Source organism: Argopecten irradians, chromosome 14 (genome assembly GCF_041381155.1).
Source record: "Argopecten irradians isolate NY chromosome 14, Ai_NY, whole genome shotgun sequence".
Classification (NCBI taxonomy): Eukaryota; Metazoa; Mollusca; class Bivalvia; order Pectinida; family Pectinidae; genus Argopecten; species Argopecten irradians.
This window is the reverse complement of record NC_091147.1, coordinates 27,971,051-28,031,998: the sequence shown is the minus strand read 5'-3', so window position 1 is coordinate 28,031,998 and position 60,948 is coordinate 27,971,051. Positions and strand designations below refer to the sequence as shown.

The 60,948-nt window shown below is 34.3% G+C and overlaps 3 protein-coding genes across 4 annotated transcripts; 1 reads left to right on the top strand and 2 right to left on the bottom strand.

Moving 5' to 3' along the window:
• The first annotated feature begins 4,079 nt into the window (after positions 1–4,079).
• Positions 4,080–6,107, top strand: LOC138307134 (zinc finger MYM-type protein 1-like). Its single transcript, XM_069247763.1, has one exon. It carries the CDS (start codon positions 4,080–4,082, stop codon positions 6,105–6,107), a length of 2,028 nt encoding a protein of 675 aa, XP_069103864.1.
• Positions 6,108–10,068: 3,961 nt separating this feature from the next.
• LOC138308098 (peroxidasin homolog pxn-2-like) lies at positions 10,069–30,600 on the bottom strand. Of its 2 annotated transcripts, none has more exons than XM_069249044.1 (15): positions 30,299–30,600; positions 26,826–27,269; positions 25,788–25,926; positions 24,773–25,014; positions 21,166–21,351; positions 20,070–20,130; positions 19,050–19,159; positions 18,585–18,686; positions 17,930–18,025; positions 16,255–16,555; positions 14,906–15,073; positions 13,771–13,983; positions 12,836–13,005; positions 11,644–11,740; positions 10,069–11,151 (listed from the first exon to the last, which is right to left on the bottom strand). In XM_069249044.1, the coding sequence occupies exons 1-15, from the start codon at positions 30,315–30,317 to the stop codon at positions 11,073–11,075; spliced, it is 2,427 nt and encodes an 808-aa protein (XP_069105145.1). In that variant the 5' UTR covers positions 30,318–30,600; the 3' UTR covers positions 10,069–11,072. The 2 variants fall into 2 exon arrangements, with proteins under 2 accessions (XP_069105145.1, XP_069105146.1); XM_069249045.1 differs by lacking the exon at positions 30,299–30,600 and adding an exon at positions 29,380–29,475 and having other exon boundaries at positions 10,070–11,151.
• Positions 30,601–53,801: 23,201 nt separating this feature from the next.
• On the bottom strand, positions 53,802–56,953 carry LOC138307691 (extracellular tyrosine-protein kinase PKDCC-like). The gene has a single exon (XM_069248526.1). The coding sequence runs from the start codon at positions 56,951–56,953 to the stop codon at positions 55,646–55,648; it is 1,308 nt and encodes a 435-aa protein (XP_069104627.1). The 3' UTR covers positions 53,802–55,645.
• Positions 56,954–60,948: the final 3,995 nt, after the last annotated feature.

Below are 60,948 nucleotides of genomic sequence, written 5' to 3'. Positions count from 1 at the left end.
TAGAGTTAAAGGTACATCTTTCATCAAACAGATACGTGATCTTTTATACCAGATACGTTACTATTTTGATATGTGATTTATACATTTAACAATTAATTATATACCTAATAGCTTAATCAATACAGCTAACTAGTGTTAGAAATCATGTGATTATTATCAGAAATGTATATATATGTTACTATGTACAGGTAATTACTAAAGGAAAGTAAAGGTTTTTCTTATTTCGAGTTTCCCAACACTGGCAACACAACGAATCTTCCCGCTTGTAAACTATTGACAAACTCTCGGACACTTGCCACGTGGTTAAGCTTATTTCGAATGTTTTATGACAAGCGTGAGAATTTCTGTCGATATGGGTATTTGTCCATAACGTATCTGTCGGTAACGTACTGACCAACACTAACCCCTCTCATCATTTAAATGACACCGTGTGACTTGTCGACCAAACCACAAACATTGTAACACTTAGTATTATATATTTTTCAAACTGTGATGTGAATTTATCTCTGTGGGAAAGTGGCATCTTAGGTAATCAAGTACATAGTAGTAACGTATCTGTTGATGTCGTTGCGTAACATGTATATTTTCAAGATTAGATCGCACCTGTCCATTTAATTGTTAATGGATGTGTCCTTGTCATTAAGGCAAAAGTAAGTATACATATTAAAGTTCATTATCACGAAAAAAACGTGGACATTTGATAATACATCAATTGTGTACATGATTTTATTTGTTTGTAACGTATCTGCCAGCATAGTTTGTGACAATGATAAAATAAGTTATATAAAAAATATCTAAGCATTTTGTGTGCCAATACTTGTCTATTCTCATTGCCTATGCTAATATCTATGATATGATCGAAAAAAATGTATCATTAACCCATTTCCTTAGTCACAGATGATTTATGAAATACATTATAGCTTAAGAGGACAGTCGAAATTCGTCACGAGAGCCATATTTAATGTGATGTTGAGAAAAATCTTAATTGGTCAGAGGAACAACACTTGATTATTTTCGAAGATCAATCAATATATTTTACGTGTGAAACAAACATGATATACAAACATGGTTTTTAAGTCCCGATATTGATAGAGGACACTTAATAATGGAATTTGTACATTTAGTGGAGAATGAACGTTTAGTTAATTTTACAAAACAAACTTAGCAAGTTAGATATTTTATATTTTACGGTTATGAAAATGGTAAAATTAGTTGAAGAGAATGTGTTTAAATTTTGAAGCGAAGGGGAGAGCCGCCATATTGCACCATGAATAAAATTTACTGACCCCCTATAAAGTGTTAGGGGGTCACCACGTGACGGCAATTATTAGGGGACATTTCTGTCCGAGGTGCGATAAAGACGCTTGTAATCGCATGTCTTCCGTTCTCCTAATCACCGACTGGATTAATAAAAACTAACATATAGCGCTTGGACAGTAAGCGAACACGTGTAAACGGAAAGGTGACCGTAGTTAATTTGAAAAAAAAAAGAAAAAAAATATTAATAAACAGACTAATTTGGCAAAACTACTACTAAGTAACTCAAGATAAATTTTTAGCGTCGCTTCAATAAACAAAGATGGCGTCGAAAAAAGAAACGAGTGTCCATTTATTTCGGGCGCTTACTATTTTGTACTGTCAAAAATGCACTATCACCCGTTGCTAGGGGGTTGCTACGAACGTTTCTACTGTCTCCCGTTGTTATAATGCTAACTGTCGTGTGATAGTGTGAAATACCAAATATATCTCGACCAAACAGAATGCAGGATTCTCACTTGGATTATAATAATACATTTTATCATAATTGGCAAATACAATATGCTTCTCGCGCCACCCTAGAAGTGATTTTGTTTGTCCAAAGTAACACTGTTGCAACGTATTTGAACATGGAGCTCCGCGGGATACACGATGTGAGACTTCTTGGCTATTCAGCGACTGTGATTCATAAGGGAGGTATACTTATATTGGAAACGTCAGTTCAACAATTTCAACATCCATATTCCGTGATCGTCTACGTGACGTAACAAATATAATGACGACGTGATAATGACGTTGCGATTATAATGATGTCCTGAATACCAACCGGAAGTCATGCACTAAAGACTCTGTTCGGTTAGGCTATATTACGGGGCAAGTTTAAATATAGATTATTGAGATAGTCATATTATGTAGACTTCCTGTTTCCAAATAGATAGTTTTCAATATCATAGCCTTGGAGAGTACGTATATTATCGCAGTCAACAAGTGCATTATATCGCACTATGGCCATCCATACATGTAGATATCCCTAGCCGTGAATAATTCTTTATTAATCGAACCCAGTCCCGGCTGCTATTAAAGTGTAACCAGAAACCGGTAAAACTGGCAGTGGCGTAGCTTGCTATATAAAAAAAAGCCCGGGCTTGCACATAAAAAATCCTACTATGATTTTTTTTATAATCCATGGTCTTGTAAATTTAATAAAAAATAATCTAAACTAACTTTAATTTAAATTTATATGATATTAAAGCACGCAGATACTGGAGCAGTTTACAATGTTATTTTAAGTCCGGAAATCGAAACCTCAAGTCGTATTAGTTTATTACTGTGGATCTTGGGTTTCCGGTGTTTAGTGCATGAGTTGGTTATCAACAACAATAGATACCTTTTTCATGCCTAAACCGATAACCACACAAAGTCAAACACCGACAGGAGAAATCGTCGAAGATGTTAAATCTAAAATTGACACGTCGCAAATTTTAGTGACTCAGAATACTCAGTTCCCGAGTCCGCCAAATAAAAATGGGCCACTTTATTTGGATATGGGATTATTGTGCCAAACTCCCAACCAAGAGGAAACGCACAATTTACTGACAAATACTTGGAACGATATAGAGAAATTTGAATTCCCGTCAAGGTAGGCTTCTTGATTGAAGAAAAAAATTTAACCGCACACTGTATTATTTTTTTCTAATATGCCCTATTATATGAGGTGTCGTTTTTTACTTTACGTAACATTTAACATATGGATATAGGCCTACATAAAACGATTTTTATGCAAAAAATAAATACATATTTATTGATTTCCGACTTTTGAATATGTATAAATAAAATGCAAGATGCATATACTGTATAAATATAGAGAATAAATATAAAAATGGGGCTTCATAGGCTCACACTAGGAGGGTGGGGTGGGGTTGAGGTTGGAGAACACTCTCATCTTAGTTCAAGATACATATCTCAAATGCTCTTGGTATAGTCAAACTTCATATTTTCAAAAAGTTGCTTTGAAAAAACGTGTACGTATACATGTATATGTATACGGTGTTCGGGTGGTGTAGTGGTTAAGTCACTCGCCTTTCACCTATCCGGCCGGGGTTCGATCTCCGGCACGGACGTGAAAAGGTCAAGGGTCACCTACCCGATCACTTGGGTTTTCTCCGGGCACTCCGGTTTCCTCCCACTTTAAGAGCCCTCGCGCGCATAACTTGTTTCGAAATCGATGTAAAATATATAAAGTTTATATTTATACATTGTATTACAAACAACTCGTGGAATTAGTTTCAATGTTATATTGCTTGTCATACTATACGGACACATAAATGTCCATCAATTTATGCAAATGTATAATTAATTGATTGATATTAATGAATTATATAATATAGTAAATTTGTGCGATTTCATATAATTGGAAATAGATAGTATAACGCAAGTTTAATACCAAAATGAAACGCATTATTTAATATTTAATTTTGAGGGTACAGGATAAATGGAGATGAAAAAGTTCAAACAATATATCCTCATCCAATTGTTAGATATCTCCAAATAATGCTGAAATGAGTGAAACCAAATTCAACACTAACCGCAATATACCGCTCGGCTAGAGAGAATTTCTCTATAGCTCAATCGGTTGAGCGTTAGGTTAGTAATTCAGAGGTACCGAGTTCGATCCCTGGTAGAGGCAGGTATTAAATTTGTTGTAAATCCTGCACCCAGTTACATGAGTTTTGATAAATAGCGTTGTAATTATGTTATGTTTGTGCGGTCCATCAACATCTAAGGTTGCTTAGCTTTGTTTTAACAGATCGATTGGTGGGAAAATGAGGAAATTAAATTCAGCTTGGCTGAAACAGAATGATTGGATGAGGTACTCTATCACAAAGGACTGCGTGTACTGTGTGCATTGTACCATTTTCGGACACAGTGACCCAAAATTGAAAACTTTTACCTTAAAGGCACCTGTTACCGACTGGGCCAACCTTGGACAGTTTGTCAAGCGTCATTTGAGTCCAGAATCCCAACATCACGGTTACGTCCAAATGGGTTTGAACTTCATTGATATTGAATCCACAAAAAAAGATTCAATCGTAAGTTCAATATCATCATCACACAAAGCTGACGTTGAAAAGAACAGACACATCTTAAGAAAGATAATTGATGTTATAGTTATGTGTGGACGGCAAAATATTCCACTTCGTGGACACGTTGAGGACAAGAGCAATTTGATGTCCATACTTCACATGTTTGCCAAGGATGACCCAATACTAGCAGATCATCTTGCCAATGCAAAAATCAAATATACTTCTCCAGATATTCAAAATGAAATAATAGAGATCTGCGGTAAGCAAATCGAGGACTCTCTTCTCCAAAAATGTAGCGGAAACTATTTTGCGTTACTTGCTGACGAAACAACAGATAAAGCCACACAGACACAGTTGTGTGTTTGTCTTCGTTTTGTTGATGTTAATGATCGTGGCGAGTCATCAATTCATGAGTGTTTTGTAGGTTTCTTGCATGCCAAGTCCTTAAAGGGATCGGACATTTGCGACCTTTTGGTTGAATTCATGAGGACCAAAAATATCGCCATTGACCTAATGCGAGCACAAGGATATGATGGTGCCAGTAATATGTCAGGAAGAGTCAACGGAGTGCAAGCTCTGATGAAGCAGTATGCGCCAAATGCGGTATATGTTCACTGTAAAGCTCACTGTCTGAATCTTGCAGTGGTTCACAGTTGTAAAGAACAATGTGTTCGCACTATGATGGCAACCGTTCAGGAAATTGGTTTTGCGTTTGGTTATTCAGCCAAACGTATGACTACCTTTATGGAGGAACTTGAGAACAATCTAAATGCCAAAGAAGCAATGGACAAGAAAACAAAGGTTACCCAGTTGTGTGAGACCAGATGGATCAGTAGAGCAGATGCACTCTCTACATTCAAAAACGCGTTTCCGGTCGTTGTCCAGGCGTTGGAGCATCTCCAAACTTTAAATGACGACAAAGCCGGGATGTACTTGAATTCCATTTTGCGGTTCGAGTTTGTGATTGGACTTGTCGTCTGTGAGCATATTATGAGAATTGTAGTACACCTGTCGTACTTCCTCCAAGACAAATCTTGTGACATGATGGCTGCGATGGAAGAGTGTCGTGTTGTTATTACACAATTACGTGCAGAGCGCGCCGATGATGCAGTATGGACTTCGTTGTATGAAGAGGCTAATGTCATTGGCCAAGACTATGGAGTTGTGCCATCGATACCCCGACGAGCAGGACGTCAGCAGCACAGAGCAAATATTCCAGCAGATGAGCCATCCGACTACTGGCGACGTTCCCTTTTCTATGTGTTCATCGATCACATGGCGCAAGAGTTGGAGGATCGTCTCCTTAAAGGAGAGCCGCATTACACGGCATTCAAGCTCATGCCAAGAAATGTCATTAGAGGCATAACAGATCAAGAGGTTTCAGGGATATATGATACATACCAGGCCGACATCCATTGTGAGCAGGCAGAGTTTGAAAAGGAAGTATCGAGATGGAAAACGAGATGGGAGATAGCGGGAGACAGGCCAGATGAGCTGACAGAAGTTTTGGACCGTACGGCACAACAACTTTACCCATCGATATGCAATATATTGATTATACTATTGACAATACCGGTCTCGACTGCAACAGCGGAGCGCTCATTTAGCGCTCTTAGGCGTATTAAGACGTATCTTAGGTCGACGACACGTCAAGATCGTCTTTCGTCCCTGGCAATGATCCACGTCCATAGAGACATTCCAATTGATATGGATAGAGTAATGGAAGTTTTCATTACACAAAAGAAGAGAAAACTGGCTTTCATTTGAAATGATTTCATTAATAAAGCACCTCAAAACCTTTTGCGAGAATTAGTTATTGAAATCAATTAATATCAAACTCGCTTTCCACAGCGCAAGGAGGTTCCGTCAGTCTAATCTATCCTCAAATCATATAAGAGTCATCCAAGTTACATGTTGGACCCAACACGAGATTTTGATATATGTAAATTAAATAGAAGTTCACATAGAGGTAGCATACAAACCTATTATTTTGAATTTGATGACTCGAGTTTAGCACTATCATACATTACCGAGAATCATTTTCAGAGGCTGATAAATTCCTTAAAACCATTTTCCGTCGGGGGGCTTCGCCCCCCTGAACCCCCTACCAGGGCCCTGCCCTGGACCCGCTGGGGGCCTAGGCGGCCCCCAGACCCCTCGCCTGGGCTTGCACATGTTTGAACCTCTAGCTACGCCCCTGACTGGCAGTATGTTTTCTTAATTAATTAGTTAACATTTTATAAGAGTATATCAAGAAATCCCTGCTGTATATTGCTTGTTTTAAGGACGTTCCGAACAGTGATCGAATGTGCCGTACGTTCGGACCTCCTCGGGTCAATGAGTGCATTCGGAACTGCACATGGAAACTCTTTTGTGACTAAGATTATATATTATGAAGAAAAACGATCTATATGTTATCCGTCTGAAGACATCTTATCTTACCTTTTAACGTTAAAATCAAGATAGTATAGTCGATAAACGGCGTATTTGTACTTAGTTCGGTTTGCCGAAGTTCGGTTTGCCGAAAGCTTGATACCGGGTGAAAATCAAAGTTTGTACGGTAGGTGTAGGACCTAGTTTCGACAAACTAGAAAAATAATGATTGTCAGATCTTTGAATTTGGCTAGGCTAATATAACATGAAACTACATGTATCTTTTTAGAAGCAAATTACATAACTCATACAAACGGACTGATATATACCGATACGGTCTCGATCTTGGTTTTGCTGAATAAAGATTTCATAACAATCAAGTGATTAAACATTTTCTGTTCAACTCCGTTAAACTGTGAATATGTGACACTTAATATACATGTGTTTTAAGGGAGATGCATAATTAAATCACGATATTCACATTTTGCCGAGTATTCCTCTAGAATAAAATTGTGTATGTAGATGTCTACACGTATCATTTTTATCTAACATGATCTTCAATAAGCACTAACACGTTCGGGAAACAATTCTTTATTTATTGTATACATGTACGATAAAACATATGCCTAACTACTGTAATTAGATGATGCATGAATTTCCTGTTTTGAGAAATGCATGGAAGTACATAAATGATGTACTCTGATTCAGTTGATCAAATACTATCTTACGAAAAAGCACATATAAGCTAGTGTCAACAACAGTATTATATATGTAATATAGAAACTAAACATGTACATGTAGGCATAGACTGACTATTTTCCTGTCTTCAGTAATCAGCTGAACGTAGATCAAGGATTCAGAATAAGAGATTTTTTCTTGGGCATACACTTGCAGTACAGGTTATATTGAGGATCCAAAAATCTGTTTTAGTTTACTTCGTATCATGAGTATATATCTACATGTATTATCTCCTCAATAACATACAATGACATCCAGTTGTGTATGATTACATCGATTTTATCGACATTGTTGTGATCAAGTTGAAATTATCAACTTCGATCGTTGTCACGTAGACGCTTTTCATCGCTACAATTTTGGCGCCAAATTCAAATTTATACTTGACAATCTCCCTCAAACGACTATTGAAGCTAAGATATCTTGACGATGGAAAGATAGATTTCGATCAAATATTTTCCACTAAAACAATATAAAATCATAGGTTGTCTAAAGGGTAATTGAAGTGGAATCTTTACACGGAACTTTTCTCTTTACACGGAACTTTTCTATATTCGTTTTTCAGATATTATATCGAGGCAAAATAATGGCTTATATGTGTCATTTCTTACCTTTGTATAGCATCAAATCGGTGGCATCGTGACATAAAATTAACAGGTATAACAATCTATATTATCAGACTGTTACACTTTATAATGTTGGATATATAAGATGTTCTTTATAAAAATATTACCGCTCGATTTCGGTCTAATAATATAATTGTGAAAAAAGTCAATTTTTAGGGGGTAGGGGTATAGAAAGGCTATATAGCTAATAACTCAAAAATTCCGCGGTCATTTTTTTATTTTCTTTCATCATAACCCAAACAACTGTTTAATTATGTGAACAAAAAATAAAGAAAATTAAACGACACAATTTTTTGAAAATAGGTATTTAAGTTGAAATTCAAATGAACAAATTGGCCCTATTAGGCCTAATTTACACGCATTCGCTTGAAAATCCATAACTAATGTATTTTTAAGAGTGGAAACGGCATTGAGGTCATTGATAGCCATATAAACTTACATATTAAACATAAGAAATGCTGTTGATAGTAATAATTGAGAAAAACAGACAACAAAGTAGGGTTATTGAGAGTACAATATTTCCAAAACCGCACGGTTAAGTTTTCAATAAAAGCCTTAATAAACAGTTTATCAACCAATCTTTCAGTGAGCAAATTTTAAAGAAAATTAAACGAGGGGAATTTTTAGGCCTAACTGTATCGAACCACCTTAAATTGCCCTTGTTGTCCCTCATTCTAACATTGACATGAACACATGTCGTTTTCTTATCGCTTATTGTTTTTGTATGGACTATGTTGATAATAGTACAGAAGGTGGTTGATTCTTACGTTCTCTAGATAAATATACAGTCCTTTAATTAACGTTGATGACTTTTGTCGAGTTAAAAAACGTTAGATACGGCGAGGCGTTTCTTAAATAATTAAAGTGTTGCACCCTGCCTAAATATCGATGTCTAAATGCCATTAGTAAGTGGTTTCATGGTTAGACCCTGTCGAAACCGTCAGAACGACGGGAACATATTCTTGTTTGAGGAATTAAAATGTGTGGAATCATCTGGTTAAATGGATATATTTATTTGAAATATTTCCGCGTTAATTTTGTTTACAATTTCCTCTCGTCTTTGAAATGCACAAATTTTATTAGCTCATATCATGAACAATGGTTTCCTAATAAAATTTGGGTCGATAGTTCGAATCCCATTCGGGATAGTTGCCAGGTAATGACCGCTGGCCGGTGGGTTTTCTTCTGATACGCCGGCTTTCCTCCACCAACATCCTCGATAATCCAGGGGTTCCGATCACTTACGATCTCTACACCCCTGGACTATCTCATAGTAAACCTGGAGGCAACAGAACAGAACAGGTAATTCAGTCGTTTGATGTACATCAAAAGAGCCATGTAACGGTACATTGTGGTTGACTGTGTGGCTTTGAATTTGGGCGTCGCTCTCTCTGTAGTCTTCAAAGGAAATCTTTGCTGGTCTGTGATTGGTCAAATGTTTTCCGCTGAGCTGCCTTCAATTTCACTACGAGATAGTCCAGGGGTGTAGAGATCGTAAGTGATCGGAACCCCTGGAGTATCGAGGATGTCCACCAAAAACCTGATACGTCCTTAAATTACCATGACTGTTAATAAGACGTTTCACTAATAAAACTCGTTTAGGGTTACATTTTTGTCCATTGATCGTTACATAGAAACATATTTGAAAGATTTATGTGAGATTGTAAAAATACTGTAAAGCAACTTCCTCTCGCGGCATCTAAATATCGCGATATCTATTTCAAAATATTTTCTAATTCTATTGTGCAAGAATTGTCTAAGAAATCAATTCGATAAGATAAAATTTCGCCGATTTTCTTTATCGCGAATTTCTCGAAAATAAATGAAACACGAAAGAAAATTGATTTATTGTATTCAGATTTAGAATAAATTCATACAATTGATATGATATTGGAATGCCATCCAGTTCCTACCTTGCTATATTAACGACAATAATGGTAAAATTATGTTCAGATAGTGATGTGACAAGATATCGTAGTGAAGTTTGAGCCCATCTGGGGTGGACATATACTGGCCGCTGATTAGTGGTATGTTCCGAGGTTTCCGGTTTTTCACAAATAACTTTGCACGTCTTTAGACGACACTGGCTTGTAAGCCAATTAAACTATTTCCTTCAAACATGTGAACTTTATAGACAAAAAAGTAAAACTCTTAAATGCAAACTACTTTAATTTTCACTTACAGCTTGTAAATATATCACAAAATTGATATATATCTTAAAATGAGAAACTTAATGATGCACTATTTTTAGCTAATTCGCACTCGGAAAGCTTAATGCTGACCAGAAAAATATGTTGTGTATGATGAATATCCCTGTAACACTTGATTCAAACGCATGATTCCTTTTATCAAAATTCAATCAAATTACCAGATAAGATAACCGGTTATTTCGAGGGTCAATTTTAGCGATTTTAATTAAAAGGTGAAAAAAACAATGTTCGCTTCTTTAAATTTTCGGGATCTTTGTTTGTCCCGCAAACTCGCTGAAATGTCATCCCCACGAAAAGAACCGGTATCGGTTTTACTAAATTATCAACAGGTATCAGGCGATGTTGAAAAATTATTATATATTGTGTATGGTGTCCCATAAATTATGTTAAACTTTCATAGTCCGAAATTGTCTTTAATATAGCATGTAAAGCACCATGATTTTATCTCCAAAAAGCTTTTAATCATACATTTCATATTTTGATTAACAAGCAGCTGAACAAACAAATATAGGTAATCTTAGCAATAATTTTCACAAAAGACATTTCGTATGTCAAAAGTAAAAACATTTTAAAAGCGTAACCTTGTTTACATATGGGACACCCTGTCCTAAACTACAATCTGGTTTCGCTCCCGTTACTCAAATATATCTCTCTACAGAAATGTTGTTAGTAAACTGTTAATATTTAGAGTTCTAAGATAAGAAACGGCATGTTTCATAAGTTTTCGCCGATCCCAGTGGACTGATTTGTATCTATATCCGGATAGGCAGTGTATGGCTTTAAATATTCTACTCTTCGTCTCCGATATCAGTAAACAAACGCATATCAAGTTCATCATACTCAGAGCATTGTTTGAAATCTTCTATGCTGTGAAAATATAATAAAGATAAAAATATGTTACGACTTAATAAAAATAGTCCTCTTTAATGTTTTTTTTATATCCTGTTTTATACATTTAGCTTCGTGTTATTTTACATGATGTATTAAAATATTGCTTGTGATCCCAGACACGTAATCTAAACAACTATTTTTGTTATTTTGATGACCATATATCTTACATATACTGTAAATATGACTTAAGACACTTTAATAAACATTATTTTCTTGTTGTTAAATTGTTATTTTGTTTTTATATTCTCTTTCTCATCTGGCGTATATCATATCATTTATATTTAAAATATCATTTAAAATATTTACATTTCAGCGTTTGATTTAAATATAAACATATGACATATCAAATTAAAGGAAGTAGTAAATGAAAAAAAAATAGAATGTAAGCAAAGATTAGCAATTTGATTAGGCAAAAATATTATTTCGCAAGAGATAACATTTGAAGGTTTCTGTTACACAACCGCTTACCTGGGGACATCAAATACATCCTTTTGCATGACATCAAAATTGAACGCTTGACACATCACCTTGCCCAATGTTACCTTCTTGATGGCGTCAATCTGTCCTGTAAATTTGAAATTAGACTCGTTTATTTTTCAGGCATAACGAAATCAATTTGGAAAAGTTTATATAGGCTTCGCCTGTTATTCAATCCTTCTGACATAAGATCTCGTCAGTAACATTTGCCAAAATGAAAAATGAAAAATAAAAATCATAAACGTTAGGTCAAACACTCTTAGGCTAATCCGTCGTTATTCAAGGCTCACACAGACTGCAGTAAGGGTTACGGAATGAACAAATGTGAATAAGCTGTACTGTCGAATGTATTCACTACAGGTAGAATTCAGGATCATACAGGTTTGATTTCTATTAATTAAGAAAACAAACTGCTGTAAAACAACGCCTGAATAGACACGGACCATGTGTATATAAGGATAGGTTTTGACTAGTTATTACTATTAATGTAATGTAATTGAAATATTCAAATGTCGAGAGTAGATAACCTTTACTATTCTGGTTTATACGGTATGACAGATTAAGATTCCTCAAGATGACTACAGAACCGGTATCAATTTGGCCCATTCACCCCTCAAATTTCATAATGGACTGGTATACTATTTGATTTAGAAGAGCTTTTGGGACTATCACAAAAAACCAATATTAGAAAAAAAAATACATATAACTCTTTATACTATATTCCCTTTCCCCTTTTTACCAGAAATTATCTTATATACCTTAATGATGACAAATTCACTTCAAATTGATTTGTAAATAATTAAATATATTGTGACTGTAGGAATATTTAATTGGTTCTTTTAAAGAACTTAGCAATTCATCAAATACCTTTAATACATAATATCTGGAAGGTATTGTTTGAATGTTTTTTTATATTGTTCAAATTTTACTTCACATACAGATTAATAAAAATCCCCGGAAAATAGCTCGGACACTGCCAATTTCAAACAGTAATCAACAATATTTGTTATGCTTCTAACTATTTTTTTTCCATTTTAATCTCGAGCATTTAAGTGTATGACAATCACCATGACTACGAATGTAGAGAAATTTAATTCCTTACGTAGCACCTGTTTTAAAAAGAAATTAAAATGGGAAAAATTTGATACACCCCAAAATGCAGTCATTTCAATTTAATGTTTACCTTCGCTGAATCCGGTTTCTGAGTCAGTATTTTCAAAATAATATCGGTCCCCGAACTTCAGACGTTTAAACTGATCAACGAAGATTGCTGTAAAAGTCGGGCCAAGGTGAGTGTCTGTTATCACCGTCTCTGTCATCCCTCCAGCAAACAAATCGATATCTCGAACATCACTATAAATATAAGAAATCAAAAACTATAATGTGTTAGTTCCATCAATGAAACCCAAGTTATTTTTGCGAGATTCTCATTATTGTGTTATTCCGCGAGATAATCCACATGTTTCGCGAATATCATATAAATGAAAGCAATATTGGCATAAAGAGCTCTTGATTGTACATGTATGTATTCATGAATATTCGCGAAACGTGAGAATAAAGAGGTCTACAGTATTGCCTTCGATATAAACCAAATACTTTTTTCAAAGAAAAAAACACACCAACTCGCATGGGTCGACATTTTAGATGATTGCAAGAGTATCAAGATAATATTTCTACCTACCGGTATTACCTAAACCTACTAAGATGAAAACTCTCTCACGTGAGCACACGTGACAAGAACTGGCAGCACGTATAAAGGCAAATAGATACGGTCAAAAATGATCTGTCGATAAAACACTGTGAATCACCAAAGAATCCATGAAGAAATTTGAGATAACGAAGCTTAAATGTTTTAAGAACGTCCGATAAAAATGCTGATAATCTTAATAAATGTTTAATCCGCAAGTTGGCAGCAGTTGTAAGATCTTACTTTAAGAATTTCAGAGTCTGTTTTTACAGAGTTATATCCCTTGGGCAATTATTGGTTGTGACGTCGTTAATTTGGGAGCGAATCTCACATTGGTTTCTCTGATACGTATTACGCTACGCTCACAAGCACATAAAATACCCACAAGGGCAGATAACACTGTAATATGCTAATGTACAATATATACTTACCCATACATGGCCCCTAGACTCTGCTGAAAGTCGGTTGTGTGATGCTCTAGTTCATCGAAGTTCGTCGGCACGGACAGCCCAGCCCATTCACGATAGGCAACATAGCCAGGCAGTCCATGGTCTCGGCCACGTTGAATATTTAACGCGCTAAGGTCCAATCCATGCGCGGTGTCCGTTTCGAAGAGGTGATCCTTCAAATCATCAGGGAGTGCACTATAATATAAGCAGTAAGTATATATATATATAATGATCTCATTTCATATGCTACACTCATTTTTTAATTGGTTTCTTCTTTGAGGTTATTTTTCCATAGACCAAAATCATTGTACGTCATGTATAATGACGTCATACATACAGCACGTTTTGATGGGATATTTTAAAAGCGCCACAGTCACTGACCAAATTGAATTATTGGATAAGATATCAATGGTCCCAACTCAATTTGATATATTGTAAAAGTAGGCACAATCATGGAATTGTATGCCTATAGGTAATTAGTTTCTGATTGAGTTATCTCAATTAAATTTTAAGCATATTTTCGATATTTTTTGAGTGTATGAAGTCATAGAAACAAACAGACGGGCGTAAATTTTCATAGACGCGTCCAAAAGATAAAATAATGCTTACATAAATTAGTATGTATTGTACTAATAATTAATTTTAAAATTCTTTTCAATTAAAAGTTGCAAATGAGAAGACCTGTTAAAGAAAGAGAAAATATGACTGTTTACCGTCACAATGAGCTGTGTGAATTTGATTAAACGGAAAGGTTACCCATCGGAAAGCAGACCGCGCTCAACAGCGCTTCACTGAATTAAATATATATCCAAACACATGCACACTTTCACAAAAGCTAGCTGTTGGACTATTCGGCTACACTAGATGCGCAAATGACAGAATGATGAACTTGGTTATTAAAGTGTTTAACGCCTGTCCATAAGATATAATAGAACTACATGAAAAATGGTTTAGAATAGAATCAGTTCAAAATAAGGATTAGAATAGAATCAGTTCAAATAAGGATTAGAATAGAATCAAATCAAAATAAAAAATAAATGATGACCATGTACTTTTACAAATTGCTGTACGTATATTCATGAAATAAAATACTAAAGGTATACAAAAGTATACTTACGAGTCCACAGCACTACCTTGTATGGTATGGAAGGACCTGGCAATGTCAGCGGCACTTGAAAATACAATGCCAGGTCTGAAAAACGTATCTTTGAGGGCGGTGTCGTTTGTGTACTTTAGAGATTCGTGGACTGCCTTAATTGTTCCTTGTACAAGTGTGTGTCCGTACCTGTGAAAGTCGACGACATTATTTAAACAGTAATGCCTATGTGAATCCGGTAGCGGATTCTCTATGAAGTTTTCAAACGAAATTTTGTTTCATAACCTAATGAAATTAAAACAAATAGAAACAGGCCATTAATTAATTTTCCAGGCTAATTAATGAAATAAAATACATCTATACCTACGATTTCATTTATTTTACAAGGTTTTTTTTTTTTCCAAATCAATACGCAACGTCCATGTTTCTATTGCAACGTCACGATAACGTCGGGTTTCCATGTTTTTTTCATCGTGGCATGAAATAATTAATCGGCCAATCACAGAGTCAGATTTAGTATAATAAAAAATAATCAATAGGATATTTTCCGATTTGGAAATGGGAATAATATTGTGATAAAACAAACATCTTTCTAGTTGAATGTTAGTAACTATTCTTAATGTAGTTACATAAATCAGTTATTTTTATAACATCCATAAGTTATATTGAAAGTGTAAATGATGGTCTTAATAATGATGGTCGGAATAAATAGATATCCATAATAATCATATTTAAAGTGAACAGTCGGGCAAGGATGGCTAAAGTCGGTAAAAATGGTGTGAATGTATCTAGTATAATTTCTTATGAAATGGAAAAATAAAATCTCTCGTCAAAATCTGTCTGCGTACGAAGAAATTAATTTAAAGTATGGGAATTCTAAAACATCCTCCCGGCTCACTATGTCCGTGGTTACATTTCCACACAGCCTCGCTTTCAATGCTTTCGCCTGTTCTTTACTTTAATGGTCAGAACTGGGAAACTAAGCAGAACTTGACCGTCGTATTAATATGTGAGAACTTTTGGAAGGCCAATGAACGCATTTAGACTGGTTTTCTTTGCCCGACCACTCACTTTAATTCAATTTCGCTTGGTCAAAAGATCTCTATTTACATCTCATTTCTTAAGCACTAATGATGTCCCAGTTTGTAATGTCGCCATTCATTGGTAAATGCAATTTCTTAATGCATTTGGAATTCGGTTGTATTAAGTTGTATTTAGGGTTAACATATTATTTGTATTATGAGGCCATCACATTTGGATCAGAATGTACTCATCAAAACCAACAAAAACAACAATATATAATGAAAGTAATCCTAGTAATGAACAGATAATGACGTCATGATATGTTCTATTGACGGCACGCTTTTTACCTGAGGGCCGCCGTACTGAATGCTAGGGTAACACTTGGGTTTACTGTCTCGTCATAAACAAATGATGACCCAACGGCTAATCCTGAGTTGATCATCATGTCCTCGCCTATAACATGCGGTAACCAATGACCAAACAGGATGTTCTGTAGGATTCCGCCAATAATTTTCCTGGCAATTTGGTATATCCTCTCATCGTCTGTGAGGTTATTCTCGATCAGCTGGTCACAAAGTATATTATGGTAACGAACGAATGCCGTGTGAATAACCATGAGGTTGGCATTTTCATTGACTCTAACATCGCCTGAAATAGAATAATGTGATGGATGAGATGAAGGAATAAAGATAAATGTTGATAAATGCAGTTACTACAGTTTCAGTGACTGGAATATTGACGTCCAATCTAATAATATTACGTGCAGCACATGTCACCAAATGCTGCTAGAAGTAGGACACTGCTATTTCAAAAATATCATTTTATAAAACTTCTAAACAATATTTAGAGACAACTTGTTATAAAATTATTTCTGCAATTTGACACTGTCAGTGTTAAAAATTTCTGGACATTTACACATCGTCAGAGATGTGAGTCTCCGATGAAAGTTGCGTAGTGAAGTTCAATTAACTGTATGCGTGTCATACTACATCAATATGTGTTTTATTGTTACCTTTCCTTAGAATGGTTTATTCCTTTAACTTTGGTAAAGTTAAAGATGCTCCACCGCTGACAAATGGTATTTTTTCACTATCAAAATCAGAAGCAGACGATTAAGTATTTTTCTTCAGTTACAAAAGTTACTTACTTTACACAATTACCACCACTGAAAAGTTGGAGCTTCTAATTTTACTTCAAGTTAAAAATATGAAAAATATTTATTTGCATCCCGAAAAAAATTCCGTGACACTATATTCTATATGGAATGAAGTACTGATTGCGCATGCACCAAAGGCGAAATAAATTATTTTATATATTTTTGTGTTAATTAGGCATATATATACACAATAAGACACCAATTAATGTTCAAATGACGAATATGATTTTTGCACTGTCAGCGGTGGAGCATCTTTAAGTATACCGTATTGTTCATGCTCACTTATCAAGAGCGCTTTTGATATCTTACTCGCCGTCACAATTGACAAAAAAATGAAAATTACAATACTTTCAATGCATAGGTTGAAGTACAAATAAGAGCTGAACATGATTTTTGGCAGTACTGCAAAACATAATTGTAGTATTTACAAATGCAGTGCATTGAAATGAAAATATGTAATTTCTACAAATGTGTCTCCATCTAAACACACATACTACATAAAATTAAGAATTTTGCAACGCATAAATCATGTTGTAACCAATTATTATTAGGCATTAAACATGTCTGTCTGTTTATTTGAATGTTTTTTTACAGTTTTATTCGTGAAACCTGATGGTTTTCAATAGAAAAAAGTGGATAAAATGGATATATTTGTTAAAGTAGATTCTTGAGTATGTTCTAAGGGAGGTAATTGTAACTTTAACTGTATACGAGTTATTCCCCTTTATTGGAAATCTCTGATAATAAAAAAACCCATGTTTTTCGAGTGTAGATAAACAGAACTGAAATGTGTTTGTCACTTCTATCACAAAAGTGTAGCGAGTTCCAAATGTAACCAGACCTCCTCTCAACTGCACCACACGTACCTGCCAGAAAACAATGACTATCATCCGCGTCATCCAGGATGCATCCTGATGGGTCATTCAGCGGAAGTAAGTTATCCTGTGCTACCAGTAGTTTACCTAAATGATAAACAAATGATACGTCAAAAACAATCAATAAATCATCGACAAGACAATGGAATTCAGAATTACCAAGAGTTTACCTAACTGATACCCAAATAAAACAATCAATAAATCATCGACAATACAATGGGATTGAGAATAACCAAGAGTTTACCTAACTGATACCCAATTTGGAAGTCAATCCAATCAGATTTTAAACATCATAGGTAAGACAATGGGCTCGAGGTTATCCAATAACTTTACGAGATGAATGTCAAGAAAAATATTATATTAGAATTCAAATTGAAAATAAAAGCACCGACAAGACTATGGGATCGAGGGTTATCATTAGTTTACTTGCCGAAATGATAAACAAATTTCAAAGAGCAAACTAATACTAATACAGCAATAAAACTAACGACGCGACGACGGGATCGAGGTTGAACTTTGCCAACGTTTACTGGTGTAATACATAGCACACGCCCGGTGTATAAAGCTGCAATATTGTTCCAAGCTCTTCAGGTTATACGTATCGGTAATGCTAAGACTAAGCGAATTAATAGACGGAAAGACTGACCATCTGAAAATGTTCTAAGACTTTCTGCCACCTCCTCACTAGATCCGTATACCATTGAGCCATCGACAAAAGCTGTGATGTCATTGATCTGTTCACGAACAGCTGACAAGAAAACGATAGTCAAATATCAATCAATGAAATATTATAAACAACAATTGTTAACAGTCATATAGTAAGTGTAATTATGTGTACGTGTGTATTTTAATTTGTAAAATAGGTTTATTTCCCTTCAAATATGTATTTTCATTTTAAGATGCTCCATCACCAACAAAGCATAAACAATACCTATCATTGAACAAGAACTAGCATTTGATATTTCGTAAAAAAATGACTTGACGGACGTGCATTTTATACAACATTTCATGTTTGCAGCATTGATTGATATTTAGCATTACATGTAATTGTATTGAACAATCATCTTAGTAATGGTACATATGTCGAGTACGGATACTGAGCTGAACTTACTTGGTTCGCATTTGTCTTCTCCCCTTGATGGCAATGACCTCTTAAATGCCATGCATGTATGGTTAAAGAAAGGGTCATTTGCTGGGATCTCAATGGTCTTACATTGAATTCTAAAAATAACAGAAGCGTAGTAATTTTACATCCTGATGAGACTAAAACCAGATGCTTTATCATGTTGATATTACAACAACTTGAAAAAATAGATTACTTTTCCATATATTCACTTTTTAAAAATCATCAGATTTGTTTTCAAGAAAGTAAAAGTGTAAATATCTAATAACAATGAACAAATGATCAGACAATAGTGTTTATCTAAAGCAGAAATAGATTTACAAAATTCCATTAAATTGTTGAAATATTGATTGGAAATATATTTTCTTATCTTTTATTATTGAATTAAATGAAAACAAAATGTGTAAATTAAATAACTCTTGAAACTGGAACAAAATATTGGTTTTTAGTTGATGCAATATACTATTTATTGCTGGTGGAGAACAATATTTTGGGGTCGCGGTGGCCGAATGGTTAAAATGTCTTCCATATTACCACAAACCATCCACATCTGGGTCGAGAGTTCGAATCCAATGTGGACCAATTATCAAGCGGTGATTTTTATCCGGGTACTCCGTATAAAACCCACAAACCACAAAACCTTTTAGTGGGTCATTGTACCGTTAGAAAACAGAGGAAACATGGAAAACAGACGACACGACTAAAATGTTTTGAAATTGCCCCACACATATGTAAAACTCACGAAAAAGTACTGACATGAAGCAGGATGTCAAAAATTTTAATCGCTTAGACTTTGCACATCCCTCAGTTATTTGGCTCGGACATATACACTTTGACGACCGGCAGTATTCGAACCTGTCTCAATTTCAATATTATGTTATAACGTGTTGACATTTATGAAAGCAGTTTGGGGCAAATGCATAATTACGCATTCATACGCCACGGCCGTCCGAAGGATATGAGCTTATCTTTATAATTTTACAGTGTACTGCAAACAGAGTCACCTACCTTTCATTACGAACTTGCTCGTCAATTATATCACAACATCCGATGGTAGTCTCCCTATAGCCTGAAATATACATTATTTCATAATACCTGTATCTTAATGTTGAGTATTTACATTTGCACTACATCAGGCATGGGTAAATTTCGAAAAGCTTAAATAACTAATCGTTATATTTAAATAAAATTGACCCAGGGTTATTTCCTGTAAAGGATGTAGAAGTACAGGTAGAATAAACAAATGATTCCTATCGATTGCCTCGATCAGGATTCGAACCCGGGTCTCTGGTGTGAAAAACTACGGCTCAACTGACTGAGCCAAAGAAACATTCTCCGTCAGCAGTAACAACGATTTATTTAACATTATGTACAAACCACAACGATCCGCTCCTTTTACGAGGACAAGATAACAATCTCACAGCTACATAACGTGATTGTCATATTTTAGAGCAAGGGGTAACGGTAAGAGTATTGCTTACTTAAACCATTGCGTTAACTTTAACCTCAATTACCTAAAAATACACACATTTCGTAACCATATATTAACCGGATGATATATGATTATACTTTTTTATTAAATCTTCCTCTGATATCTTTCGTAAAAGTTTGAAAAAAAAACAAAAACAAGAAAGAAACAAGAAAAACAACAACACATTTCCAAATGCGATTCATTTAAGCAATAAACAGTTACCAAATTGTAGTATATAGTCAATATGAATACAATTTTGGTGACAGATAAATTGAATGTCTATCTGTCACCCATATTGTATTCATATTGACTATATGCTACAATGTGTTAACTGTTTATTGCTTATATTTACATTCAACTATTTTTTTAAGAAACATCGCTAATAATGCGTTTGAATTTGGCGCTCGTCACATCGCTTACGTCAGTAGATACAAATACCGGAACAGCAGATATTTTCCAGATATAATATTGTTCCTCAGGTTACCATACAGCATGGTATAGTATTCCTATACAGAGACCTCATCACTGTAAATTGCAGTCATACTCTCATATACTACAATTTGGTATACTAGTGATATATAGGCGATTGCAACATGGAATGTAAATATACACTTTTAACAACACAGACCGTACCTTTAGTCAGAGGTGTCTCAGTGATGTCATGGTCATAAAACTGCCCCATTACCGCCATCATTATGGTCCTATTCGGATCGTCTGGGGGACTGGCAGAGTTTCCCTCACTTAATACAAAAGCTGATACTTCTCTGGCACTTGGAAGCGTCTGACCATTTTCTCCGAGCTTCTTAAACTCAGTAACACCTAGACGAAAGATCAACAAACAATACTCCAATGTCAAATGTTTAGTTTGCTTTCTTGAAACAACATTCTCAAAGACTTCCTATATTAACATCATTTTGTTTATATATTTTTATATCGTGTTAATCAACGTAACTATCGATGGAAGATTAACGAAAGTACATTTTTTATATTGGTTGATTTACATTCATATAAATAAAATTGTCGATCTAAAGAAATCAGGTGATTTTTACTCCTCTTGCTACGTGCTACACTACAATACAGAAGCATTATTAGTTTATATATGGAGTTTCATAGGAGTGGGGAAGATTGTGGCGTAGCACGTAGTAAGCGGAGAAACAAGCAGCTGATTTTAATATCAGATTATAAAATCGTTGTTTAAAAGATGCTTTGTTTAATCACATAATTCATGACAAATTAATTATCATTTGTTGCATGATTATCTATTCAATAAGATTAAAAGATAGATACAAATCTGAATGATCATTAAAACATTGTGAAGATAGTATCAAACTAATTGATTCTACTGTGTATTGGTGTCGAAGTTGGTATAAAACTGTGATAGGTTTAATCAACTTGAACAGCTGGACTGTTCTGTTTCTTTTTATTTATTTTCAATAAAAATTGTAGTCGATCATGTACTGTTAACGTGGATATTTTCGTGAGTGTTTAATATCGCGATTTGTACGCATGTAGATTTCGCGGTGTTTTTGGTGTGTTTTTTTTTTTTTTTTTTTTTCTTTTTTTTTTTTGCAATATTGTATAAACATTAAACAACAAAGTTCATACATGTACAAAACATTATGCGTGGGGAAAATTTCGCGATTAAGCGGACTTTGCGTAATTAGCGTAAATGTTCCCCTTGCGTAAATTTCCTTGTGTACAGTATATACTTCATTGAAAACAACTGTTATGACGTCATAGCATACTGGTGTAAAATAATTTAAACAAAAACGTTTATTATGTCCTATTTTGTGTACAAATGATGTATATTAACAAGTTCTGACTGATTTCTGATAATGTTTCTATGGTTTGATGTTTCTGCGTTAAAATCGGAGATATACTGTATATATCTTGATTTAAAAAAGACCACAGAAATCACGAAATATGCATATAAATTGTTGTAAAAATCAAACTAGTAACACATTAGTAAAAAGCTGAAATGCTATACTCTTTCGAAGATGTAAACTTTAATGCTGTGTTTGTTTTACTTTAACGACACATCGACAGCCAAAGTCGTTTACACCTACACAGCAAAAAGTGCAACGCATGTTTTACATACGTTTGAAAAAACATGCGTCAAACGTATGTTTAAAACATGCGTTTTACGTATGTTTTGGCCACCATGCGTAAAACGTACGTTTGAACAAAACATGTGTTAAACGTATGTTAAACATATGTTTTACATACGTTTGTTTTCCACCACATGTAAAACGGACGTCTGTTAAAATAACACTACAAATCCACGTAAAACAATAGTTTTATCAATGTTATTGAAGACCTGCAATTCTTTGTTTGTTTTTTTTTTCAAAAATGATACTCCCATATGCAAATACATGTTTAATAGCCTCTATGGTTTGGTTTCATTTTATCTATATATGTCTTCTACCAACTTATAGTGAACCTCATATTAGCCACATGATAGAATAAAGCAGCTTCAATATATAAGTGTGATAATACATGTAGGTCTACAATTATATGTACAACTACTGATTGTGAACAGAAGCAAAACCGCTAATGTGGATTCCGTCTTTTTATATTTAAATTTTAACAGTTTTGAAGACTAATGCTCTGAATACATATGATCAATATCAGCTGACCAGCGCTTCATGATGTACAATGTAGTAGGTCTACAACTGCTGTTTGATCATCCTCGATACCATAGCCCGGCGTCTGCTTCTGGTTTAAAAAAATAATAACCTTCCCTACTATATAGTAGGGGTAGGTTATTGTATGTTTTCAAAACCAGAATCAGACACCTGTGCTATAACATGATAGATTCTAATGGCCGGACAATTTTCCGGAAATCCTTATTTATTGTATATTCATAGAATACGGTTTAAATGTTATTCTGAGATTCTGTTTAAACATCTGAAGTTTTTAACTTGATTTCTATACTCTCTGAGCCAGAATTTGAAAACAATTGAACATTGGGCACGACTTCAGTGAAGATTTCAGCCTTTAAAATGTAAGTGATAAAGTGACGTTAAGGACAAATTGATGTAGGAAAAATAAAATCATCCTAAGATTATGAAATTATACAACCTACTATGTATGAAAAGATATCAGTCATTGGACAGAAACCGAAAATACAAATAAAATAGAACTAAACTTTACTTTTGAAAATGACAAATATATGGTGCAACTTCAAAGACAATGTAAATGTACATAAAAACAAAAAAAGGTGGATTTTGTAATAGGATCAAACGTATGTGTAACAGGAGAGGAGAAAATGTAGCGGCCAGACCGGGATTCGAACCCGGGACCCTCCGAATACTAGCCGAGTGCTCTACCGACTGAGCTACCTGGTCACCGATGATCGACCCAGTCCAATCCCGCTACACTCCTCCCTCCTTTCTCGAAGTCTTCGCCCCCGAAGACATACGAGACCCTTCCAAACACCACCACCGTGGGTTATTTAGTTGGGCGCCAATTTTGTAACAGGAGAGGAGAAAATGTAGCGGCCAGACCGGGATTCGAACCCGGGACCCTCCGAATACTAGCCGAGTGCTCTACCGACTGAGCTACCTGGTCACCGATGATCGACCCAGTCCAATCCCGCTACATATGTATAACACATGTTTTGATACGTCCGTTTTACATGCGTTTATGTTTTACGTCTGTTTACCATGCGTATTACGCATGTTTAACACATGTATTACATACGTTTCGTACGTACGTTTTACATGCGTGGTCCTCAACATGCGTTTTACATGCGTTTTATAACGTACGTAAAACGTGTTTGCACTTTTTCCTGTGTAAACCATGAAGACATTAGCCGTATAATTTTTGAAACATATTAAAGTAAACTATAGCCAAGTGCATTTAAATAAATTCTCATTCGTCGACGCATATGTCTTGCGACAGACGATAAAAAAATCATATGATATTCAATCTAACAAAAACTGTTGTACATGCAAAAAATATATATGAATATATAAACTAAATTATTTGATAACATTTTGAATTAGAATTTCATAAAATTCGGTAGATATGGGATGTTTGAAATTTAGAGAAGATGGAGAATAATATGTAGACTACCTTAAACGCTTATCTATGACAAAAATAGAGCAAGTCATAACCAGACAACTTTGATATGAAAAGAGGCGTTAACTGTCTAAAAATATTCTAGATTCTAATGTCGAGTTTGTTGACACATGGTGGCGTCGGTAGACGTCGACATTCTAGATCAGTTGACTCTTACCGTCAGCGTAGTCGGCGGCGACTAATCTGACTTGTGGTGTACCCGTTGAACCCCGGCCTTCATGAATTAAATTGTTACAAGTTCCATCCATTGACCTCCAAGGTGATTTCTTAAAATCCCTACATTTTATGTTTTTCTCGTTACATGCCTTCCTGTCACGGTTCATCTGTTCTTGTCGAAATGCTTCTAAAAACCCTGGGATCGCCTTCAAATCTTCTACTGTCTTGGCACCCTCGAATCCACTAATGGAAATAAAAACATATCAAAAATACAAAATGTGTATTTTTGCTGTTGCAATTTACATACTTAATAAGCCAATACTGGTTCGAAAAGTAGGTTTTCGTAGTTATGTGATTACATATCTTGAAGTTAAGTTGTTTTCACAGGAGATTTTGTAGATCTCCTTTCGAAATTTCAAGGCTCACTTTTTTTCAAGTAATTTCGTTACATGAACTCGTATATGGGATGATAGAATGTTACTAGAATATAACATATGCTTGTCACAATTATTATATAATAGCGAAACAAATGGTATCCAAAACGTGAGCATTATGACGCCACCCATCGTTCCTAAGATCATGGCAATTGATGACCATGAAAATGGCTGTTCAATCTAGTGGTGTTAAATAATTGATACACAGTTTCCTTGGTCAGATATCAACAAGTTATACACACAGAGACTCTTCAATTGGGCAAATTATATATTTGATAAAATATACGGTTTATATAGATGTCAAAGTTCTGAAGAGTATCTATTCAAAATATTAAAATGCGCATTTGTGCATTATGTAGTTTATCTGAAAACAATGCCTGACACATGTGTAGATCGAAGAAACGCGCATTCGCGCATCATGAAGTTTGTCTAAATAAATGTAAATAGTATATCATCTATTATATTAAAGCATTGAAATTCGTTTTTAAATATGCAAAATATTATCTATAGAGATAACAGGTGTTTTTTAAACAATCTTTATAATGTCTTATATCATTTCTAAAAATGGTCCATCGGCCTTACGTGTCCAAGAGATATTGAAGGGCATATAGGGCGAGATTGGCTCGGTGTTCCTCCTCCTCAAGCTCTGTCAGATTATGCTCTATATCATTTAATCCGGACATAGTTTCTGACGTCGTCGATCCGGCTGGAAGGTCAATACCTAGAAATACAACATACCAGGTCATATAAAATGCAACGGCGATAATCTGGAAGCCGATAATACTGAATTCTGTATTTGCATATTACAGAGTTATCTGCCCTTGTGGGCAGGTATTGATTGTGACGTCATGTGTTTCAGTGAGTAACGTCATACTTTTCATAGAAAACAACGCGAGATGCGCTCACAAAATAATGACGTCACAATAGATACCTACCCTTAAGGGAGGTAACTCTGTGATATGCAAATACAAAATACCCAAAAGTCGAAAAAGATTTGCTATAAACTGAGTAGTTGAATTTCGACATTCGTGATGACGCAAGCATACGAATTGTCGAGGGTCTACTTGAATTGATCTGATACTTACATACAGTATTATTACTTTCTAAAGAGATTTAATTTTGTACGGTTTATTTCATTTCTAAGCTGTTATTTCTTCTACCGCCTCTATAACTACCATAGCTTTCTATGTTTTTATTGTGCATCAAAGTATGGTGCGTGTACATGGTATTTTTATACTATCTTAATATTTTTCAGACACTAGTCTGGGTTTAATATAATAGATGCAATCAAATGTACTTCCGTTAAAAAAGTTATGCAATTTTCATGTATAGAGCATTGACTTTCAGTCGCGGTTTTCTTCGATATTTTTCTCAAAATGGCGGGATATCATAGTTGTAAAATTGCAATAAAACATCGAAATATCGGAGAAAAATACTCTTTCATGTGTAGATATATAAGATATGAATATTCTACACTTGAGATCACAAAATGTTGTTAAACCCTCGGCAAGCCTCGAGTTTTACACCATATTGTTATCCTTGGGTATAATATCCCTTTCCTTCATATTCACATACGAAAGAATCTTATAATATATATTGATCAATTTATGTATGACACACCTGTCTCGTGGTCATCGTAAACCGTCCATGTGGCTACTCCAGACACTCCAACAAAAGACACATCTCTTCCTTTAGCGTCAAACCATTTTAAGACTGTTAGCCATCTACCGCCATGCTGCTGGAAAACCTGAACCAAAGAATTCCGCCAGCTAACGAAAAATGTCAAATTATCCTTACAGTTGTCGACAATAATGTCTCCCCGGGATTTTATACCAGCACCCACATTGCGTCGTACGAGAACCTCATCCAAAGATCCGATATCAAATGTGATCTCCCAAAGCTTTCCGTCATTCTCAGCGTCTTCCTTCAATCCTAGTCTAGCAGTGCTACAAGACTGCACTTTAAATACCATGTACGGTTCTTGCACAACGGGAAAATTTGCTGTGAGGTTCTGTAGCAGTTCAAAGACAGGTTGATCGGATGACAATACCAATAGCTCATTACCTAGAATAAAAGCAGACGTGTTACCGTATACACATTTATTTTAGCGATAGTTTCAATTTCGCGCTTTTTGAGCTAACTTGTACACTAACTTCGAAACGTTAATTCATGTACATCGCTAAATTGTATAAGGATATTTTTGGTATTTAACCACCGCTGTTTAATATCTGCGCTGGTACAAATGGAACCGAATACGAATTTTATTTATGAATTCTTGAATACAATGAAAATAACGACTTCGAGAAATATTGTTTATGCAAAATAAAGAAGCCTTCAAGAACTATACACTATACACGATGACCATGCACAAAAGACAAAATCAAAAGAAACGAAGTAGGTAGAAGAATTTACGAGCTGTGTCAAAAACCAAAATACTGGCACTTCTGAGACAAAAATAAAGATATAAAGATATCTGAAAAAGAATTATGGAGTTAAATGAAATTTGATACAGACTCATAAAAAATGACATAATAATGCTTTGTGGATAATGGGCCTAAGAACTTCGGAAAGTTTTGGTAAATTCCCCAATATAACTTCCTGTAGCAAATCATTTAATCAAATAACACATCAACCCAACATCCGCAAAAGATACCATAAAGTTAGTCTATACGCGGACCAATAGGTTCTGCGATTTAACTTCAAATAAATTTACGCGATCTCGCTTCAGGGTCTATATCACTCAAACATTACTCAATATTTCACGGATATATTTTCTCATCCACAGCAATGTCTCGCGAGATGGCGAAAATATCGTCCCGGCGAAAATGGCCAGTGTAACGTTGAAAATGGACCCCCGTTGAAAACTGACCTCGGGTCATTTTTCAACGTTGAAAAATGACCCCGAAAACCGTTGAAAACTGAACTTTGAGCGCACTTTTTACACCGACCCGTTGAAAATAGACCCTGTTGAAAAGTGAACCAATAAGAAATCGTTTTTACACAACACGACACCACAACAACACGAAACCACACAGCGTCACACAGCACATCAACACACCAACAACACAAGAACACTACATAACACAACGCATCACACAACACAACAAAACACAACATCACACAACACAACACAACATCACCCAACACAATATCACACAACACAACACCACATCACACAACATAACACAAGAACTCATCACACAAACACGCAACAACAACAACATAACACCACCTAACAACAACACACAATAACACAACACGCATCACAACACAACATAATATAACAACAAAACATCACACACCAACACATAATACAACACACAACACAACCACAACATACAACCACGCAACAACAATACAACACCACCCCAAAAACAACACAACATAATAATACACAACAACACAACACACGACAACATCACACAACACAACATCACACAACAAAACGCAACACATCACAAAAACATCACACAACAACACATTACACAAACACGGAACAACAACACAACACACAACAAAGCCACACATCATACAACAACACAAAACACAACACAACACCAACCAATAACACACAACACAATAACATTACACAACCACACATAACAACACAACAAAAGACACATCACAACATCACACAACATCACACAACAACAACACACAACAAACAACACACAAACACACAACCACAAAACAACACAACAAAAGAACACAACACAACCATACGCAAAACACAACACAACTGATCCATACGCAGATATATAATACATGTATTCTTGTATTGCAGAATGAATATATATTAACAATTACTGAATACCTGACAAATGTAAAATCGTCGAAAATATAATCATAAAAATCATTAAGAAACAAATTAATAATATCACATAATTACAGTTTTATAACACTATCCCCTGGTACTCGGAAGTGAACACCACATAGTACAAACTTTTCAAAAGACCATCCGTTGATAGTTAGCCAAGGTCATTTTTCAACGGTCATTTTTCAACAGACCTGCCGTTGAGAATTGACCCTAGACACTCTCAATTTTCAACGGCATTCGGGGTCCGTTTTCAACGTTGAAAACTAACCCGAGGTCAATTTTCAACGGAGGTCCATTTTCAACGTTACACCGGCTTTAAAGTATTTGTTCATTCACTCAACACTACACACTGCATACATGGTATGACGTCCTCAAATGACCGTAGCTGTTAAAACGAAATATTTAAATTGCCACTGCCAGTACCAATATATTGCTACTGGCAGTTTGGCTTTGGCGTACTAATACCACAATCAAGAGGTCACGAAAACACTGGGTTTTAATCAGTGTGAGAATTCACTAAAATATGCTCAAATATTCTTTAAATTGATCAATATGAAAATACATTCTAATTAAAATATTTGAAATGGATTGAAGAGCTCTATAAATCTTTGTATATCTGGTTTATCGATAGGACTATTTCATTTACTGCTATTGTTTAGTCGGTTGTTCAGGACAACAGACCGGAACCCAGTGCCACCCAGTATTTCCCGCCAAATTTTAGGCTGTTCCATCGACTGATGTTTTTCTCTGTACGGACGTATAAGTTTTATTTTCATGCTTTATTTTTTGTCTGTTTTATTTTAAGATTGATAATAACTACTTTAGATGTAAATATAAGCATTGGTTGGTGATCTAGCACATCTGCTAGAACTCACAATGTATGTTATACACCAATGCATGTCAAAAATATGACAACCAATGCTTAAATACTTTGCAGTAAAAAAACCTTGATTGTAGCGGATTCTCACAAACGTTTGTAAACATATTTTTTCATAACCCGATGAAATTAAAAAAGTGACATCACTGCTAACAATAAGTTTTATAATCTATTTATCTATTATGGCCTGGTTGAGAGGGCACTATTGCCTCATAGAATTGTCGAGGGATGGAATAGTGCCCGAGCCGAAGGCGAGGGCACTATCCCATCATGAGACAATACTATGAGGCAATAGTGCCCTCTCAACCAGGCCATAATGGGTTTAGTACATCACCCTGACATGAGACCGTTTTCCATGTCATCGCAAACTTTGAGAAGCACGTCAAGCGATAGGCCTACCTCGCAACGCTATCTTCATTTCCACACCACGTTGTTACATTAAAAGTACAATATATAAATTGTGGCAGAGATATATGATTCTATAAAAACGGAATTCAGCTTCATGAAAATTAAAAGTAGATCAATATAGAACATTAGTGAACAGTCTTCTGTAGAAAAGCAAGATTTGCTTCCATCCCCGCACAAAACAGCCTGTCCGCCATCTTGACGTCTTGGTCGAAGCGCAACGTTATAATGACGTCATGTAATGGTGACGTCACAATACATTCACGTTTAATTTCGCGCCACTTCAATAGTGCCCGCTTGCCCGGGCACTATTGCAAATAGTATCCATGTGTGTAGCGAATCAGAATCCAGTATTCTGTCACGTGATGTACTAATTGATAACATAAAGAATATTTAAATATACCATTTTTCCGTATTCATACGCAACGTCCATGTTTCTATTGTGAAAAGAAAACTATACCTCTGTAGACTGTCCGCCAATGGCCTTCCACATTCCCTGCTGTGCCGAATTCTATATCAACAATTTGAAGCTGCGCGATTGAATTCTGCCAGTCTATAACTTGACTCCAGCCAAATTGTTCATCCTCGTGGTCATGTAAAACCTGGACATGTTTGTCCGACCAGCTAACTAGGAATCTTTTGTAACTGCTACAGTTCAGTAAGGGAAACTGGGTTGTGTTAGTTGTAACTAGTACAGAGTTTTTCAATAAATCTGTTTTAGAATTTACAGCATCATATATGTGGATGGTATAGGTGTCACCGTTGCTATGGAAAAGGGTGACCAGAGCATCACTGCAGGCTCGCACTTCGAAAATGATGTACTCTCTGTTCTGTAGGTCGTACCCATGGCTACTCAGAAGTTCAGTTGCCTGACTATGGTCTGTACTGAAGGCTACAATGTTGTTACCTGTCAAAATGATCCATAAATGAATTTTAAATCTAGACTGCAAACCTTTCATAAACTAAAAACCTATGCTTGAGATAATAAACCCAACAAATATGATGCAACATAAATAAAGTCATGAACATAAATATTTTGTTTGTAAAATCATTTCACAAGCTAATGAATGATAATTTGTAACGTCCTTTCTGATTGGCTGAAACTATCGCGTAATGATCCCATAATGGAAAGAGTCCGTCAATGAATTTGGAAGTTTGATGAGACTGAAGATAAAACTCAATATCATAATAATATTATTTTTAGAGTTATTTATATATCTTTATTCCGCTTATATGACTTCATTATAAGAGGATGAAATAGACACACCAACACAAATAAATAGTTTTGAGTATGTGAAGAGGGACAAAGGTCAAATGGACATAAAATAACTTAGAGTGTCGACGAATGAAAACTGTTTGTGAGTTTTTGAGGAACTTAAGGTTAAGATCAACTTCTTTCATTACTCCTATATATAGGTGACTGAAATTCTATTGGTCCTCAAACATACGTTTGGAACTCGTTTCTTTTAGAAATTATTACGCTGTAGTATCAATCAATCAATTGCTATGCTATAAAGCCATGGAAATGTTTGGTACAAGTAAGATTAAATCACATCATTATTCCCCATCAAGAAAACAATACCGATGATGGGTTTAACAGAGTCACGTGTCCGGGAAACAAATATCGACCATTCCTCTCGGAACCCACTAGTTCCATTTTCCCTGTCGACTAACCCTCTCGGAAACTCTCGGATGTTTTATAACAATTTCTATCTGACAAAAAGAGTGTGCTGTTATAGATAAGGAGTTGTTGAAAACATTTTATCATTTTATTATTTGAATGTGCTAAAAATAATATGTTGGAGAATGTTTTTGTTGCATTTCCTCCTTTTTGTTAAATATCACAATTGTCTATTAAGTATACTTTTTGTACACTTTTATAGTAGTCTATAAAGTTTTATGCACTATTTGTACATGTAACTAAACATATAAGTTATAGATTCGGAATAATAAAACAATGATTGCCCTGGTGTGAGGGAGACATGGGGATTTGTTTCCCCGATATATAATATGTTCCCTCTAGGCCCCCGTGAAACATCTCGGGGAAACAAATCTTCATGTCTCCTTAAACCAGGGCAATAAGTGTATATTACCGCAATGTATAAGTGTTTCAACCCATGCCTTGCTGAATTAAATAAATATTTAATTAATTTCTACGTAATACTACGCTTGATATGCCGCCTCACGACCAGTCTTGGGACCCTAAGTATACGTCTACAGATCGAAATACATTTCATCGCACAAAATGAATTTGTTAAAATGTGAAATGCTGATAAAGCACAAACAGTAATGAACCTTATCATGACGCAACATCTTTATCGATGCGTGAATTACACGTAGTATCGTTGTGGATTTACAGTCTTACGCCATTGCGTATTAGTTACATAAACGCAATGACGATCTAATCAACTACTGTAAATCACTTTATTCTCGTATATAAATATTATTTTACGATATCGTTATTTTGATATAAATCAATTTTGCTTGTAACAAGCATTTTCAAAAGTTTAAAAATTTACTTTATAAGTCAATAAAGGGAAAAATGGTGTCGCCTTTTGTAACGTCGCTTCTGATTGGCCGAGATAAAGGCGTAATGATTTAACAGGGAAAAAACAGAGTCCCAAATTTTTTTCATATTTTGAAAAGACTAGCTTTAGTAAATTTTATTATAAGGATTAATTTGAACTTATTTTTTTAATGTTAAGGAGATACAATTATCTGAGTGTAATCTCGTCGAACCGCTTCGCGGTGTTGTTTATTTGGAGTACACTCTGAATTTGTGTTAATCTCCAAACATCAAAAATATATAGAAGTTAATTACTAAATATAAATTCGAATACCAAACTTTGCGATCAAAGATTCCTACAAATAATTGTGCATATATACACATTTTCAACTACAATAATTAGCGAAACAGTTGAATTCGAGTTCGAGCTCCGTTTCAGGATTTTAAATCTCACAAAATAAAGTGGTCTCTAATAAATATACAGGAACGTAAAAAAACCTAAAATATGCTAAAAAACTAGACTTACCTCTGTAGTAATAAAATTTCTTTAATTCCTCATCATGCTGTACGATATTGTATGCATAATCAAATGCAATTCTTGTTGTTTCATTGACATTTAAATTTCGTGCACCCGGAACAATTCTCTTTTCCTTGGCTGCTTCGAGTTCATTTTCCAGCTCATCCCTCTTCACCTCCTCTTTGAGTTCTTCTAGTATCTCTTCAAGCGTTTCCTCGAATCCGACAATAGTGGCCTTAGCGTGGACGCCATGTACAGCGATACACAATAACACCAGCGTCAATAGGAGCGTCGATGCCATCGTGACTCCTGGTGACAATCTAATTATGAGATCAGATTAAAATACAGACCCTTATAATCTCTCATTTTAATAAGGATACTCACAATAGTATACGGTTTTGCATAGGGGAGAGGCCATTATTCTTCTTTTTTTTTTTTCTAGTTTGCGTATAAGATCTTAATTAAGAATGCGTCAACGCTCTATAATCGTAAAATATGCATGTTTTGTCTCCCTTTTACATGAAATGAGTACACAGAAAATGATCAGGGTCATATAGCTTGCTATGTCCGAACAAAACATGTGACGTGAATAAATTCGGACAACAAAGAAAAGATAAAGTGTTACGCTTAGGTTGTATAACACATAGTATTTTCTCCATAACTAAATTCATACTATTAAGAATTTACTGTACAAAGAACCACATTATATAACGTCAAACATATAACTCCGATCATTTTCCACAGGTAGTACACAATTCGCACAGGTATAGATTTTAGATTTCAGATTTTATTCACCCTCAGACATAAAAGTATGTAACAGGAGGCTACTATACATAATATAGACATGCAAGTATTAAGGCCACATGGAATAACAGTGCATTACAATATGTTTTAGCGATGTAAATGCTCAATCAATAGTGTTTTAGGATTGTTTTTCAGAAAGTTACATATATTTGTCAAAACAGTTATGTTATATAAAGTAAATAGGCCTTTCATTTTGATAACACTATGATTTCTATAATAGTAACTTGTTATATATATATTTCTCGTAAACGTCTCACCATTTCATTACTGCATTGAAACAAATTGAAGTATTCGTTTCCAATACCATTAAAATATAGATTACAAATTCTATTTACTTCATGGATCCCATTCCATCTTCTAGTTCCTATAGGTAAGTGCATGTTCAAGGTTCTGAATTGTATGATGATTTGTTCATCTATTGGCTTTACAAGATATTTTTCAAAAAGAAAATTACTTTTTAAAATAGAATAAGTACGACCTCTTGATGAATTCTCTATATCATTAAACCATTTTTGTACAATCGATCTTGAAATCTATGTTTTATGATAAATTTTAAATATTCTCTATTATTTTACATACATTCTAATAGTCCTAATATTCACGACAGCCACGCAATGATCGTTCGTTTAGGGTTAAGCAGTTATCGTTACAGACCTCAAAATGTTTTTTTATTGGCGCGTTAATTCATACGTAGCATTTGCTTTTTTAAATTCAATATTCAATATGGGAAAATAGAAAATATGGAAAGTTTGATGAATAATGGACGCTCCCCTTCCAATACAAATCCGTATAAGAATACCGCTTATTGTAAGTATTACCAATAGGGGATCGGACAGCATCCCACGAAAAGTCATATTATGGTGAAGGTTTATCACCGGCACATCAGATCAATTGCATTTTCTATGCCTAGCAACATCAATTTAAAATGACATTTCATCACAGTATACACACATATTTACACGAAAATAATTCCTGCAGTTCCTTCAAACAATTTCGTACCCTGAAATGCACATCTCAGATTTTGAAAGCAGCGATTTAATTGCCTTATTCGAAAGGTCACCAGAACAAAACCCCTAATATTATATTTGTAAGATCCTTAATGAAAGAGAGCTTTAACAATGATATGTATTTAAATCGTAATGAAAAAGAGTTGCTAAATAAACTATTAAAGTCATAAAATTAAAAAAAACCGAAAGAAAAAAAAAACACAATCAAAAACCCAAAATAAATCATGGCCACTATATAAAGCGCAACGCCGATTTTTTAAGATGGATTTTGCATTTTCAAAGCTAAAATTCACCTAAAAAGAAAAAAAAACCGTTTTGCATTTATTAATTATTGAAATTAGATGAAATGTATAGCATAGGTTAAAGCTGATTATTTCAAAATCATCTTAAATATCAATTACATGTTAAATTACCAATTATTGTTTTAAAACAGTATCACGAGATCTATCAACGTGCGTAAAATGATATGCATATAGAGGTGTATTCCAATAATGAATATTTTTGCTTACCTTGCGCGGCAGTTGTATCTTCCGGTGATACAGTCAGTGTAGTTTTCTCCCGGGTACACAACTACACCTGCTGGTTTTGGCACCGGGTTAGCTTTATATCCGAACCGTAACCATTGTCAATACTTGTTAACCCACGCAGTCTAAATAATTTACAATTAATAGGGCCATGAAATGAAGCCTGACGAAACCTAAACTGTATCGTATAATTTATTTTTTAATGATACCTTTTACCCACCTTAAGACGTTAAAAAACGATACGCGTGATGGTTTTATGCTATGCACATCATCCGGTATATTAAATACTGAAATACGCAGATAACCGTTTCGGGTGACTGCATTTCAAAAAATCATTGACGTAAATGCAACAATATCAACGATAATTGAACGGGCTATCGAATTATCCGAGTTCGTATCAACCAAGTTCCACTGTATTGAAATCTACCAAACTCTACTGTACGTGGGTTAAAGATGATGGTGTCTTTCATTTTATATATAAATTACAACAAGGAATACGATTTAAATACCTCCCTTTTGATAATGACATAGTCGCTCTCTTTTGGGCGGCGTACAGTCAAACAGAAGGCCTTAAGTATAAAAGGTCCCAATAAAAACAGTTTCTATTAAAATTCAAAGAAACACAATAAAACAAAAGATGACAATTTATTGACTCGTGCCCTATCCGGGCCCCGAACTCATGATCTACATGATCACTGTGGAAAATGTCAAATTAAATCATTGGATCAACAACACATAGCGCATATAATACATTGTGTTTAGTAAATATGACATATCAAAGACACAATTTAACAAAGGATGACAATTCATTGACTCGTGCCCTATCCGGGCCTCGAACTCACGATCTACGGTACCCAATCGCCTAGCCCAACATAGCTGTGCCTTCTAGGTTTTAGCTAGGCGATCGGATGATAAGAAGATTTCAATGACACATTATTCGAAATCAATGGATGATGCGCACGACCAAAATCAGGGACTGAAAAATGTAAACCTATTGCAGTTGATATCGTATATATCGTTTTCATATGATAAATAAACGACAAGAGGTATACACAATATCGAACTGTCACCATACAAATAATTCCTGATATTTCGGTAAAATATTAAATGGTTTCAAATTTCTTAAAAGAGTGTAATATATTAAATCATATTTTACATTAATTAAATATTATCGTTGGATAAATTTTCTAAAATTCTAGTAGCTAAAAGAAAAAATTGGTCTGATATTTCTTGTTCAAGCATTTATATTCATTAATACATGCATACGTTAATTCATTATCAGGGAGTTATTCTTATGGTTTTTATACATGTACATGTGGAATAAAGGTAACACGCTGCCATCATACTGAAGCATTTTTTCGAATATTTGAATTTCCTTAATTTCAATCAGACACGTCTAATTTTCAAAATCACGACATCTCGGAGTAATTTCCGTCAATCTTCAGACATACATGTATATCATCCGAGGGGATCCAGTTGTAATTTTCATTCATCTTAAGCCATGTTTTACAAGGGTAGGGGTAACCCTCTGCGATAAAATTCTACATGTAGTCGGTAACGGCGGATCACATAATTCATCATTTCCATGTGTAATCGATTCATGATCATACACTTTGGTCCGAGCCTATGTTAGAAGAAGTGGGCGAGGTGGTCCGATTGTGTGGTTGACTGTGTCTTCAAAGAAAATGGCCTGTGTTTGGTTCAGTTTTATTTTCTCTGTGCTGCCTCCAGTTTTACTTTAAAATAATCCAGGGGTATAGAGATTAGTAATTGATCGGAACCCCTAGGGTATCGAGAATGGTGCACTGAGGCAACATCGATCACCAGGGAAACAATGTTACATCGATCACCAGGCAACATCGATCACCAGGGTCCCGTACAATGTAACAGATCAACAATGAGTACCAATACAATTTTTTTCTTTTTTTTTTCTTCAGGCTCTGTTTTTAAACCTTAAATTAATGATATGCTAGTCTGTAAGAAATCAACGTGCAATAATTAAAACAAAATCTAAAATATAAGTATTGAAAATGAACAATCGTTTGACACATATTGATAAAATCAAAACAAACTGCATTTTACTAATTCCGGAAATATCTTTCTTTACATTTCTTTGTATGAAAACTAAATAACACACGCAGGTAGGGGCCACGACCGCTGGAACTTGTCTTTTTCATACTGGAAATGTTATATAAATATTTGGTTGTTAAAATTTATACACAATGTAACAATAAATAATTAACAAATACGAATACGAACGAACACATATACAATGATGAAATGGCTCAGTGCTTCTAGAGGCACGAAATAAGTAAAATAAGTCATAAAAGATAATAGTAATTGTTGTTGGAAAGCGTATGTTGGTCGTTTTATCAATGTACGTTTCATGCGTGGTGTAAAATCTTCTTCTTTTTCTTTTGTACTTAGAATTAGCTCATCATGCATATCTATATATATAGCATTGTCACAATTATACCATGGATAAGGACAAAACTATTTTAAGATTTAGATTGATAAATATAGAATTATCATTGGAAAAAGAAAGTTTTAAATATTTGATACAAAAAAATAACATACCTTTGATTGTATGAGCAGACACATGCTAATTGATTATAACAGAAAATTGTTTTTTGTTTTATTGTGTTTTTGCTATTCTCTTGAGTCAGCAGCTCAAGCCTAAACAAGTTGTTTACTTAGAAATATTAAATGATCATTAAAACACACATTAAAAACTCTATGATCATGCGTCTTTTTAATAATTGTATTTTAAACTTACTCGCTTGGGTATTACTTACCGATAAAATCTTAATTGCGATTTAAGAATGTTGAAAACATATTATTAATCGAAGATTATTTTCGTATGTTTTTTTACGTGTTAAATGGAAAGACGTATATTGTGGCTACTCAGGCAAATCGGTGACGATATTTTACAACGATTTAGTGTCAATTATAGATTTTGGACTGTATCTAAATCCGGTTCACAGTAAATAAATCACATTTTTTCTATCGTGACAAGTAGGAATTGATAATACGTTATATAAACCGAGATCTCAAACAAAAATATAGGGCATCAATTTAAAGTAAGTGATGACGCAGCAAGAAATGCTAATATGAAAAAAAGATCAAATATATTTGGTGTGATTATATACGAACCATTATAAGAACTAAATTTAACAGACAAAGAAGTGGATATAATGTCAGAATAAAAAATACTTTATGTTTGATTATAAAAACGCTACTTTTATATTTTCTTGACTTTTTTAAATGATTGAGAATTAAAATTAAGTGATGCGATCTTAAAAAATGTTAAAATAAAAAGAATTGTACCTTGATTAGAGGGTCATATTTTTGTAAATATCAATAATTGCGCTTAGAAAACCTAAACCACTTCTGTCGATAAAAGAAAACAAATATTTCCCCTAATTATAAGTACAGTTAGAGCTAGACAAATAGAAAATTAATGTGAAAGTTTTAAAAAACAATTCCTCTTAACTGCTTAATCAACATGTAATAATTGAGTAATACTATGCTTGATGTTGTGAAATAAATAATTAGTGAAAACAGAAAGAGACATTATAAATGTGCTTACGCTGAATATCAGCCATGGATACGTGATTGGTATAATTTCTGATTTTAAGGGTATTTCATATAAAAAAAAAATATTTTAAAACATAGTCTGATGTGTATACCTGTATTATTTAAAATAAAATAAGTTGTAATTATAACGTTTCACATACAAAATAAGTGAAATATTATACATGTACTTTTGTGTTAATTGGACACATATAAACGATTCAACATCAATTATTGTTCAAAAGTATCGCTTATGCTCTGTCGGCGGTGAAAATCGTTAGCTGGCATGGGCGAATTACTGCATATCGCGTGAAACATGCATGTGAATTGAACGAAAAGTTGTTTACCATGGGAAAAATATATGCATACATGTGCATTGAACGGAAGCATTCAGCCAAGTAAAAGACATATTTACACAAGTACGAATTGACTTATTCTGATGCACATGATATCCAATAGCATGAAATGAAATTAGTTACAAAATGCTAAAATAGTCCTAGTGTTTCATTAAATAGATATAGATCAAGGATATAATTTATGACTAAATTTTATAGTGACCCTGGTTTTTGAAAACATGGATTCATTCCGTAGTTTTTTCACATTTATTCACAGATTAACAAAATACTTTTAAAATTATGATTACTAGTACTAATTTGTTCTAACATCTCTTTGCTTTTATGAAAAAATACAGATGTTTCTAGAAGAGACAGGGGGTCCATATGCGCTGCTTTGACTGATTATACATAGCAATATTTGTTATCTTCCAACATTTCCTTTTCTAAACGGAAATATAGAAATAAAAAATGACCAATTCCAGACTTTAAGTCCTTACATTAAAGTAAATCAAATGTCATTCCGCCTCAATTGTAATAAACAAGTATTTTCGAAATTGTTATCAAATTGGTCATTACTGAAATATCTGTTTATCAAAATGATACAAACATTAAAAGTCGAATTTTGCCGCATTTTCCACATCTCAACATTACAATTAAAACCCTTTTTTTAATTTCATCAACGTTTTGCAATCGACGAGACTGAAGCCACAACAGAGAATGTGTAGTGGTTGGGGGATGTTAGCTTTAATCGTTTGACCAACATCGTCTAGTATTGTGAGTATGGTGACATTTACTGCCAGAGGTCAAATGTTTATGAGGGGTTATCTGAGCATCTGGATCTCTTCGTAAAGATTGTTAGGATATAGGTAACGAGCTGTAGAATGGCGGACACCATCAGCTCTAAGAAAATAGAACCTTTCAATAGTACCAAGACAAATTTTTTTATGAAATTTTTTTATACTTTTTTCAAAAGTTTTATTGTTACAGTATTGTATGACTTCATTGCATGGACATTGTCGATGTTGTCCGAGAAGAGTTCATTTTGAACAGCGAAAGCATCGCAGCAATGCTACATCTTTTACATAAAAACACATATTAAGTACAGTATAATGATGTCTTGTATATAGCTCATATGTCTATAATTCCTAACTTGAAATATTTCTATTGATAAAAATCCTCATATTTTGGAGAAAATAAATTTCATGTATGTATGTTTACCGGTGGCCTACCGTACACCGGGGATATCACATTTTCAGGTCATCGATCTTGATACCGTACCCTTTGGCTATTAGTTAGGAAAATTAAACAGTGGTGGATTTAATATGTAGACGCATATCTAGCTAAATCAGACTGTTTTGGTTAATGGTTTTGAGAATTATCAGATTTTCAAACCTATTTGTATATATTAAATTCCAGACTAACCATCTGTATATATCTGGTACAGGTGAAATCATGTAAAGAGGAAATAACTTATCAACAAACACGAACAAACAAAACATTATTTACACATTAACGGTACATATGGTTTTCAAATTTATATTGTAAATATCAAACGGGTTTTGGTAATAGGTCGGTAAAATTACTAACACAACGTTCAAGTTATATGTGCCGTATTTTTCATACACATGAATCAAGATGAGATTTAAATATGTTATTTACCACAAAACTGAACCGACAATTTGAGAATTACAATTCATACAATGCATAGATTTAAGTTTACAAATAGGAGCTAAAACTGTTTTTGCAGTGCAGAAATCTCTATATTTACTTCTACAGTGCAGTGAAATTAGTACATACAGACAGATTATGAAGGCAAGGTGTGGTCTACAACAAGTATGTTTCCATTTAAACATAAATAAGGCACAAAACAAGCTTTTTATAATGCATAAATTGTGTTTCTAGCTGACGTTTGTAAAGCATTTTACATATTTGCCTGCCTATTTTAAATACTTGCACGGCTTAATTCATCGAAAATTAGGATTTACAATTAATCACTGAACCAAAATAATGAATCTTAATTGCGAATATAGATTTACATATAGGGTTTGTTGAATCTATATTAAGAAACTACACATTATAATTCAAATATTGTGGGATATTGTGTTATTTTTTATTGATATAAAAATGGCGCAATGTTTGAAATCAGCTGATCGATTTACAAAAATCGTTGTATTCCTAGTGTATTCATAGTGTATTCATAGTGTATTCATAGGCAAAAGTGTGTTTTAGTCAGTTGGTTCTTTCATATAGTGAAGAAACACTCAGAATGTTAATATTAATTGATAATTAAAGAAATTTCCTTATACAACTCCTTATTTCCATAGTGACAAAACTCATATATAACAACTTGATTGAATAAATCTGTACGATCAAGCTTTTAAAGTCTCAACATAATATTACAAAAACAACTCTAAAGTAGTTATACTAAAACACTTTTCACTAAAGCATTAATATTAGGTTAAGACATTGAGCACAGGAAATTATAAAAATGAATTTTCCTATTTTTTCCAAAGGATACGGTATCTATAAGAAACTATATATATTGTGCATAATACACTATAATTAAAAATCAACATTCAAACTAACAGATCGCCCCGATTTGTTCATGGTACAAAATACTTAACTGATGGAACAGTAGATAGTGGTAGAATGACAACTTCAACAAGTAGAGACCTGATATGAGGTTAACAGAAGTCATTGACCTGAGATGTAAGGCAATTTAACCATCGATATCATTGTATATAAAGTGATGATTTTTTATATATATTTTTTCTTGTTAATGCATGTCAATGCTTGATATTGGCCACCTGTGTGTAAATTATTAAGATACTAGTTATAAAACGGCATTTTTAAAATGAAACTTACCGTTTGGATGCATATACATGCATATAATAAAGTTATTTAACTTCAGAGATAATAAAATCCAAAACACTGCAATTTCTCTAGGGCCCCATTCCCATGTTAAAGTCTGTTATTACCCAATTTAGAAACTCATGACTAAAATGTTTGCGTCACGTTGATATCGTAACACTTGTAATAGCATCTGCGTCATTATAGATAACTTAGATAAGTGCTTAACTGGTCCATGCCGATTCTCAGTCATCAACCATCAGATTCCAAAAGAGAGAAAAAAAATCAAACGCATTTCTTGATGTCGGAGAATATAATATCAGTTAAAAGTGCTTCTTAATGTATCTGAAAGGAGTAATTGGAGTATGGCCTTAATAGGTTATTACATGTTTTAACTTAGATTTCTCCGTGATTGATCAACCGTGGCGAATATAATTTCATCTTAAAGGTATCCACCGTGACAGTTAACGTTATAGGTATACACATGGAAGCAAGCAGGGAATACCTCCTTTGTCCGAATATACCAGACTGTACCCCACAATTGAAATTCCCAGAAATGCCCACTTTAGAGATAATTCTTACAAGGATAAACAATATGAGAGGATTCAAATTGGAATTATTACTGATAAATCATATTGATGAATATATTAATGCAACAAGATACGATCTCAAGCATGATCGGACTGGACTAAAACGGACAAGAAGATGAAAAAAAATAATTATGACAAAAAACCTTCTGATTTACATATCTAGGTATAAGTTTATTGTTCAAAGAAGTATTCGCAGAATTAATGTTTCTATTAATTCGCCCTCGTCATATCAAGATGCCATTCAAATAGGTTATAATAAACAAGGTTACAAGTTAATACAAAAAATGTACTTATTTTGGCTGGGTTAGTAGTGCATCAAACGACAATAAAAATCCAAACAATGAAAAAATGCGATTAGTATTTAACAACATGCATTATTGCCTATTTAGATAGACATTTTATTTTTCATTATAGTTATATCTAAGTTTGTCTCATCTATATGAGAATGTGGAAACTATGATATATCGTAAGTCGTTTTAAATTATGATCAATTATTTTAAAATTATAGCACATACATGAACTAAAAGGGTTAACAATGACTTAATTTTTATAAATCTTGATCTAATATTTAGGACAGAGTATCTGTTTTGAACCTTAGAAATGCATCGTCTGATAACATGTACATTAGTTCAATTACACGGATACATGTTGAGGAGTTATTTCCCTTTTAACCATACCTACAACATATTAGTTCATCTGGTAGTATATTTACACTATTATATCTGATAGTGTATTAAACTATTATATCTGCTAGTATATTTCCACATCTATATTTGATAGTATATTTAGCAATACCAAACAAAGCCTGATTAGTATCTTATATTGAAGAAAACAATGTATATTCCATACAATTAATAGTGTTACTAGTAATTGGATAGAAAAACAATATAATTGTCGTGACATCTGACGGTTTTACAATTCATCTGACCATGGTTTCTTTCACAGAAACGTTTTATGAAAGATACAGGTAGCGGTTTCATGAACATTCAATCATTGTTATCCATCTCATCATTACTTGGAAGGTATTATTATTCAAATTCAAAAATATGCTTTAGATTGACAATGCGTATCCTTCATAAATCTCCATATAGACACTATATGAATCTTTAAATCAGAAACGTTTTATTGCTAAAAAATAGATTTTTTAGAAATCATTTAAAAATGAATTTGAACATCTTGTAGAAAGTTTCATTATTCAAGCAGTTTCGAAATTAGAAAATTACCTGTTAACGTCAATTTTGATGATATTTTGTTGTTAAAGATGCTCCACCGCTGACAAATGGTATTTTTTCACTATCAAAATCAGAAGCAGACGATTAAGTATTTTTCTTCAGTTACAAAAGTTACTTACTTTACACAATTACCACCACTGAAAAGCTGGAGCTTCTAATTTTACTTCAAGTTAAAAATATGAAAAATAATTATTTGCATCCCGAAAAAAAATTCCGTGACACTATATCCTATATGGAATGAAGTACTGATTGCGCATGCACCAAAGGCGAAATAAATCATTTTATATATTTTTTGTGTTAATTAGGCATATATATACACAATAAGACACCAATTAATGTTCAAATGACGAATATGATTTTTGCTCTGTCAGCGGTGGAGTATCTTTAACTTACCATATATATTATAATCGGTTTTCTTTGCGCGTATGTAATATTTTGCGTTGTGGTATTTACGACTTATCCGTGAATACATAAATTCGCGACCAAGAGTTCTTACTGACAAGTAAGCAATCATCTAAATGTTTTAAACAATTTTGATTCGAGAAGTGAAATCGCGTTTGAAACCATTGCGAAAATACTCGAAATTTTTTAATTTGTGAAAATAAAATGTTTTCAAATAAGTACCCAAATTCAGTATTTGACATTATATTGGCAACATATTTTTACCTTACATGTCATATGCATTGAGAGGTTAACTCGATCAAAAATCATTCAAAATCCACTTCATAGAATAATGATACGTGCACTGTAAAATCTCATCTTATATTACAATTTCAGGTTTACCCAACAAAATACATGCTCTATTAGATTACATCTCAATTTTCCACGACAAATTGGGGATGTACGTCTGCGCTTCATGGCACTGACATTAACACAACTCAGTGACATTTCCCCTTTATGGAGCAATATATTTACTTAAAATTTACGATCAGTCACACACGGGTTTAAGTTGATTTGTATATGGCACATGGGACTTGGATACAATGTAAATCACTGCGTGGAATCTGTACTGAACCAACATGAGTGTACAACAACATTGATTTAGGCCAGGCCTGGCAACGTGTCGCTCTCTAATATTTTTGTTTTATGTCTATACTCACGGGATATACATCAGATTTAAAGCTTTTACCAGGAAATTTATGTTATTTCGTTTTATTTATAACGTTTAGGGTTATATTGAGACACGTTAAATTTTGCCTTGCAAATTTAATAGTTTCATTATGGAAAGACATAAGTTATTGTTAAGGGACCAACTACAGTTTCATAACTAACCGATGGTTTATATGTATATCCTGCTACTCAGACATTCAGCTTCAGGAAGCAATCAGGCGAAAACTAAGTACGTGTAGGAGCTAAGGAGGAGTGCATGCTTCAACGTTACTCGTAAAATGTGTTGGTTTCCATAACTCGTAAATGTCGAAGAATTTATATTTGATTTAAAGTACCAAACTCATTTTATTTAAGAGTATAAAAGTATAACATTGTATTTAGCTTTGTGCTTTTTTCATAATTTCTTGATTTATGAAAATGCGCATGAGTTCTCAGAATTGTCATTACTATAAATACTTCAACATGGGTAGTCACATATATTATTATATAACTTCCACAATTGGTCCTTTTGAAATTTTTCAATATATTTTTATTTATTTTATATGAACAATGTCTATTTACAAGACAATCAACATATTAACATATGGAAACGTTCATAGTCCTCTGGCAATCATTGAACATTAGATTGACACTGCTCCGTACCTGTATGTTGCTACTAAATCCAATGTATTATATTTCTACATCCAGTGGTACTATTTTATTTGCTGTCACTGTTTAGTCGACTGTTATGGTAACACACCGAAATTGGGTCGAACCTACCATTTCCAGCCAAAGCATCGACTGTTCCATCAAATGATATTTTTCTTTATGCAGACATTTAAGGTTTTTTTTCATACTTTATCTCTTATATATTTTCTTTCCAAAACTGAAAAGACTATTTAAATGTTTATATAAACGTAGATTTTCATAATTTTGACATGGTTTTTTGTATAACATACTTTGAGTATTCTAGCATCTCTATGGTGGTACGCAAATTCACACCATTAAATATGCTAGAATATCCAATTTAGGTTACGCACCAATGCATGTAAAAATGAGAACCAATGCGTAAGAGAATTACCCGTCCTTTGCCCATAGCTGTTAGTATAAAAGAGAATTACGTTTCAAATTTAAACGCAATTGAATGTCATGGCCACGGGCACATAGCCCAACACGATATAAGATCACTTTCCTTCTCGCGAAAATATCAATTACTGATGAAATGACAAGTCCATATTTGGCAATAACGATATCTTGCCCGATCCCAAAATTTGTACTTTGTACAGAGAGTGGATTAAATACGACTCAGAGAGCGTATTACATCATATAACACTGTGTCTATAAATTATTCCTCAACGAAGCGATGATAGAGCCAATCAGACAGTATGATTAATTAATTAATCACTACAGTGAACAATGTAATTGAGTTTACAAAAAACTGTCTTAGTGCGATAAAGGAAATATTAAACACAGAAAATGTATGCGAGGACAACATGGGAATCAGAGCTAGGCCAAATCTTCACTGTTAGTTCAACTGTACTCATTTTTATGACCACAACTTCAGCGTACATATTTTAAGGAATTAAGTTTTCCTAATTTATTTACCGATATAATAGATATGTAAGTTAATTAGTTACCCGTTTATGTTTATTCCTGTTAAAGAGCCAATGCTATAATTGGACACTACAATTAAAGCATCGCTTTCTGTGAAGTATGCTTCTGAATGATTTTTAACCAACAAATTGACGGCAATTCACCTCGTTATAACGCACGTTTATCAGTGATGTCATCCTCGACATTTCAGGGTTTACTTTCATTGTCTTTTATCCACACCTTGACTATCTCATATTCAAACTGTAGGCAGTTCTGGAGAAAAAAGGCCAACCACAGGCCTGCAGTGATTTCTTTTGACTATAAAAGAAATTCGAACTCACATGTACACAGTGTACCGTTATTCGACCCTTCCGATGTCAATCAAAGGTCCGAACTATCTATTCATTCGTTTTCGCACAAATGTTCTTCAATTTCGCTTTGACGTATTCCAGGTGTAAATAAAATGATAATAAAAGTAACCACCTGGAGTATTGAAGATGTAGAGAATTCAGACACAATCACATTTTACCATTTACGCTTCACAAATAAATGATATAAAAACTTACAAATGTAACATGAGTCGGACATTCTGACCTGTTATTTCATCTAAAACGTCACTAAAATGCATGTTAAGGACGTTATGCACAATCAACCAATTGATCATCATCTATTTTGATGAAAAAACTGATGATTTAACAATCATTTAAGACCAATGACAAACATGTTTAATACATCTGCAATAATGGAACAGCACGGACGTTACATGTATGATTGCACGTAATTCTCAAGAAAGACCATGGGTAGTAACAATACACCAGGGGAGTAATTGAGAAGCGTCACACCCTTTATCACTCAGCAATATGTCTGATTGTTCAGATAAACAAAAGCTGTTTGTTTTTCTTGTTTTTCACGTTCTTGGTACAAAATACGAAATCAGAAGCTAGAATAATGGTATCAAAGGTAGTATCACATTAAAAATGCTATAAAAAGTCAGTTCGCAAAAGACCAAAGATCTAAAGATACATATTAATTGATAAAATATTTGGCCGTATCGCTTAACAGGACAGGTTGTTTCATTTATGTTCACTCGATACAACCATGCATGTTTTATGGAACAAAACAAAAACAACAATTTTCAAAGAGTGGCTCAAAGATCGTGTGTAGAGATTTATTTTATTTTTCCACAGACAATTAATCAAAGGGTCCTTGTATACAACGCCTTCGTTAAATACTCTAGCGATATTTACGTCAAATATCATGCATGACAATCAACAGCAATGCATCTGTGAACAGTTGGTTTATCTTAGTTTAATGATGGAAGTTTTAAAACTAATGTCTTTATATTCTATACAAAATCAACCTTGTAGTTTTATAAGTAAAAAGTAATTATAATATGATCTCGCGTTCAGCCATTTCTTTCTGAAATATCTTACAGCAATATATATGTGTACCAGTAATATGTCGATTTGTGAAGTATGAAAAAAAAACTTGGGCTTTTGAGTATTTATTGAGACTAATCTTTGTGTGCTCCACATTGTTCTCTATTAATAACACAGGGCGATTTTTCTGAGACATTTTATTACTATCTGTGAGTACACTGTTCTTTTAAATGACTCGGCACAACAAAACATCAAAGATTGTTCGGTTATCGCTAATTTAATTGCTTATTATTTAATGGTCTGGCAGTTGAACCAGTTGCCCCCTTATAGATCTTTATGGGATACCATTATGTCTATGGCTCCACGTAATTAGGTTGCATGTACGGGCCAAATATGCTGGTATGTTCAGTCATACATTGGTATGTACTGTACTTCTAAACCTAGTTCAGCGCATTGGTGATAATTCATTCATCAAAACATTTATTCCAAGAGAGACGACTGCTTTGAGTAACAGATACTCTATCAACTTTACATATTTTTTGTTAAGAAATCTTACCAATACACACGTTAAACCCAATTCAATTTATTAATGATAATTCTTTTATCGAAATATTTACCACACGATGTGATGCTATAACAGCATATTTGGGTGATCGGGTGGTGTAGTGGTTAAGACACTCGCCTTTTACTTAGCCGGCTTGGGTTCGATCCCCGGCACGGACGTGAAAAGGTTAGAGGTCACCTGCCCGATCACATGGGTTTTCTCCGGATACTCCGGTTTCCTCCTACACTAAGATCCCTCGAGCGCTTACATCCGGGCTATCGAGAGCAATTTGCAGAAGTTGTATAACTTGTTTCGTGATCGAGGTAAAATAAAGTTTGTATATTATATATGCTATAACAAGTTCATCGATACATTACCGATTTTGCATTTGTCAAAAATGCTACGCCGCTAACGAATGATAATGAAGATAGTACAGGGGGTAGATATTACATCAGTGATAGTAATCCTTGGAGTATCGAGGGTGACAAGATACTAACTTTTACAGTATTAAACATTTTGAACTTCGTAATTTACTTCAAGATAAAAAATTTAAAAAAATGTTAAAGGGACACTTCGGTGAAGCTAATTCGTAACATAACCACGAAGCAAAACATGACATAAATGTATTGTTCTACATTCCTTATGAAACATATGACAAGAAATAGTGACAAATGTCACAACATTGTTAAGTATTTTGATTAATACCATTGAATTAATTCCAAATCGTTGATCAATACGATTAAGCAGGTACAACATGTACCATATACCCTTACCCGAGTCAAAGTCACGCACGTTAAACAAATGCAATGCATAACCACTGAGGAGTTGATAAAATTATCTCTAGACAAGAACATGCATCTAATAATGTTAACACAATTGTAAGAGCGTTTTGAGTGTTTCTAGACAAAAAAATCTTTACTACACAGGCAAGGGTCAGGGTTCGGCATACAAGGCTATGTGCATTTGACTACAGTGGGCTTTTCTGACATATCACAGTTAAACCAACTAATCTAATTTCCATTAGACCTGGTTTGTTTCCGAAATATGCGCAAGTTTTACTGTACTCTTAGTCCGAATTGTCCCTTTAATGTACTCTTAGACCGAATTGTCCCTTTAATGTACTCTTAGACCGAATTGTCCCTTTAATGTACTCTTAGACCGAATTGTCCCTTTAATGTACTCTTAGACCGAATTGTCCCTTTCATGTACTCTAAGACCGAATTGTCCCTTTAATGTACTCTTAGACCGAATTGTCCCTTTAAAGTACTCTTAGACCGAATTGTCCCTTTAATGTACTCTTAGACCGAATTGTCCCTTTAATGTACTCTTAGACCGAATTGTCCCTTTAATGTACTCTTAGACCGAATTGTCCCTTTAATGTACTCTTAGACCGAATTGTCCCTTTCATGTACTCTTAGACCGAATTGTCCCTTTAATGTACTCTTAGACCGAATTGTCCCTTTAAAGTACTCTTAGACCGAATTGTCCCTTTAAGGTACTCTTAGACCGAATTGTCCCTTTAATGTACTCTTAGACCGAATTGTCCCTTTAATGTACTCTTAGACCGAATTGTCCTTTTAATGTACTCTTAGACCGAATTGTCCCTTTAACTGCATCCCTAAAAAACAGTTCATGGCACAATAAGCTCTTTATGGAATGAAGTATCGATTGCGCATCAAAACAAGTTTTTCTAATATGTAAATTTTGTGGTAATAAGACGCACAACTACATGAGTAAACAGCAATTATTGTTCAATTCATGAGTATCGTTTATGCTTTGTTGACGGACGAGGATCTTTGGGAAAAAAAACTTTTTTCAACAAGACGGTAGCTACCTTCATGTATATTATAGTCAATATCAAAAAATGTGAATAAACTGATCATCTGCCCAGCTGACGACAAAAGTAAACATTTTAGATTACAAAGCGTATATCACATACGATGCTGTCTCTCTTTGTGTAATTTTTATTTTTTTTACAAAATCTAATGTATTGGATAATATTACTGTGAAAATTATGGTGGATTCATTCTGTATTGGATATTGAATAGGATGATGCGCCACAAACAGAACATTCAATACTACAGTATTAAAACTCCGTTCATTCTATTTAAGTGATCGGGCTGTCAACTCAACACTCTAAGAGAATGGTGAAATAGAAACGGAATTTGAGTTATCCACATGCACTCAGGAGAGTGAGTTTCTTTTGATATTAACTGATTATTTGATACACGTCGAATTAATAACGTCCATGGATATGGTAGATATTTGAAGCGCTTTTCTCGTATATCTATTTATTAAATCACGTGCAATTAAGTCGAATTCAATTGATACAATGGGACTCATTCACGAACCACGTGATACCCGATAACGTTTGTGCTGGACTATTGTTTCTATTGGTGATGGAATGACGTCAAATGACAGTATCGCCGGATAACGTCATTTCAGCGGGAAGATTACAAAGAGTTACGCTCCATCACCACTGGAGATACTAGTCCCGCACAAACGTTATCGGGTATCACGTGGTACGTGAATAAGTCCCATTGTTTGCATTAAATAAAGTGGACTATTTCTACAGTTATGGGACTAATTCGTGTACGCCATGATACCATAGTAAGATCAAAGTCGCAATTAATAATTATTGTGTGATACTAGTGTCTCCAGTACGGATGGAGTGAAACCTTTTGTTATCTTCCCGGTGCTTTTAACATTCATCGATACAAACAATAGAAAAAATCTTTGACAGGCAAACACATCTTATTTGGTTTTCTAATGAACGACATTTGGAGTTTCACATTCACTTTCAAATTTTATTTTCATAGAAATGTTGAAAATATTCGTGTTGTTAAAGAAGAATACAATACTTTGTTCACAATGAAATACTTACAACAAAAAATAAAGGGAATCCCGACAATAGAAGCCATATTTAAAACATGGTTGCCCTGGTTGAGTTCCTGAGCCCAAAACTATATATAATGATTGTCTGCGATTACTAAGCCGCTTTCAGGCTTCTTCCGGGTTTACATAACAACACTAATAAGTGCTTTCTAAATGACATGTGACATTTGGCATTTAATGATGCCGTAGCATTAAAATAAAGTTCAAACTTGACATTTCGGATAGTTTGTATGAATGTGAAACCGTTGCATAATATTTATGTTTTCATCTAGATATCTAGATAGATGAATCGTACAGTAAATATCGTAATATGGTTTCTTTTGTTGTGTTACTGGCGATACATTTGTCACAGAAGTACGTAAGCTGAAAACAACACCAATGTGTTGTTTCATTGTATCATATGTACATTTCTTTATGACTACATACTTACATTGTTTTTAAGTTCGTCTGTCTCACATTGTTTTATTGTAGCAAATATTCATTGTCTTGTTGTTTGATTATTTTCTTGTAGCACATTTACAATGTATGATTGTAACAAATGTACATAGTTTTTTTGTAGCACAGATTGATTTTGAAATGCAGATATGTAGTGTACGTTTAAACCTCTTTATTTGCTAAGAGTCGTCTGTGCCTCATACAGGTGTTGTATACAAGTATCGGGAAAATTACACCCCTTAACCAGAGACCTTCTTAAATATGACCATGACTGTTTCTTGGACACTATGTCTGGGGTTTTAGGTTTGATATTTATTATACATGATTGCCAACTACACTTATGTTTGTCGACATTACTATACATGTCTATATCCAAAACGCAAACAATAATTATACACGAATATTTTAATATATGGAGCCTTTTTTTACTGAAAAGCCCCGCATTTATTTCATTTCATCGAAAGAGCACTTCATTTCATTGATAAAAAATCAACATGTCGAAATAAAGTAACGATATTTCGATTGAAAATGAAACATTTTTTCGATAAAATAAAACGTATAATTTCGATAAAAGGGAATACTATTTCATTAAAACGAAAGTAACGTGTAAAGCATGCCGGGCAAAGGCACGTGTTACGAGTGAAACCTTGTTCTGTACCGTGACAATCGATTGCTCAGTTCCATTTTGCCAGCGTACCATAGACTATGATGTAGGTAGCAGCTGGTCTTGGATGATTCTATTTGTTAGATTATCCACTGTAGAACACCGGTGTTGGATGGCCAGCACAAGCCCCATCTAATACTGTATTTGATTGCTAATCATTGACATCCCATCCTCTATACTCTAGAGTTTATCATCACTGCCGTTGAATCCATGATATTTTAGAGGTTACTATCACTGTCGTTATACTCTAAGGTTAACTATTACTGTCGTTACATCCAATATTTTAGTGTTTATTATCACTGTCGTTTCGTCTCGATACTCCAGAGCTTAATATCACTATCTTTATATCCACCATAGTACAGCGGTTGCAACCACTGTCGTTACATTCTCGATATTCCAGGGTTTACTATCGCTGTCGTTATATCATCGATACTCCGGGGGTAACTATCGTTGTCGTTACATCCTGGAGTATCCAGGGTTTTTATTACTATCGTTACATCTTTAAAACTCCAGGGGTTACTATCACTATCGTTATATTATCGATAGTCCAGCGGTTGCAACAACAGTCGTTATATCCTCGATACTCCAGGGGTTACTATCACTGTCGTTATATCCTCGATACTCCAGGGGTTTTATTAATGCCGTTACATCTTTAATTCTCCAGGGGTTACTATCACTGTCGTTATATCATCGATACTTCATCGGTTGCAACCACTGTCGTTATGTACTCGATATTCCAGGTGTTACTATCACTGCCATTGCATGATCTATACCCAAGTGTTAATATCAACGTCGTTAGACCTTAGCTATTCCGTGTTTATTAGCATTTTCGGGACATCCGCGATACTCGAGGGGTTTCTAGCACTGTCGTTATATTCTCAATATTTCAGGTGTTACTTGCACTGATGTTATACCTGACCCTGGACTATCAACAATGCTCTAGGACTTACTATCACTGTCGATATATCCATCCCAAACAATATTTTATAGCAAACCCGAAGGCAGTTCAAGGGAGAAACATGAGCAAACAGTGTCTATCAGTGACTTCTTATGAAGATGACAATGGGGATTCGCCCAACAAAGCCAATGCATTAATGTACCGTTATTCAAACAATATATATGTTATGAAATTCATTAAGACTCAGCTGCCTTGCTTCATGATTATACACAAGTTGTCACATGCAGTTTTGCTACGATAAATCTCTGGAATAGATATAACGACAGTGATAGGATCTGGGATGTGATAATCAATGCAGGAGTTAAAGTTAGCTGGCAAACTTCATTGACGACAACAGAAACAGTCGTACTCCCTTGATAGTTTGCACGGAAAACATCTTAATAATTTGTGACTGTGTTTCGTCATTACCAACAATTATGAAAACAATTCGTATGTAAATTCAAAACTGTCGTGATATTTATTGTAAAGTAGTGCCATAAAATGTCCTGGTAAAATAGACACTGAAGACTTCAGTATTATATAAAACTACAATATATAATTAATAACGATAACAATGAATTTGTATTAGAAAGACGAACTTATACAGTTTGGTAAAATAATCAATTCGTTTGGAATTTTTGCTCAAGTTGCATGATATTTTTTAACCTTATCAGAAGACATTCAAATGGTTGTCAACTAGTATGTGTGTTACAAATTCAGAAGATAAGTTATGAAACGTAAATTAAAAGCCGTATAATAATGTTATTTTCAAACCTTAGACTCGATTTACTGTTAATGATGTCAACAAATGGATAAGAGATGACAATTGAGCAATTTTTGGAATCATTTTCATGTATCTAGAATTCATGTCTAGTCACAGTGGAGGGTAACAATAACTCCCAGTATATGTGCATATGGAATATATGGATATATACCTTCGGAATCGAAAGAGATAGTCCTGTAAACAAATTTACACATCCATTTTCACGTGGACAATATTTCGCATCTGCGTTATATTTTTGTCACTGGTAATCGTGCTTTCTTGTAAAAATGGGTGTCGCGGGACTGAAATTACTGAAGTCATTGCAGTCCGGTAGCACGTTTTGATGTTCCTCATTTTTGGTTATATCAATATATTACTTATATGTTGTATATTATTCCGATGTTGAGGACAACAGATGATTTGACGAACCCTAGACAAACTGTGGGGCCGATGGCAATAGTTTGTATGAGGGTCCAACAAATCATCTGGTACCCGAAAACCCTGCGAAAACTGCTTTTTATACCCCATAGTGACGTCACTCCGGTCCAAAAGCACATTTTAACAGTTCTTTGGACCGCTCGACGGAACAGTTCATTAATTGGCATTTTTTCAATAGCGATTTCATAGAAACTTTTTATAGGGGTATAAAAATGTTAATGCAGCGTAGCTGACATTTTGTTATCATGTCTGCCATGTATCTCGTCATTTATTAAAAATGACATTAACTGGACAAAACTTGCACAATTATTAGCGTAATATTTTAATTCGCGTTTGAGATACCTCGCGAAATAACGGGAAAATATCGAGAAAATAGAGTCGTTTACTTGATATAACTTTTTGTAGCACTCACGTAAAACATCCCTGCCCATCATACATGTATGTATGTACGAGGTGACTTATAGTAATGCATATATGGTTCAGAATGAGGAAAGCTTATGTATAGTACTGCATCAGTAGTCGATATCAGACAGCGACCTCTTCCATACAGACAAACGATGTTCTACGCCACAGGTAATTATATAAAGCTCCCATTTCTTCTCGACTCGGCTGATTGTAGATCTATAGTAATTCACTTTATCCAATTCGTCGCCATTTGTTTCCTGTCTATAGGTGTGAGAGCAACTCCTCCAGAAACTCTATCAGTTCTAACGCTGTGATGCTGAGCATTTCCAGGCGCGTATTAACATTGGTTAAAGAATCTACCATGGTTGAAGGGTAGGAAGAGGGATATAATAATCTTTTAAAGAAAAGTCTATTCATAGATTTTAAATTTTGTTTGGCGTTATAGCCCATACATAGTCCCATGTGGCATTGAATATCGTAATCGCACGTACGATAATGTATGTCGGGGTTTTCAGTCACGTGATCACTATCTGAATAAATATCACAGGATGGTTCAATATTGTCTACGTCATCTAGGTCAATCATTTTAAGAGTTGAATTTACTAGCAGAAAATGACCTTCCTTAAAATCTTTAATGCGAAGTGAACCTAACGGTGAATATTCCAAGTAATGTAGAAATTTAGCTAAATTCACAGCCCTGCGAAGTTTTGCTTTCATCGGTAAAAACTGAAGATTATCTAGTACAAATCTTTCACCGTATTCATAAATGGCGACCACGCCGTGTTCGGACATGTCCGTGCTATCACTTTCTTCACTACGCACACAGTAACCTAGCAACTGAACAAATCCCGGATGATCCAGCTGTTCTAAAAGTAAAATTTCCTTCATAAGTTTCATAGTTGGAAATACAAAACATCGAGAACGCTGAACAGTATCCCATTCCATGCCTTTCTCCCGGATACCCTCCAAACACTGTCGTACCTCTTTTTGATGACGTGTCACCATTTTAACGGCCACCGGTTGACCTTTGAACTTTCCGAGAAAGGCCTGCTTTGAAACGCCGTGTCCGACTTTCTTTATTAGTTTAATTTCATTTATGTTCGTACAGTTGAAAACATATTTTGCTTTTGTGACAATGGGCCGATCAGGTTTTCTACCGATTTTATCAAAACCTTTCAAATCTCGCAAATTCCGGCCGTTGAAGTATTGCACGGCGAGGTCGTTGGAGGCCAGCGTTTCGGGAGATTCTTCCGATAAGAGTTTATTTAGCATCTCCGATAACTTGGTTCTTTGTCTGTCTATAGCTTCGTACTTTCTTAATACTGAATGCAATAATACTGTGGTGTTATGACTCTGCTCCAAGACCCGGGGGAATACGTCGGTCGGACTGGCGTGCTTTCTAAATATCTCAGTTTGGCAGGCATTGTCGAGCATCTTCAGCATAACAGCTGTGTACAGAACAAACGGCAGTAAGAATATCGACACCTTCACATAACGCTTCTCCATATTCGTCAGCACGGGCAAGTCTCCAACTAATTGACTAGGTGTATAAGGACGACGTGAAGTCATCAGATCTGAAAATATAGTAAAAATGACGTCATAAGAATATAAAAAATCATGACGTAAAATGACTCCTCGGGTGACAGTGATATCCTCGGGGTGACACTAGGCACTGTCACCCTCTAATGCAGGTAGTATTTATATAATGTATATGTCTTATTCACACACAAAAAAAAATTATATATTAATTCATTTGTTTTGCGTTTTGTGCGTATGCACTCAGAAATTCATTCCATATAGAATATATTAATGTCACGGATTTTTTTTCGGGATGCAATTAATTATTTTAATATTTCTATCTTGAAGTAAAGTTAGAACCTCAAACTTTTCAATGGTGGTAATGGTGTAAAGTAAGTAACTTTTGTAACTGAAAAAAAAATACATAATCGTCTGTTCCTGTTTTTGAACGAGAAAAATTACCATTTGTCAGCGGTGGAGCATCTTTAATACTTGACAAGATATCAGTTCTAATATTACATAATACAAGAAGAAACACAATTTAACAAAGCATGACAATTTATATATATATATATAGTATTTGAAGTAAGCAACACAAGTACTTAAAAATGAGATATCAATTGAAAATAAAATAAATAACTTTTAAGACAAATAGATAAAGTGGTGTTTATCATGAAACATGGTTATTTTTAGGAATTAAATCTGATATTTAATATAAATGTCAAAATCAAAAACAGGTTTGAATTCTTCACAAACTTAATCTAAACTTATTGAGCACAAATGAATGTGCAAATGACACATAAATAACTTAATTTGTTTATCAAGTAGTTAAGATAAATATATCAAGTTTATTAAAGCATTTATTTTTAAATAAAGAAGAAAATGCTCAAATAAATGACATTATTCTATTTTAGGCCCATCTTTGTATAAAAGGGGTTTGTTTTATGTCATATATATGTCAACAGATACCTTTGCACGTTTTTAATAAAAGTTGGATTCTATGTCGTCATTTATAACTAAAAATATGACATTATTCATTTCCAATCATGGTTACAATGTACTGTTGTAATTAACCCTAATCAAACTGAGCACATCCTTTCTGAGTCATTGATGCATACATGTAGCTTTATGTCATTATATATATAGGGATTGGATTTCGTTTTTATGTTAACCATGCTTGTATGGAGCAATTCCTCTAAGAATATATTCTATGGGGCGCGTTAGCGCCCCATATTGAATATATTCTTAGAGGAATTGCTCCATACAAGCATGGTTAACATAAAAACGAAATCCAATCCCTATATTTACACTCACACGACTTTTTATTTATATTTTATGCAATAAAATCGTCATTTGAAAGTGACGTAATTATTCAATAAAATTCGGTCAAAAGTGGGAGGAGCTTACTCATTTGAACAGCGAATGGTGACGCTTCACGTAAGATAGAATTATTCATCCGCGACGACAAAAAAGTTCAATATTTTAGTGTAAAATAAACATGACAAACAAAGTAAATTTCAGAGATAATTTTATTTAATCAGATCAGAACTTTAAATATATATTCAATTTTGCTAAAAGTTAATATATAGCGTAATAACATAAAGAATTTGTACACGGCCACATGTGTGAACTCGGTGACCGTTATTGTGCAGCGAGGCGAAGCTGACGCACGCTTACACACTTTAGTTTGCCGAAGTTGGCAAAACACCGATTTTCAAGTAGTTCAATGTGTTTGAGATGTCGTCTGACTTGACGGTATTACATCCTTGGGAGCCATGTGATTATATAATATACGCTTAGATCCATATCGCCATCGATAGATGAAACAAATTCACTTGTGTTCGATGGATACAATGTATTTGTGGTGACGCGGAACTGTCAACACGTGGATTATTAGCGGTGCATGTTTTATAATACACATGATTAAATACTCAAAGAACAAAGACAAGAGGATATGTTTATAACTGACCTCTATCAGAGGGTCTCACACCCGTCCACCCCAAAGGCTCGATCGTAGGACGAACATAGGCACAGAGGTAATGTTTACATTTGACCCATCATTTTTAACAAAAATGAAAGCACGTCGCCCCGGTCGGGATATTTTTCCGTTTCTTTATACAATTGTTAATTTAAAAATTGTTTGAATCATATATAAATATAAAACATGTATATATTGTTTACATTTTTCCAAAATTCTATGAAAAACAACAATATACACGTAATATTGCGTCAAAATGTAAACAAAGCCATGTGTTTCTTTTAAAAAAAAGTAGTCCTTTTACGTTGCACAGAACATTTCCTTACGCAAGTTCAAAGTTCAATGTTACCATGCAGTTATGGTAAACAAAATCGGCTAGTATTAGCGTATAGTGACCAAGCCTAGCAAGTGTAAATATAGATCTATATCAGCCACAATATAAAATGGATTTGTATGAATTTCTCAGTAATTTGTAAAGCTGTGTGCTATATTACACTGATAATGTTGTTTATATTTACCTATATTTAGGTACTGTGCAGTAATTTTAGAACCCGTCTCTAGGTTGTTTACGTTGATGTATATATCGCCGGTCTCAAACCTGACTTCACTAACAGACTAAGGTATCTTTAGTTGCAGAAATACCACAAGGAACATTAATATGCGAACTGTACTTTCCGTCTAAAGTATACGAGTGACACGCTGTTATCCTAATTAAATATACATTTCACATGGACACTGAATACTTTTGATGTCTTTTTTGTCTGGGTTGTTCGTCCTTTTATTAAAATATACGGGAGAAAAGGGAGACAGATGCAGATACCGAACATCTGACTTCTATATAATCGACGGAGAGTAGGGGACGGATATATTGTTTTTAACAGAAACGAACAACCATGCAGACAAAAAAGGAAGATAAATAAAATCCTAATTTCCAAGTCAATCTCCTTCAGACAAATTACCTCTACTTTGGTACATTTAAATTCAAAAGCAAGGCACGTATAATTTGATAGCTCAAGACAATTTTCCGGAAGAAAGACTTTCTGCGGTGCATGTAAATTGATTCTAATTTTTTTTCTTTCGAAGAAACAAAACTTGGCCATTACATTTCTAATTTGATACCCAAAGGAATTTCATATAGACTTCCTCTATAGTAATTACTGTATATAAGCAGTTTTGTGTATCTGTAGAACAAAGTGGTGCATCCCTATGGGCGACTTTTAAAGGAAATAATTTGTTTGTCTTTCAACAAATTTAGTTTTGTCAGATACAGAATATATACCACAGGCACATGTCTAACACAAAGCTTCGGACAGCGATGCATATCTTGAAGGATAGTATTGATTACGTTACAGATGCTAGCGACTCAACTTCATGTTATTGGAAACATGCTATTCATGACTTCTACCAAACAAACACGTATTTTTCTAATATTGCTCATTTCATACTTGTCTGATGATTGGATAAAATACATCATTTAAAACTTAGTGCTTAGGGAAAAGAAAAAAAGACATACAACCATTTAAATCATTTAGCACACATATATATTGCTGTGTTGGTTTTTGTTAATGGTCATGGTTATCTAAGAACGCGCCTGGTTTTGAATTTTGAGGAACACCTGAGTACGCAGAGTAAAACCTCCAACCTGTGCGTCGAGACTACACGGCATCTTCTCTACAGACGTTCCAATCTAATTTCCTATAAGCACATTTTTACAGTCTCATCACTAAATCTATAATCTACATGCATATACACATATCACAACAGTATTTCATCTTTATTTATTCACCAGAGAGAAAAAAGAAGAGGAAATATATTTTGTTTCATCCTTTCTCCGTCTTTTGAAACATATTAGATATGGTCGTATTATGCAGGATTCTCGTTGGCTAAAACGTTGTTACGTGATGTTCGATTATATATGGCATATCAGCTAGGGTTTTTCGTTTTTCGAATTACCAAGTTAATATCCCTATGTGAATTTCATTGTCCAAATATTAATTTTTTCAGGTTGTCATCTTATGGTCATCGTTTATCTTGTAATTAACAAACACATCACATCAGATGTACCTAT

Coding starts and splice junctions, on each gene's coding strand:
- LOC138307134 (XM_069247763.1), top strand. CDS start 4,080: ATGAGGAAATTAAATTCAGCTTGGCTGAAACAGAATGATTGGATGAGG.
- LOC138308098 (XM_069249044.1), bottom strand. Junction 19,160..20,069: donor GAGCAAGTTCGTAATGAAAG/GTAGGTGACTCT, acceptor TGTTATTTTTAG/AATTCAATGTAAGACCATTG. Junction 16,556..17,929: donor TAGTCATTGTTTTCTGGCAG/GTACGTGTGGTG, acceptor ATTCTATTTCAG/GCGATGTTAGAGTCAATGAA.
- LOC138307691 (XM_069248526.1), bottom strand. CDS start 56,953: ATGACTTCACGTCGTCCTTATACACCTAGTCAATTAGTTGGAGACTTG.